General features: G+C 41.9%; 1 protein-coding gene across 1 annotated transcript; it reads left to right on the top strand.

The window, feature by feature from the left end:
- The first annotated feature begins 21,291 nt into the window (after positions 1-21,291).
- Positions 21,292-54,215, top strand: LOC132384553 (protein Wnt-9b-like). The gene is made up of 4 exons (XM_059955721.1): positions 21,292-23,466; positions 23,783-24,036; positions 39,121-39,386; positions 48,725-54,215. Exons 1-4 carry the CDS (start codon positions 23,381-23,383, stop codon positions 49,196-49,198), a joined length of 1,080 nt encoding a protein of 359 aa, XP_059811704.1. The 5' UTR covers positions 21,292-23,380; the 3' UTR covers positions 49,199-54,215.
- Positions 54,216-72,089: the final 17,874 nt, after the last annotated feature.

Genomic DNA, 72,089 nt, shown 5'->3' on the forward strand with positions numbered 1-72,089 from the left:
GCATTTAATCGGATGATTCAAACCATTCATATTCCATGAGACAAAATTAGTAATATTATCCATTTTATTTGAATAAACCATATGGTATGTAAAGGGTTCCAAGTTTCATTCAGCATCATGCTTCAATAGTATTATTACTTCTGAAAGAGTGACAGCTGCACCTCTAGTGACTATTGAGCTGATGGAGTTCACAGTTCAGATGCACTGAGGTACTCTGCTCCCCAAACACCTTCAGGACATTGCAAAGTGCAGCACAGCGGTGCAGCTGGCTGAACCACCTTCGCACAATTCCAGTGACATGGGTTTATTCCTGACCTTTCGTTTGTGTGATGTTGGTATGTTACCATTTTTGGTTTCCTGGATGTTCCTGTTTCCTTGCACATCTGTAAGATCTGCATGTTGGTAGGTCAATTGGGCATTCTAAATTTCTCTTGGCATGTAAATAATGAAATCTTGGTAAGTTTGGGAAGAATAACATGGGATTGGTGTAAATGGGTGTTTGATAGTTGGCATGAACTTAATTGGCTGAAGAGCCTGTTTTATAGCTCTATGACTACGACATTCACAAAGAAGTGTTGCTCACAGGAGGACATAGACACCACACGGATAGAGGATGATTCCTTGGACAGGAAGCTCAGTCTATCATGGCAGGAATGGCATCTCTCTGCAGTATGCTAGATTACCTCTTGGTACCTTCCGGATGACTTTTGTCATTGGCTACAGTCCTCTGTCAGACTTGCATAGGCAGTCACCTCCCAGTTTCCACTCAGCAAACTGGTGTCACCTGCCACTCATTTTCAAATAATCACATGCAGCCTACTTAAACCCAGCTCTCATCCACAATCATAGTTCACTCAAATAAACCAGCCAGACTCAACCAGTTGCTCCTAGCCTTCAGTTTCTTGTTGCCTGGTTGTGTTAAGTATCTGCTCTCTCTTGTTTTGTGGCCCTGGTGGCTTGCTATTTTGCAGTTTATCATGAAAATATTTTTTCTTCTAAGTCATCTCCATTGCTCTGCGTGGACCAGGCTAGCTTTCCACAAGCCCAGATAATCAATAGCTGGTATTCATGCCAATGAAACCATCTCTGGAGCTGCCTGAAGATTCATTTCCATGATATCCTTGTTACACGTTTGCAACTGGGAGCAAACCCAAGTGCTGGACACAGACACGGAGATAGGGCTGAGAGATGCTTGCACAGTCATGAATGTAGAACAGATAACCAGGAGGAATCTTGACATGGAGACAGGGTTTTCATGGAATAACTTGAAACTGGAGCTGTAGCTAGAACTAACGGTTCTAAGCGGTCAGGAAACAAAGTTATCACACGGGAATAAACCAATGAACTGGCGACCTGTGGTTGTGATGCCAGGGTTCTTATCCTGCAGTCTCTGATGGAAACCAGGTGTGCTGTAATTAAGTGAACTAGCATCAATTGGGAATCTAACAACTGGAATTAAGGCATGATCAAAGAGATAGGAGCGAGATGGGGGACAGCCAGATGGGACCATGACAGTGGTGAATCCTAAGGTTCCGACTGGTTAGAATAAAATAATATCTATTGAAAGTGACACACAGAAAATGCTAAAGGAACTCAGCAGTCCAGGCAGCATCTATGGAATGGAGTACAGTCGACACTTAGGGCCAAGGCCCTTCAGCAGGACTTGTTTGCGATTCAATACCCATTGAAAAACATGCCTCAAAATTTCAGCGAGGAGCTCAAAATACAAGAAAGAGGGGCATCATAGCAAACTGCTCTGTATATAAGAAATTGTCATGGTCTCACCTGGCAATTCTCCATTACTTCTTTAACTGAGCCTTAAATCCCCTTGCCTGATTTCCAATCGTTCCCAGTTCAGCAAATTACACACACCTGCTTCCCATCAGTAACTGCAGGATAAAAACCCTGGAATCACAACAAGGAACTGCCAGTTCGTTGGTCAACTCTTGTATGAGTAACCTCGGTTCATGGTTCTTTAGGACTGTCAGTTCTAAGTTCTTCACGTCTCCTGGATTCTCTACGTGAACTTTGTCTCTGTATAAAGACCCCCCGGATACCGGCTCTCCGTTCGCAGTGTTGCTAACGCCTAACGACTCTGCTTCAGGGCCTGTGTCCTGCACCTGGGTTCGTCCGCAGCCACGTCCTTGCGACAGAACGAACTGGCCAAGAATGAACCCAGCGGACACCGATCTCGTGCAACAGATCCTCGCCAGCCAGGACTACCTACTGGGCGCCCACGACCAACTGTTCAGGGAGGTCACGGAAAACTTTCGTGCGCTGTCCACGAATGTCAGGAAGGTCAGTGAACAGGTGGGCCGGGTGTCCGTTTCTCTTACGCCGTTCCCTCCAAGAACCCCGACTGACCAAACCGCACAGCCAGGGACGGCTTCGCCCATGGGATCGGCAACACATTTCCCACGAGAACCGTAGGTACCCGAGCCGGAACCCTACGCTGGGGACCTAGGGAGGTGCCGGGCTTTCCTATTACAATGCTCTTTGGTCTTTGAGCTACAGCCACGTACGTACATTTCGGATAGATCAAAGATTGCGTACATCATGGGGCTGTTACGAGGGGATGCGATATGGGATAACCGACCAGAGGTTTGTTCCTCCCTCCCGTCCTTCGTCTCTGAAATGGAAAGATCTTCGAACAGCCCATTCGCTGTAAGGACGCCGCTAAACTCTTGCTGACTCTTTGTCAGGGTTCGCGGAGCGTAGTGAAGTACTCCATCGAGTTTCGAACCTTAGCGGCCGACTCAGGGTGGAATGATGAGGCCCTACGGGAGGTGTTCCGAAAGGGCCTCTCAGACAAGATAAAAGATGAACTAGCAGCGAGGGATGACACGGACAGCCTGGACTCTCTGATCTCTCCAGCCACCAGGCTAGATAATCGACTTCGGGAGCGTCTGAGAGAAAAGGCCAGTCGCCCCGCTCCTCGGGTCAGCCCACTGTGGTGAACTACATATACCTGTCTGGACACCCTGCTGACTGCTCCTGTGGCTCCTCCCACTGACCCCGGTATAAAGGCGATCGGAGGCACTGCTCCCCCCTCAGTCTCCAGGATGTTGTGTGGTGGTCGCTTGCTGCTTGTGCTTTCTTCCAGCCAATAAAAGTCTACCTTAACTCGCGTCTCCGAGAGTTATTGATGGTGCATCAATAACATTCCCACCTTACCTTCTTCAACCAGCCCTAACCTCTCTCTCCCTTCTGTTCCTCGCAGAGCTCCCGCTCCTGCTGTTCTGGTGGGTCCGACAACACTCCCTTCTGTTCCCCAAACCCGGATGCAGACCCCGGCTACCGTGTATTATCAACAACAGTTCCTGTCCCTATCCGCCTTGGTGGATTCCGATGCCGAGGGCAATCTGCTGGCCGAGGACATAGCCTCCCAGGCTGGAATACCTCGGGAGCCGTTAAATACCCCTCTGGAGGCCCGGGCACTGGACGGAAAACTGTTGGCTCGGGTGACCCACTGTACGCCGCCCCTGACCTTGATTCCATCTGGAGGAGGTACGGTTCAATCTCATCCATTCGCCTCAAGCCCCTGTAGTCTTAGGATATCCATGGCTGACCCAACACAATCCCCACATCGACTGGTCTACCGGGTGGATAGCCAGCTGGAGCCCGTTTTGCCACTCCAACTGTCTGCGGTCGGCCCCATCTCCCAGGGAAGCTACCGCGACCCCGCCTGTCCCGGAACCCCTCGACTTGTCCAGAGTCCCCACCGAATACCCACCTGGGACAGCTGTTCAGCAAACGACGGGCTCTTCCCCTGCCTCCGCATCGCCCGTATGATTGTGCCATCGACCTCCTCCCTGGGGTCTCGTTACCCACCAGTCATCTTTATAACCTATCCCAACCGGAGAGGAAGGCCATGGAAAAATATACTAGCGAGTCTCTCGCGGCGTGCATTATTAGACATTCACCTTCCCCGGTAGGCGCCGGTTTCTTCTTTGTAGAGAAGAAGGATGGGTCGCTTCGTCCTTGTCTTGATTACCGAGACCTCGACAATATAGCAGTTAAAAATAAGTATCCACCACCCTTCATTAACTCGGCATTTGAGCCACTTCACGGAGCCACCATCTTCTCGAAGTTGGACCTTCGTAACGCATATCATCTAGTCAGGATGAGGGAGGGGGACGAGTGGAAGACGGCCTTTAATACCCCTCTGGGGAACTGCGAATATTTGGTCTTGCTGTTTCGCCTCACCGATGCTCCCGCCGTTTCTCAAGCCCTAATCAATCTTGTGCTGGAGGGACCTTATCAACCGCTTCGTATTCGTTTCGATATCTTAATATTTTCTAGCAGCCCCCAGGGACACATTCGCCATGTCCGTCTAGTTCTCCAGAGACTGTAGGAAAACCAGTTATCTGTGAAGGCGGAAAAATGCGAGTTCCACGTTCCTTCTGTCAGCTTCCTGGGTTATATCATCGGGAGCGGGCAGGTGAGAGCAGACCCAGAGAAGATCCGGGCGGTGGAAGAATGGCGTAGGCCCAGGTGGTTCCTGGGGTTTGTGAACTTCTACCGCCGATTTATTAGGGACCACCGTCGAGGGGCATCACCCCCCCCCCTTACCCGGCTTAGCTCGCCTACCATACCCTTTTGTTGGGACTCCGAAGCGGACTCGGCGTTCACCGACCTGAAGAGGCGTTTCACCACCGCTCCCATCCTGGTCCATCCGGACCCTTCCCGCCAATTCATTTGGACTGATCATCAGACCGCCAAACGTTTGAACTCCCGCCAGGCACGTTGGGCATTATTTTTTGGACGGTTCAAGTTTCCCCTCAAAGGAAGCCCAACGGGATGACCCCGACCCCGGCAATGGACCCGGCGATCCCCTGTATGAGCCCGTTTCCGTCAGATCACAGATTCTCCAGTGGGAGTACACATCTCGGTTCTCCTGCCAACTCGGGAGTCTCCTGAAAAGACACTTTTGGTGGTCGTCCCTGGTCGCACATCGCCCTAGACTTCCGTCACCGGTTTACCCCCTACCCGTGGAAACACACCGTCCTCACCGCGGCAGACCAGCTCTCCAAGGCGGTGCATTTTGTAGCCCTCCCAAAACTCCCTTCTGCTCAGGAATCCGCAGACCTTCTCATCCGCCACGTCTTCCGCCTCCACGGATTCCTCGCGGGCATCGTCTCCGATCGAGGTCCCCAGTTCGTCTCGCAGGTATGGAAGGCCTTCTGTCCAGCCTTAGGTGCATCGTTCAGTCTGTCATCCGGCTTCCACCCCCAGACAAAAGGGCAGACGGAACGGGTCAACCAGGACTTGGAGGCGACGCTACGTTGTGTAACGGCAAATCACCCGTCGACCTGGAGTGACCACCTCCTGTGGGTTGAGTACGCCCACAATTCTGCCATTGGGAGGTCTCCCTTCGAGTGCTTGCTTGGGTACCAACCCCCGCTGTTCCCCGCGCAAGAAGAGGAGATTGCGGTACCGTCTGTTCAGGACCATGTTGATCGGTGCATTAAGGTTTGGGAGGATACACGCGCGGCCCTACTCAGATCAGCAAAACGCAATAAGACAACTGCCGACCGACACCGCACTCCGGCACCGGAGAACCAACCTGGGCAGACGGTGTAGCTTTCATCCAAGAACATCCCGCTCCAAAACGAGCCCAGGAAACTCGCCCCTCACTCCCTGGGACCGTCCAAAGTCGAAAGGGTCATCAATCCCACAGCAATCCGGCTTAAACTCCCGAAGTCTATGCACATCCACCCTACATTTCACATCTCTCAAGTAAAACCAGTTTCCGTCAGCCTCTTGTGTCCTCCACCGAAACCTCTCCACCCGCCCGGATCATCGACAATTATCCGGCATACACTGTCCGGCGGCCACTAGATGTGCGCCGTCTGGGCAGCGGCCTCCAATATCTAGTCCACCGGGAAGGGGTACGGCCCAGAAGAGCGTTCCTGGGTTCCCCGCAACTTCATCCTGGACCCTTCCCTCATCGAAGACTTCCATCGGGACCATCTAGACAAGTCTGGAGGATCGCCTGGAGGCTCCTGTTAAAGGGGAAGGGTAATGTCATGGTCCCGCTTGGCAATTCCCCATTACTACTTTAATTGAGCCTTAAGTCCCCTTGCTTGATTTCCAATCGTTCCCAGTGCAGCAAATTACACACACCTGCTTCCCATCAGTAAATACAGGATAAAAACCCTGGAATCACAACAAGGAGCTGCCTGTTCATTGGTCAACTCTTGTATAAATTATCTCGTTTCATGGTTATTTAGGACTGTCAGTTCTAAGTTCTGTAACGTCTCCTAGATTCTCCATGTGAACCTTGTCTCTGTATGAAGACTCACCTGGATACCGGCTCTCCATTCACAGTGGTGCTAATGCCTAACGACTCTGCCTCAGTGCCTATGTCCTGCACCTGGGTTCGTCCCCAGCCACGTCCTTGCAACAGAAATAGCCGCAAGCGAGCCATTGGTATGCTGTAAGTGTGTCTCTGGTGCCCTGATCATCCTAGTGATCATATTGAAGTGCTTCAGTATGCAATAAGGTGTTATGAATGTTTATAGTCTACAGTGCATAGTCATGCAGCAAAGAATCAGGGCCTTCAGCTCACACTGTCAATATCAACATTTATTTCCCATCTGCACTATTCTTATTTACCATTTCTTGGTCTGTAGCCTTCTCTAATATTTTCACTGCTTAATCTAGCCACCCAACCCTCATTCCCACCCCCTTCTCCACCCCTCTCTCTCCCCCAGCCCCCTCTCACCCCCACCCCTCTCTCTCCCACCAACCAACTGAATAGCAGTGTATACCCAGACAGAGCATCCCTATTTTAAAAGAAAATCTTTTAAGTTAGATATCAAATTTGTCCACATTAAGATTGTGTTTGGTCGTGCATCATTTACTCTTGCTGACGATAATTCCAGTTAAGAAATGTCTAAAAAACTCCAAAGCCAGCGAGTACTTGAAATATCACGAGGAAGTTTCCAAAGTTGGACTACAATCTTCTTAGCTGCAGTCAGGCCTGTCATCATCTAGATATTTCTTAAATGTTGTGGGAGTCTGTGGCTCTACTACCCACTCAAGCAGTCCCTCCCCATTGTAACCATTCTCTGTTTGAAAGATGTCTTTTCTAGATCACCTCTGAACCTCTTTCCTCTCACTCTAAATCCGTGTCTTCAGTCTTTGACACTACTGTTATGGCGAAAGGTTTCCCACTACCTTTTCTGTCTATTCCCCTCATAATTATGTACATCAATCAGGTCTTCCTTCAGCCTCCTGCGCTGCTAGGAAAACAAACTCTGCTGATCAAGTATCACTATTCATTAGTGAAACGGGCTCCAATCGGGAATTTTCAGCCATACTAGAGAAGATGTGATCTTCTCCGAAGATAGGATGGACTGAAGACGAAAAGAGAGACGATGTTATGTACTACACTTAAGAGCTCAGGTTTCAATCGATCTTCAGGAGTGCTCTCATATAAAATCATGTCGGTTAGAAGCGTCAGTCGCTTCCACCAATTCAAATCAGTTTCACAGACGTCTATCTATACACGTCATGCATCACGTCGATACACGCATCACTTTGCCCAAGGTCTCCCACACTAACTGAATTAAAAGCCCGAGACACAATGTACTGCAAATTCTGGAATCTGGAGCATTACCGAAGAAACTCAACGGGTCAGGCAGTGTCTGTAGAGTGAAATGGACAACCAACATTTTGGGTCGAGACCTTTCATCTGGAGTGAACGACCTAAGGGCAGAAAGCCAGTCTAAAGAGTTGAGGGGATAGGATGGGGCAGGAGCTGGCAAGTGACATTTGCCATTTAATAAAGATAATTATTTCAGACTAGAATGAGCTCAAAATCTTTTGAGCAAATAAGGAATACAAAATTGACGTTTACGGGTTATTGCCATAATTAAAACAATTGAATGCATTAGGACAAAATAATATAAAATAAGGCAAATTCAATAAACGAAGCATTCCAATACCAACTATACAGCTGTTTTTTTTTGACATTTGAGCAGTTTTCCTTTTTGCTAGACTAAGAAACTTAAGGAGCTACATGTTGTGCATTGTAACGCCAAGCCAAGCCGGAATAAAGTCCTTCAAGTGAGAGGCAATGTACATCGCTAGCCCTTAAACCGCAGTGAATATGCTATGGATCAGGAAACTGATCTGAAAAGATTGACCGCACCCCCCCGATGGATTTGTCACTCTCTGCGCCCCACCCCCATCTGATTCTATGGCAAGTGCTTTCATGGTGAAGCTCGCATTATTAAAGACTTCTGGGAGAGATTCCAGGGAACTGGAGTAGGATCCGCCTTAGTGAGTGAGGTAACGAGCTACTCGGTTTGACAGACCGGACAGATACAGACCTTGCCAACCCTGCCCTGGCTCATACATTGATTATTTCGTCATTACTTAGTTATTCTGCTCCACTCCTCATTAATGTATCTAGTAATCTTCGTTAAGCTAAAAAGAACATCCAGGTAATGTCAATTTCCAATTAATTATCGCGATTGGATTCCGAACGTTTCATTCGCAACGGACGAGTTTTGCTGGATTAGATTTCTAAGCCAGCGAGCGCCCACTGGGGAAATTCAATACGTCAACATCCTGCGGCAGACGGGAGGATGTCTTTTCTGATGACTTTAGTGACTAATTGCTCCGTTTGACCAATCGGATATCCTGATGGAGCAATATCATAGAATGTGAGAGTTGTGTTTGTATCGCAATAACGGATATCGCTATATATATTTTTACAAAGCGGTTTGTAGAGGAAGAAAACCTATCGCCACCCACTCCCACACAGTGAACAGGGGTTATTGACGACATAAGCATCGGAACGCACGCAATACCCTCTCGAAGCGTGTTCACAAATGGATGAGAAACTGTTTAACATAATTCACATTTATTCACGTTGAGTTCTAGCTGTGCAGGTTTGCCTTTCATTTCAGTAACGCATTTCTTCATTATCGACGTTTCATCGAGGAGTTTCTCACTGGAAACTCACAACGATCCGGTGTAGTGTCCTGCTTTCGGTGTTAACGACATGGTCTCCAGTACACTAAGGAAAGCAAACCATTCATTCCTCAAAGGGAGCACAGAGCTTCCAGGTCCCTGTCATACCTACCTACTCTATCCCATACCTACTATGATCTTTGATCATAGCAGGAATTTAAGGTGGGGGGTTATATGGGAGGGAGGGTTTGAGGGTCGGCACAACAATGTGGGCCGAAGGGCCTGTAATGAACTGTACTATTCTATGTTCTTTTTACGTGTCACAACCAAGCCCATGTGAAACTGAAGGAACAGCTTTTCACCTTGGCACATGGCACCCTACAACCCTCAGGACCCAGCTTTGAATTCAACAATTTCAGATAACCTGCCTTTCTAGTTTAGAACAGAACTTGCCAGTTCTGATGAAAGGTCAATGGCCTACATTGTTAACTCAGTTTTTCTCTCTGTTTTCTTTATTTTTTTAACATAATTATCTCCCAATCATGCCTGCCACTGCCTTCCACTTTATTTCCTTATCTGCAGTGCATGTTCTCTGGAGCTGCTGCACTATATTCTTCATTCCAGTTTCTTTTTACTGCCTCATTGTACTTACGTATTGCATAATCTGGTTTGATAGCATATAAAAATAAGTTTTTCACTTTAGCTCAGTACGCGTGACAATAATTAACCAATGCTGATGTGCTTATTCAGATTACCTGCAACTATAATGTTTGGTATTTCACTTTTTTGTATAGCTTTTATTTTCTCTTCTCATTCATTCCCTTCTATGTACATCCCGCTCAAATAGATCAACTGTGATTAACAAACTTTCCCCTGCCTATCTCAGCCAGTACTACCATCTTCTGTTTATTTAATTATTTATGTTAGCAAGACCAAAGAACTGATTGTAGACTTCAGGAGAGGGAAACCAGGGTCCATGAGGCAGTAATCACTAGAGGATCAGAGGTGGAGAGAGTCAGCAACTTTAAATTTCTGTATGTCACTATCTCAGAGGACCTGTCCTGGACCCATCATTAGGTTAGGTGATAGGTTAGGTGAGTGGACAAATTCATGGCAGATGCAATTTAATGTGGATAAATGTGAGGTTATCCACTTTGGTTGCAAGCACAGGAAAACAGATTATTATCTGAACGGTGGCCGATTAGGAAAAGGGGAGATGCTACGAGACCTGGGTGTCATTGTACACCAGTTCTTGAAGGTGGGCATGCAGGTACAGCAGGCGGTGAAAAAGGCAAATGGTATCTTGGCATTCATAGCAAAAGGATTTAAGTACAGAAGTAGGGAGGTTCTACTGCAGTTGTACAAGGGCTTGGTGAGACCGCACCTAGAATATTGTGTGCAGTTTTGGTCCCCTAATCTGAGGAAAGACATTCTTGCCATAGAGGGAGTGCAGAGAAGGTTCACCAGATTGATTCCTGGGATGGCAGGACTTCATATGAAGAAAGACTGGATTGACTAGGCTTATACTCACTGGAATTTAGAAGATTGAGAGGGGATCTTATTGAAACGTATAAAATTCTAAAGGGATTGGACAGGCTAGATGCAGGAAGATTGTTTCTGATGTTGGGGGAGTCCAGAATGAGGGGTCACAGTTTAAGGATAAAGGGGAAGTCTTTTAGGACTGAGATGAGGAAAAACTTCTTCACACAGAGAGTGGTGTATCTGTGGAATTCTCTGCTTCAGGAAACAGTTGAGGCCGGTTCATTGGCTATATTTAAGAGGAAGTTAGATATGGCCCTTGTGGCTAAAGGGATCAGGAGGTATGGAGAGAAAGCAGGTACAGGGTTCTGAGTTGGATGATCAGCCATGATCATACTGAATGGTGGTGCAGGCTCGAAGGGCCGAATGGCCTACTCCTGCACCTATGTTCTATGTTTCTATATAAATGTTATTGTGAAGAAAGCACGGCGGCTTCCTCAGGAGACTGCAGAGCTTCAGCATGTCATCAAAAACCTTGGCAAACTTCTACAGATGTGTAGTGGAGAGTGTGCTGATGGACAGCATCACGTGGGAACACAAATGCCTTTGAACAGAAAACCCTATGAAAGTAGTGGATTCAGCCCAGTTTGGTAGTGCGTAAAGCCCTCCCAACCCTTGAGCACATCTACATGAAACACTGTCATAGGAAAGCAGCATCCATCATCAGAGATCCTCACCACCCAGGCCATGCTCTCTTCTCACTGCTGCTATCAGGTAGAAGGACAAGAGCCTCAGGACTCACACCAGCAGGTTCAAGAACAGTTACTACCTCTCAACCATAAGGCTCTTGAACAAAAAGGGATAACTGCATTCATCTGTTAACAAGTTCCCACAACCAATGATCTCACTTTAAAGACTCTTCATCTTGTTATCTCATGGTCTTGTTATTTATTGCTATCTATTTATATTTGCATTAGCACAGTTCGTTATCTTCTATGCTCTAATTGATCCTGTTATAGTTACTATTCTATAGGTTTGCTGAGTATGCCTGCAGGAAAAAGAACCTTAGTATCGTACGTGATGCTAGATATGTACTCCAATAACAAAATTTACTTTGAAATTTGATTTATTTAGAGATACAGTGAAGAAAGGGGCCTTCCAGCCCAGCGAGCTGCACCGCCCAGCAACCCCTGATTTAACTCTAGCTAATCATAGGCCAAGTTACAATGACCAGTTAACCTACTAACCAGTATGTCTTCAGACTGAGGGAGGAAACCGGAGCACTCAGAGGAAACCCATGCATTCACGGGGAGGATGTACAGAATCATTACAGATGGTGTTGGAAATGAACTCTGCTCTCCAATACCCCAAGCTGTACCGGCTGTTGGACATCATCCTCTCTTGATCACTACCCTATAACAGAAATCATATTTGTTCTCCCCACCACCTTCATTGTAGCTTTTCAGTTTATTTTCTGATCCAGGGAATAGGCTTGGAATATAAACTCTGTTTTTCTCTCTCCACAGATATTGCCTGATCTGCTGAGTAGTTTGAACATTGTTTGTTCTAACTTTTCTAATGTTTGATTTCTATCACCAGTTTTGGAACTTACAGGCTTTTCCTACCATTGGAATATGTGCTCATCCAAATGGGTAGTCAAATAGCAGATTTTAAAGAAAACAGTATGTGACTGTTCATGTGTTCCAGGAGTATCACAAGATAATGCTCATGAGTAATGCCTTGAACTGGTTTTGACTCTTTTACTAGGCATTGATCAATACCCTACTGTTCTGCCTTTGAAGTACAGTAATCCTCACCATAATCGTCATCATTGTTATGTGCCATGTCGTATTTCCATATAACCATATAACCATATAATAATCACAGCACGGAAACAGGCCATCTCGGCCCTCCTAGTCCGTGCCGAACTCTTAATCTCACCTAGTCCCACCTACCCGCACTCAGCCCATAACCATCCACTCCTTTCCTGTCCATATACCTATCCAATTTTACCTTAAATGACACAACTGAACTGGCCTCTACTACTTCTACAGGAAGCTCATTCCACACAGCTATCACTCTCTGAGTAAAGAAATACCCCCTCGTGTTTCCCTTAAACTTCTTCCCCCTAACTCTCAAATCATGTCCTCTCGTTTGAATCTCCCCTACTCTCAATGGAAACAGCCTATTCACGTCAACTCTATCTATCCCTCTCAAAATTTTAAATACCTCGATCAAATACCCCCTCAACCTTCTACGCTCCAATGAATAGAGACCTAACTTGTTCAACCTTTCTCTGTAACTTAAGTGCTGAAACCCAGGTAACATCCTAGTAAATCGTCTCTGCACTCTCTCTAATTTATTGATATCTTTCCTATAATTCGGTGACAGTATTCTAAATTTGGCCTTACCAATACCTTGTATAATTTTAACATTACATCCCAACTTCTGTACTCAATGCTCTGATTTATAAAGGCCAGCATTCCAAAAGCCTTCTTCACCACCCTATCTACATGAGACTCCACCTTCAGGGAACTATGCACTGTTATTCCTAGATCTCTCTGTTCCACTGCATTCCTCAATGCCCTACCATTTACCCTGTATGTTCTATTTGGATTATTGCTGCCAAAATGTAGAACCTCACACTTCTCAGCATTAAACTCCATCTGCCAACGTTCAGCCCATTCTTCTAACTGGCATAAATCTCCCTGCAAGCTTTGAAAACCCACCTCATTATCCACAACACCTCCTACCTTAGTATTATTGGCATACTTACTAATCCAATTTACCACCCCATCATTCAGATCATTTATGTATATTACAAACAACATTGGGCCCAAAACAGATCCCTGAGGCACCCCGCTAGTCACCGGCCTCCATCCCGATAAACAATTATCCACCACTACTCTCTGGCATCTCCCATCTAGCCACTGTTGAATCCATTTTATTACTCCAGCATTAACACCTAACGACTGAACCTTCTTAACTAACCTTCCATGTGGAACTTTGTCAAAGGTTTTGCTGAAGTCCATATAGACTACATCCACTGCCTTACACTCGTCAACATTCCTCGTAACTTCTTCAAAAAATTCAATAAGGTTTGTCAAACATGACCTTCCATGCACAAATCCATGCTGGCTACTCCAAATCAGATCCTGTCTATCCAGATAATTATTAATAGTATCTCTAAGAATACTTTCCATTAATTTACCCACCACTGATGTCAAACTGACAGCTCTATAATTGCTAGGCTTACTTCTGGAACCCTTTTTAGACAATGGAACCACATGAGCAATACGCCAATCCTCCGGCACAATCCCCGTTTCTAATGACATCTGAAAGATCTCCATGTAGGCTTTGCTGAGGCTGCAGAAGAGGTTCATCACAATGTTGCCTGGATTAAAGAGAACTAGTTATAAGGAGAGACTGGTACATAACCCAAATGAATTCAAAATGAGACAATTTGTTGGAAGAAACCTGATATCTAAGTTAATTCAAAAAGTGTCACACACAAAATGCTGGAGGAACTCAGTGGGCCGGATGGAGCATGGCTTATGAGAACAGGTTGAGTGAACTCAGCCTTTTCTCTTTGGAGTGACGGAGGATGAGAGGTGACCTGATAGACGTGTGTAAGATGATGAGAGGCATTGATTGTGTGGATAGTCAGAGGCTTTTTCCCAGGGCTGAAACGGTTGCCACAAGAGGACACAGGTTTAAGGTGTTGGGGAGTAGGTGCAGAGGAGATGTCAGGGGTAAGTTTTTTTACGCAGGGAGTTGTGAGTGTGTGGAATGGGCTACCGGCACCGGTGGTGGAGGTGGATACGATAGGATCTTTTAAGAGACTTTTGGATAGGTAGATGGAGCTTAGTAAAATAGAGGGCTATGGGTAAGCCTAGTAATTTCTAAGGTAGGGACATGTTTGGCACAACTTTGTGGGCCAAAGGGCCTGTAATGTGCTGTAGGTTTTCTATGTTTCTATATTTCTATCTGTGGAAAAGAGTAAACAGTCAATGTTTCTGGCCAGGACCCCTCATCAGGACACTGGCCTGCTAGGTTCCTCCAGCATTTTGTGTGTATTGCTTGGATATCCAGCATCTGCAGTTTTTCTCTTGTTTGTGATTGAAAAGTGTCACAGGTTTATTGATAAATTGATAAAACAATAAAACTGGATATAAAAGTAATAGTTACCAGCTACCTGCAATGAAAATTAGGCAGCAGAACATGTGCCTAGCTTGTTTTGGATTGTGATGAGAAAGACAGATGCTGTAATTAGGAAATAAAAACAGAGAAACTACCATAAAGGCAGCAGATATGGACAGAGATATTGAATGCATTTCAGATCTGAGACCATTGATACAAACTGACAATATTTAGAGATTTAGGAGGCAGGGAAAATGGAAGGGAAGGGAGAAACAAAAGAGGAAAACAAAATTTAGCAGTGAGCGACAACTTTAATAATAAACCGCAAAATATCAAGGAGCTATAAAACAAGACCGAATAGATAGTTAACACAAGGCTTAGATGCAAGGTCGTGGAGACTGGATGACAAGAGCGACAATAGGATGCCTAAAATAACAGACGTTAAGAATAAAAGATGGCTCCTGAGGAGGTGAGAATGGAACCTTTATTAGCATCTGCAGTCCAAAACAAAAACTGGAGTGATGGTTGTGATCAGCAATTGCTGAATTCATTGTCTGGCTAAAAGCCTGCATTGTGCCTATCTGATCAATTTTTTTCTATGAGCTCCCACTAAACTTTTTCATAATACTATGGAAGACTAAGTCAAAGTCAAGTTTATTGTTTTAAGCACAAGTGCAATGAAAAACTTACTTTCAGCAGCATCACTGGCACATGCAGTAGCATCGCAGAAGCAGCATTTATAAAGGGCTGTATAATTAAAAGTTAAACATAACATTTAGAGTCATGTTTATGCACTGAGGGAGGCAATCAATAAATGATCATTTGCTTTGCCTTTGGTTTCATTTGTGTGGTAGACAGTTCAACGTGGATGGTGAACACTTGTTACTAAATTATAGGACACACAGGTAAATTGCTGCTTTGCTGGTTGGGCAGTATGGAGACTTGGATTAGGGTAATGTAGCAAGTTGGAGGACAGGTGCTGTATATCTTGCACTTGCACAGAAAGGTGCTCCTGGAAGAAGAGCAGGAGTTAGGGGAGATAGTAAAAAAAAAAGACCAGGGTATTGCAGATGGAGAGATGCCTTAATGGGATGAGGGGATTATGGAGGAAGAGGGGAGATTGTGTTTAGTGATGCCATTGTGCTGGAGATGGTAAAAATAATAGAGAATAATTTATTAAATGTGAGGGTAGGTAAAACAAAGGGAAATCCAGTTGTGGCCATCATTAGCAAGTTTGCTGATAGTACTAAAATTTGCTATGTGGTGATAGTGAGAAAGAAAGTTGTAACATACTGGAGGGTATCAATAGCTTGGTTGGTACAAAAATGGTTAATGGAATTCAAGGCAGAAAATTGGGAAGTTTAAGGGGCCAATTAAGACAAAAGAATACATGATCATAATAGGAGATTAATACGTGTAGAGAAACAGACAGATCTTGGAGTGCATGTCCATAGATTCCAGTATGTAGCGAGGCTTTTTGATAAGCCCACTTGATCAGCACCCAAACCAAAACCATTCACTCACACCACCACCAACACACAATAGCAACATCTACAGGACGCACTAAAGCATCTCACCAAGACTCCTCAGACATCATCTTCCAACCAGACAGAAAGACAAAGGCAACAAAAGCATGGGAACAGCACAACATGGGATTTGATTGCCAAGCCACACATCACTCTGACTTGGAAATATAACACCATTTCTTCACCCTCACTAGGTCAAAATCTGGAACTCCCTCCTAAACAGCTTTGTCATTTGTGGATAGAGAAGAAGTTTAAATGATCTGGTCAGAGCTTTCTTGAAGAAACATTGCACCTTCTGACTCTTAGGAATTCCTGGCTCATGACGCTGCAGTGCAGTAGCTAGAGCCGTGTCTGCATAGCTCCAGTGGCCTGGGTTTGATTCCATCCTTAGGTGCTGCGCATGTGGAGTTTGACGGTTTGTCCTGTGGTTGTGTATATTTCCTGCCAAATCCCAAAGGCATGCTGATAGGTTCATTGGTCACTGTAGATTGGGTAGGTGGCAGGAGAATTAGGTGGAGGGATGGGGTTGATGAGTCTATGAAAGAGTAACGGTTGCAGGAAACCACTGGGGGTATGGTTTCAAAGGGAATGTTCTGTAAACTGGCATGGAGTCAACTGAATGAACAACCTCCTTCAATGTCATAAGAAAATATACAACATGACTATTCAAAAGAACATTTCAGATGGAGATTGTGGAGGAGATGTTGTTACCAATCTGAACTGCCTGGGATCTGCAAGTGAGGAAATTGAGGGTCCAAGTGCATAAGGAAGTATTGAGGCCTGGGTCTTGGAGTTTACTAATTAGTTTTGAGGGGATGATGGTATTGAATGCTGCACTGTAGTTGATAAAGAGCATCCTGATGTGTGCATCTTTGCTGTCCAGATGTTCCAGGGTTGAGTGAAGAGCCAATGAGATGGCATCTGCTGTGGACCTGTTGTGCCAGTAGGCAAATTGGAGCAGATCCAAGTCGCTTCTCAGGCAGGAGTTGATATATTTCATCACCAATTTATCAAAACTCTTCATCACTATGGATGTAAGTGCTACTGGATGATAGTCATTGAGACAGGTTATCATGATCTTCGTGGGCACCAGAATTAATGAAGCCTACTCAAAGTAGGTGGGTGCCTCAGACTGCTGAAGCAAAAGGTTAAGGATATTGGTGAAAAATCCAGCCAGTTGATCAGCACAGGTCTATGGTACTCAGCCGGGTACCCAGTCTGGGCTGGATGCTTTCTGTGGGTTCACATGTTGGCCTCAGAGACTGAAATCACACAGTCTTTGGGGGTTGCAGGAGTTTGTGAAGGTTTCCCCAGTTGCAGAAGGAATGGACCTTCTTACAAACTATCTATCCATCTTCCACATCAGCCCGCTCTATCCCAATGTCTAGACAAGTCTGCAGCTCCCACATTGGCCTCATCAACCACCTCAGAGCCTGCAGAACTGAAATGGAAGCATCCAGAACCCCAGTAAGTGGCTGGTACATTGATGAAAATTTTAGAATCAATTACAAGTGTTGACTGGTTCCCTTGGAATAGCAAAGGTTAACTCGGCCTTGACTACACGACTCACTATTTTGAGAAGGCTGCCAGGTATTTCTGTAAGATATCATAATTTCAGCCAATGACTATCGTTGACAGTGGATGGGTTAAATGGACTGGTGCAATCATTTGACTCATTTAATGAGAAAAAAACAGGAAAGGAACTTTTAAAATAAATGATATAATAAGTGGATAAACATTTTGCATCATCAACTGCAGTCATTTACTGATCTATAAATAACTTTTGAATTGAGAGCAGGAACCGGGTCCACTAACTCTATTTCAGGCAATTTATATCATAATTTCCTGTCAGTCCAACGCCTTTTTATGGCACACCGTTCATATTTGACTGTACTCTACCCATGTACATTACCCAGTTCACACTGCTGAAATGCATCATTCCTTTGTGTCCTATGGCCACACATTCAATTATCTGATGTGAATCCTTCATGTGACATATCAAGAATTGCGTCGATGTTGAACCCCCAGTGCTGTCAAAGGGTTTCAGCCCGAAACGTGAACTGTGCTTTTTTCCATAGATGCTGCCTGGTCCGCGGAGTTCCTCCAGCATTTTGTGTGTGCTGCTTGATGTTGAACAATTCATTATGTAATGCTGACATCTGATCCTAGTATACAATGCCTTATATTTAAGGCAAATGTTAATGTGACCATTCTTATTGATAACCTGCTGCATTTGTATCAAGTCACTTGTGAGTGATCAGGAAAATCTTCTTATGGCTCAAATTTCCATAGAAGAGAAACAAGCCATATGATGTGACCTGTAAATCTAATCAGGAAATATTTAACAGCACTCTGTAAATTTGCCATTCCTTCCTGGAATGAACTGTAGAGGAATATTAATGTCCCCATCAACATTCCTCACTTGCTTCCCAAATGCTCTGAACTTTATTATTTTTTAATGTGTAATATTAGAGAGAGAGAGACAGAGTGATAATGAAAGAGTGAGTGAGAGTGAGAGAGAGTAAGTGAGAGTAAGAGAGAGAGAGAGAGAGAGAGAGAGAGGGAGAGAGAGTAAAGCCTTAAGACATAGGAAGAGAGAGTGGTTATTAACTACGGTGGAATAACTAGGCATCGTTAAGGCCAGCTCATGATTTCCTTTGTTATTTATTTATTGAGATACTGCATTTAAATAGAAGACCAACACATTTTACACCAGTTTCACGCTCCCTTGGTTTAATGCTCCATGTAGGTCTATTTTTTTTTGTATTTTCACCCCACTTCTAAGCATTTCAGAAAAAAGGTTAGCTTCTCAGTGCCAGAATAGGGGTGAATATTTATTTATATCTCACATTTAATATCATCATTCCCAAAATTCTGATTGAGAAGTTGCAGAACCTGGGCCTCTATACCTCCCTCTGTAATTGGATCCTCGACTTCCAAACTGGAAGACCACAATCTGAGTGGATTGGTCATAACATATCCTCCTTGCTGATGATCAACACTGGCACACCTTGGGTGTGTGCTTAGCCCACTGCTCTACTCTCTATATACACATGACTGTGTGGCTAGGCATAGCTCAAACACCATCTACAAATTTGCTGATGATACAGCCATTGTTGGTAGAATCTCGGGTGATGACAAGAGGGCATACAGGAGAGAGATATGCCAACTAGTGGTATGGTGCCACAGCAACAACCTGGCACTCAATGTCAGTAAGACAAAAGAGCTGATTGTGGACTTCAGGAAGGATAAGATAAAGGAACACATACCAATCCTCATAGAGAGATCAGAAGTGGAGAGAGTGAGCAGTTTCAAGTTCTTGGGTGTCAAGATCTCTGAGGATCTAACCTGGTCCCAACATACTGATGTAGTCATAAAGAAAGCAAGACAGTGACCATTAGGAGTTCGAAGAGGTTTGGTATGTCAACAAATACACTCAAAAACGTCTATACTGTAGTTATACTGTGGAGAGCATTTTGACAGGATGCGTCACTGTCTGGTCTGGAGGGGCTATTGCACAGGACTGAAAGAAGTTGCAGAAGGTTGTAAATCTAGTCATCTCCATCTTGGGCACTAGCCTACAAAGTACCCAGGACATCTTTAGGGAACAGTGTCTCAGAAAGGCAGCGTCCATTATTAAGGACCTCCAGCACCCAGGCCATGCCCTTTTCTCACTGTTACCATCAGGTAGGAAGTACAGAAGCCTGAAAACACACACTCAGCGATTCAGCAACAGCTTCTTCCCCTCTGCCATCCTATTCTTAAATGGACATTGAAGCTTTGGACATTACTTCACTTTTTTTAATATACAGTATTTCTGTTTTTGCACATTTTAAATAATCTATTCAATATACATAATTGATTTACTGGTTTATTTATTATTATGTTTTATTTTATTTATTATTTTTTCTCTCTCTGCTAGATTATGTATTACATTGAACTGCTGCTGCTAAGTTAACAAATTCACGTCACATGTCGGTAATAATAAATTTGATTCTGTTTCTGTTTTCATATGAAACAAGGTGAAACCTAAATTCACATGCAAAGTACATTTTATTCACAGAACCTGGGGGCGAGTGAAAAACGAGCTGCTGAAGGAGGATTCAGTCCATGTGGAAGGGTCTCGACCCGAAACATGGGCTGACCATTTCCTTCCACACATGCTGCCTGATCCACTGAGTTCTTCCACCAGCTCTTCACTTCGCTCCAGATTCAAGCTTCAGCAGTCTCTTTTGTCTTGGGGAAGCAGTAACAGTATTAGTTGGCGGGGTGCCTGGAACATAAAGGCGACGGGCACCTTGAGCCTTCTTGCTGGCCACACTGCGGAAGCTAGCAATTTAAAAATACATAAATATATATATTAACTGGAAAGACATTAATAACATAATTGAAAACATTTTAAATCTCTAAAGCGTCCTTTCCCCTTTATCCTATTTATATAACCATCCACAGAATTGTTTCTGATTAAGCCTTTGCATTTACCTCCATAAAATCATGAACTTCTAACAACACGAGTTGAAAACTAAACTGAACAAATATTCGTTTCTTGAACCAGACCCGCACAGAGAACAATGTCCGTAAATTAAGTGTTTTAAACCGTCAGTTCTAACAGCTGTAACTTTTCGTAAAAACTGCTTCGTAATCTCGGGGCACTTTCTTACGCAGACCAATTTGCCAGTTACAGAATATCGCTGGTCACTCAGCGGGTTGCTAGTGCATCATGATTGTGATTAGAACTAGCGGAGATTTCTATGAGGAGATATTGTTACACGAGGATATGGTTTAATTTGGTCGGTGTACTGACCTTAGTTCGCTTTCAATTTGGATTACTGTTCTGGTTTAATTTGCACCGCAGATTGCTTCCAATACTCACGACTGAGCGAATGATTGACGGCTTATTTGAAATAAACGTATTATCCAAATTAAAATATGTTAATTCCTTCACACACTCGCAAAAGTGATTGATAAGGTTCGGAAACGTTGAAGGTTATCTGTGCTCGAATGGAAGTTAATCACACAGGATGCCCCGATTCTCGGACACCCTGAATGATTATCGTTACTTTCACTTCTCATTAATGGGAGCAAACGACAAAACCGCCGATACCCAAATACCTGGAATATTTATAAAACATCAGGAACTCATTACCTGTTTCACATTGGGATAAATCATTGGATTATTTTGGGACTTTGGTAGTCAAGTCAATTATTTTACCATTGGTTAATTTAATTGATCTCCCAGGTCCTCTTCAGCCGGTCTCTTAAATGTAGACAGTCTTCCCCAAAAGATAATTGACAGCTTTTTTGAACTACGCCCCTAAACTGTGGAATTCAAAAACTAAAAGTATAAGGGTCGTAGACTCAGTTGACAGTTTTAAGCACCAACTCAAAACCTATTTCTTTATTCTGCCTTTAACTAATATATTTTGTCAACATGGTTAGTTATATTTATTTTATTTTTTTCTAATGTTTGTACTTCTATCCCATTGGACTCTATCATCAGTATGAAGAGAGCTTTATAAATATATTATTAATTGGAAACGAATAACACTGGAAATGTTTGTGTTTTCATCCAGTAAATAATCACAAGAAAGGCAGCGAGTGTCTTTCGACCTGTACCACGAGCTGAGCTATCAACACCGATCTTCTCTTCAGATAGAACTCGGGACCCGAGAACAAGTATTTCCAAAAACAAAAGCGAGTCGACTTTATTCCTGCTTGCGGTCGTTTCATTTTGTTTTGGACCATACAAGGTAGTGGTATGTGGTTCAGGAAAAATATTATAGTTCTGAGCGATTTACACGGATTTTAAAAAGGGAAGTGTTAACACTGGAGTTTATTGGAGCACTGAATCGGATTGGATTCGTGAGTGACATCACCTTGCAGTATAAACGCAGGTCAGAAAGATGACGTAAAATTAACGGTTTCTGGCTCTGCTACTTCTTCCCTAAAATGTGACATCAATTAATTTGTAGAATTTGTCGAATACTGTCTACTTGGAGAGCAATGGGTTTGCGCCCTGGGTTAGGGACTCGCCGCAGTCCTGCTCCTTAGCTGAGAGTGATGGCATCATATAAATTCCAGATCCCACGGGCCCTCTCAAGTGGAGCCCAAAATCACACGGGATGCTGGAAAGAACTCGCAACATTTCTATCACTGAAGCAGGCGATCTCATCATTATATCACTGCATACAGGCCGCGTCAGCCGACGCCTCTACCAAAGTGACCGTGAGATGCTATTACAACTGAAGTCTCTTATCTACCTGCCTGCAAGCTTTTTAAAGGAAGGAAGGAACGGTGGCTGCGCATGTCCATGTTGGGCAAGTCAACAGCTTTTGCCGTAAAGTACAGCAGTATCTAGACAGGTAACTGCAGAAATAGTGCAGCACAGCTCAATCTCCATCCACAGCAGCAACATATATCTAACCGTTTAGTACGTATTTCCAAAACTCCGGTTAGGATTTGGAGATACGATGATGTACTATGAGCTTGGAAGACCGTTGCACAATCGGTTCCTTTTGGAATGAGGTGATTTTTGAGGAGACTGGTAACTTCTCTGTACCAGCAGTATCCCACTATCAGTCAGGGTAACTGGCCAGTTTATTTTTTTTATATTATAGACAAAAGAATAAACAATGTGAAAACATTCTTCGCGTCTTATGGTCAAAACATTCAGTAGTGTTAATTGCATAAAAAAAACAGAGCACCATTGCCGCTCATGCTTGAGGAACTCCCCCACCACCGACTCAGCCTCCGTGGAAGGAGCCGAGACTGTGGTACTTTCCCACAGAGCATTTGCATCGGCTTCAGCGCCTCTCTCAGCACATACTGGAATACGCCAGACAGCAACATTCCGTTATGGGCATCTCGCCAGGGTGGGAGACCAACAAGTTTCGGGCAGACCAGGAGGTCTTCTTTCCCTTGATGTCTATCTAGATGGGACAGACATCCTTTGGGAACAGTCCGTTGGTCAGAGAGTCCGCTGTTCACCTTTGCGTTTAACACGAACCATACATCCCACCACCAATTCCTTATGGAAGGGAGTGGGACAACCGATTGGAATTACTGGAAACAAACCACCTCCAATCCATTTCCAGGTGTTAAAATGCACCTGAGCCCCAAAGCTCCGCCCCCCAAATCTAGCCAATAGATCGCTGGATGGCCCGAGACAGTCCAATAGGACGAGTTCTGTATACAGCGGTTGGGGTGTGCCCTGGTCGCACGGTCCTTTAGTGCAGTGAACGCCTGACTAGCTCTACAGAGCCATTCAGGGCACCGCCAAACGAGATGAGGAGCAGTAGATATCCGACAAAATGCGCTGCCGGCTCCCGAGCACTGGATCTCTGATCGCCCTGCTCACGGCAGCGAGCATCATCGCTCCCGGGTCGTCTTACTTCGGGTCGGTTCTACTGATATGGTCCATCTCTTTCCAACCCATAAAGCTATGTACCAGCATTTAAGCAATTTAATATTCAATTTAAACATGCAATGTATTATAGAATGTGAGGGGTAAGCGAGACAGATACCCCACACAGCGCCTGAAGTTGGAAAGTTGAGTATCCAGTGGAGATGTCTTTCCGCAGCATGAACTGTTTGGAGAAGAGATTGATCGGGTCCCTTTGCCCAGAGGTTCCCTGGTAAATGCCGGTTACCGTTTGTTTCCCTCCCGTACATCTTTCCCCTCCCCTAGTTGATTCTCTTCTTCCTTTAAACAGATTGACTGGGAAGGAACCCTTGGCCGTCTTTTCAACCCCTATCGTGGAGGATTTCGGCACTGGGAAGGTTCATCTGAAGCAGTGCGACAGCTTGAAACTATTCCGCAGGCAGAAACGGCTGTGTCGGAGGGAGCCCGGGTTAGCGGAAGGTCTGCGGGAAGCAATCCGTCTCAGCACGCTTGAGTGCCGGTACCAGTTCAGGTCGGAGCGCTGGAACTGCAGTCTCGAGGGTAGAGGGAGCCTCATCAAGCGAGGTAAGTCAGGGTACAAACCCCGGGTATAAACATACAGTTGAAGGCGATGATCAGAGTTGGGACATTAACTGGTTTAAACTTTAAACAGAACCACTAATCATTGTATTAAACTGTACTGACAGAAATTTAATCTAGCGAGTAATCCGTTTCAGTTCGAGAAGGATACAGTTTAATTCACGCTCGCATGAGTGGCGATGTGTAGGAGGTGCTTTACAACTGCTGTGTCTGTCTCTCACTGCTGAAGGAATCGACAGCTTAGTTGTTATCTGCTTCGAAGTGCCACTTCTCGCGATCTACTCCGCCACCGACCTAACATCGCAATCCCTCCTTCGGCGAAATCTCTCCGGCGTTCACTGATGGCCCTGTCACCGCATTTCCCACAGGACCACATTAATGCTCATAAGTGCTTCGCAAGCGAAAGGATAATCTGTCGGTGTTCGAGTTTATTACTCATTCCCATGCAATAAACCTGTCAAAACAAAGCCTAACAGGGAAACTGTGCAGTTTCAGGAGGAAAGGTTGCTGCGCAGGTGCAATGGTGAATGGTGAAAGTAAACGCAGTCCCAATACCCGTAAGTACAGCCGGGGCACCACGGTTAGCGCGACATTATTAAAACTCGGGCCGCCAGGGTTCGGAGTTCAATTCCGGTATCCTCTGTAAAGAGCTTGTACGTTTCCTCCGACGTACCGGTTAGTAGGTTAATTTGTCATTGTAGGTAGGCTGGGATTAAATCGGTGCGATGCTGTGCGGCGTGGCTCGAAGGCCCGGAAGTGCCTATTCCGCACAGCATCTCTAAAAAGAGACTAGGAACCAAAGCCTGATGTAATTGGGAACATCTCAGACTAATTGAACTCAGGAGCCAATACAAATACAAGGAGGCAGACAGCACTCACGACAGAACATTACATACAATTACTGCGTGTGAGAGTTTGATATTGTATCACGGGTCATTAAATTATGACGCTTCATATAATCCTATAATACACTGCATGATATTAATATTATTGTAAGGTATTGCAGAATACCACTGAAAATAAAGCTCACTTAACAAGGGGCTTTATAGAGCATAGTAGCGACATATAGTAAATAGAAGGGTACATGGACTATCTTCACCAAGTCGAAATCCTGGAACTCATTCGCGGTAATTCAGCTTGGGGTTCAGTTTGAATGCCTTCAGCAGGATTCAACGACTGAAAGAGGCGGGTTGTTAGCTGTGCTCAATGTAGCTGGCCTTGTCGACAACGCCCACATCTCTGTCAACGGATAAAAAGTCAGAGTGCATCAACCCGCTTGCTATTGAAATTTACACGCTGCTGGTATATTCAAGCAGATCAACGAGTGACTTGTGGTATTACAGGGGATTACAGCATATTAGAGCGTATTTCCAGATATTAGTTAACTATTTTTATAGCTCTTTAAAGAATATTGAAAGATACTTAAGGGTAGATTACAGATACAACGCATTGAAGATTTTAGCATATCAAATAACAGTTTGACTACGATACAGCTTATGATTGGATGGTTCAATATTGTCATATATAGTATAATGTATCATGAACAGAAAATTATATTATTATATTCGTTATAAACACGTTAAATTACTGAGAGGTTTTGATGTACTTTAGTAAAAAAACACCGCTTATTTTACAGAAATGTCATACTAATATGCAACAGTGTTGCTGGTATCTTTCGGAATTGTTAGCAAGTTTTCAACCTCTGGAACACGATTAGTTTCTGTGTCCTGAATAGACCGGGATGTGGGCGCCGTACAACACCGAATCCACAGCTCGTGTGATAAATTGAATGAACATTCAGTCACATTTGTTCACCTCAGGGCACCATGGTCCATTTTCCAAAAATATGAACCAGAGGGAGAATTTGAGACTCGAGTGTAAGACAGCAACTGTACAGCTCCCCCCCCCCCCACCCCCCGGCTGGCTGGTCGCCAGATGTTCATCTGATCTCCGCATGTCACCTCCGGCCATCTCACCTCACCATTCTCCGCAGCCTCTCCTATCCGAAGTGGCCCTGCAGTCTTGTCTGTCTGAAGAATCTGTGTGGTGACTCGCACTCCTGTGATCTGTCGCCAGTAAAGCTCTTTAGCGGGTGATACGAATTCTGTCATTCCAGGGTTGGCTCCGGTCTATCATGTCCCCCACTCTCCGTAGGTTTTGCTATTAATCTGTTCTTATTGTTATAATGTGTGTGTGTGTGTGAGTGTGTGTGTGTGTGTGTGTGTGTGTGTGTGTGTGTGTGTGTGTGTGTGTGTGTGTGTGTGTGTGTGTATGTGTCTGTGTGTGTGTGAGAGAGAGAGAGAGAGAGAGAGAGAGAGAGAGAGAGAGAGAGAGAGAGAGAGAGAGAGAGAGAGATACTTTTCTTATTTTCTTACCCTTTACCCATTTAAGGTATTGGGGTATTTAAAGGAGCACAAAATCACCTGTAGAACCATAATGCGTTCGCATTACTTCGTGTGAGGTATGCGGATTTGTTAGTGCATCTAGATCGTAAAACTTGCAGTATGATTAGGAATCAATGTCGTAATATGGATACAGATTTGTATAATTTGTGTCGACTAACCTTTGGAGTAGCGCATAATATAGATTATCTTTGGGAAGAATGTATACTATTACAATACATCCCTTCTTCAAAACCTCTCTACCTCAGTCCCACACACGTCCCACGCAGAGATATTCTGTAATGTAAACAGAACCCTTTATAGCTAATTTTACCGTTTCATTGATTTACACCATTAATAATTAATAAAAGGCAGCCGGCTGAAATACTCACTAATGTGTTATCTATTAAACTCTAATAGTACATGTTTACAATTGGAGGGCACGCGGGTGGCTTCATTCAGCATATGTCAGCGCTTCAAAGTAGCTCACGGGCAATTATCAGTTGTTTCGTACAGCATGGGAGGGGCAGGCGCGAGTTTGTCCGTTCGGGAACCGGGGTTGGATACGAAACAACTGGCAGTGAATGGTCCGGGAACCGTCTCAGATCCCTGGAATGTGAGGCCGTTCTCCTTTTTAATTATCATTGAGAGAGACGGGGCAAATTTTTTTACATTGAGATTGGTAGGTGCTTCAGACGGGTTGCCGGAGTAGTGGTGGATACAGATATGGTAGTGGTATTAGACACTTGAATATGCAGGGTGGAGGGATGTGGATCATGTTCAGGCAGAAGGAATTTAGTTTAATTTGGCGTGGTGCTCGGTACAGCCATCGTGGGCCAAAGGGCCTGCTTTTGTGCTGTACTCTCCTGTATTCTAATTCCCACCGGTCCGTGGCAATGACCACAAAACTCCTGACAGTGAAATGACATCGTCTTCCACCCAGCCGCACGTTAACCCTTTCAGAGATGGAGTCTGGTAAAAATGTGTTCATAAGCAGCGCATGAGGCACATGGGGGAACGAACGGGAGGGTCCACAGGTCAATTCTACTCCGTGGACAGTACGGAGTGATAGTGACAGTCAGATGAATGATGGAATGATGAATGAACCCCCACCCTACCCCATTCCCAGAACACCCTATTAGTCTTTCCCATCCCAGGTTCGCTCATCCTTAGCTCATCTGGAAATCTCTCTAATTACTGGATTATTTTTAGATCGGAAAGGCGTTCGGTTCCCAAAGGAAAAGGGCGTTCGGATATGAGCCCATGCACGCAAACGGCGCCTTTAATCTCGGCAGAATTTCAAGTCAAAATAAAATGCGCTGTCTGGGATGGGCTGCGATATCGATTTAATAACGCGATTTAATCAATCCAGTTCGGTTTCGGTGTAATATTTTCTTCAAAGTGGATTATATCCTAAATTTAGCCTGTCGGACACCGGACAACATAGCATATCCTAAACACACACACACACACAAACACACACACACACACACACACACACACACACACACACACACACACACACACAATAACAAACACTCATATAGAAAGACAGACGGACACACACATGCTCTCACTCACACAGAAAGACAAATAGACACAGACATACAAGCACACAGACAGACAGACAGACACACACACACACAGAGTGTAAGTGGATATCATGGACTGAGTCTGATTGTAATCCATACCTCCCACTCCTCCTGATTTATACAAATCACTTTCCAATCTATTTAAATTTCCGCGGGCACAGCTTCGATTCAATTTAAGGGGGAGGGGAACATTGTTTAATTTCATTCATTGACTTTAGATAATTCAAATTCCGGAACTCATCTCTCCAAGCCACTTATAACCACCTGTAATGTCCATTCCACGTCGACAGTTTATTCATTTCCACAGATGCTGCCTGACCTGCTGAGTTCCTCCAGCATTTTGTGTGTGTTCCTCTGGATTTTTAGCGTCTGCAGATCTCGTGTTTAGATTTCACAGCAACCTCCTGTTTGCTTTATCCAAATAAAGCGACAGCACAGTGCAGCCATTCAAGACCCAAAGGGATTTATCAAACTAACAGATTAGAATACTGTCCAACAAAAAAGTACTGTCCGAAAGGAGGGTACAGAGACTCCGGGAGGAAGTATCAGGGAGAATGCAAACAGCTCGCCGTCCCCTTCTTTCTTAAACGGTATCATGTTAGCGCAGACGTTGTGGACCGAAGGGCCTGCTCATGTTCTATGTTCTAACTCACCTCCGCGGGGTCAAGAATTGGTTAAAATGATCTAGTTATGATAACAGTTTGATCGTAGTTCAGAATTTACAGATTGGAGTGCTGTAATTAGAACTTGGAATGAACCACAGTATTCCGTGTTAGTGAAGTGGAAAGGATGTGCTTGAGACATCATAGTGATCACCACAATATGCTTGCTCCCAACACATAACAAATTGACTTGCCCCTCCATTCATCCATCTCCCCCTGACCCACCGCATTTATCTTCCACTTTCTAATTCTTGTTCCCGACTATATAATCTAATGAATATGAATTTAAGACGAAAAAAAAACAATACGTGCGGTATTGTGCCATTCAGGGTGTTATTTTAAGTGCTTTAATTTTACAGAGCAAATGCCCTTGAGCAATCTGGGTGTCGATTTTATACTCGTTTTCCGGCCCTGCAATGATCTGCTTTGCCTCGGTTCAAATTGCTCACTCTCCCTCGGCAGCTGTTGGCACATCCCCTCCACTCACCTTCTTCCCTTTCTACCCCTTTATCATCCCTGCAGCTAAGTGCTGCGTTTAATACTCACCACCCCTATTAATTACACTTTCAAATAACTCAGGGAGAGGTGCGGGGTCGACCAGGCGAAGTTGATCTTCCCAATAGCCTGTTAGCAATCCAATTGCGCCTAGTGAACCTCGACAGAACGAAGTACACACATCTACTGAATGTCTTGGACCTCAGCTGAATATCTTAACCGCAGAAAAGAAAGTGGAAAAATATAAAAACAATGGTGTATCTCCCTTTAAAATAAAGAAAAAGGATCCCCAGACACCCTTTCAAATGTATAGAATATGCAGCTCCTGCTCCTCGTCTTTAAACAATCAACACCTCCGCAACCTCTCCTTTAACAACCGAAAATATATTTTCACATCAGGAAATCCAAGACCATTTTACCAGTAATTAGTTGTTACATCTGTCGTAATGTAGGCTTCATTGCAATGGATGGTGTCTTCAAGGCAAAGGGCTTCTCGCCAACTTTGCTCTGGTTTATAGAGTATCGAAACGGTATCATCAAAGTAATAACTGCTGACTGCAGCCATTTAGGTAACCTTGGCAGCACTTATGATAAAGGTCCTACACTTAACGAGGACATATTCACCTAACAGCTATAATGACTAATGCCAGTATACTTCTTCTTAAATCCATTACCCTTACTGGGCCATCATCCGCCAACAGCGTCTTCCCAGAGTCCTCTGTCCCGCGGAAGGTTGTTCCGCCCTGTGACTCTTGCTTACACCACCCAATTTCATACGTCTCTGAGGCGAATATCCCTCTCCAAGGGATGAGGTCTTTGGAGATTCTGTTCGCATTTCTGTAGCTCTGGGTTTTTATGAGGTGGGGTTACCCGCCCGATGTTCAAACCTCCTCCTTTCGCAGCCTGGCTTGGGACCGTTCATGGTGGAGTTCAGTATATTTCACGTTCCTAGAAAATTTATTCCAATATAATTTAATTCGTCTTTATTATTCTGAATGGGATAGACAGCCTTGGATAGAATGGGGATAATACAATAGCAACCAAACTTCAAGGTCACTGAAACACAATAACACACGGTATGGCATTTTGGAATGGCTATTTTAATTAAAGACACTAAATAATTGTTTTATCTTGACAATTCCTTGACTATGTGTTTTGCTATGTGCCCGAGGCAGTTGTATTCAATCAGGAGAGCATCGCAGATTCTGCCACACTAGAGCCCTTATCATTGCTCACACTGAAGATCAGTTAAACCACCCAAAGTGGGGTTTTGAAAAGCAAAAATTCCGAAGATGCTGGAAATCTGAAATAAAAACAAAGATGGCCAACAAGACAGGTAGCATTTGTTGAGAGAGAAACAGAATTAATGTTGCAGACTGAAGAGGCTTCAGGGTGAAATGCTTTTTTTCCCTTTCCACATATGGCTTCGCACCTGCTGAGTGTCTATCATTTTCTGTTTTTATTAGTGGTGTGTTTGGTCCATAGGCTGGCAAACACTTTGATCGTAATACGGTTGGAATAAATTAATCTCAGATATCAAACCAATGAATCAACCTGTAAACCTGATAGTATCACATCCTGCACCTGCTACGGTAATTGTGGGTTTCAATGATTTCTCATACAAGTTACAGGGAAACATTGATGAAGCGCAAGAGGCAGCCGCCGAAACTGACACAACGTGAGATGGCGCAGACTAGCAAATTCTCGGCACGCTAATTCTTCCTATGAAGAAAACTGAACAAATGAATTAATAATCATATAATTTGCTCATGGTTACTTATATTGCATGTCACCACCCTGTAACGCTGTGTCTTTAGTTTAAAAAAGTCTTAGTTTAAAAAAATTAGACTGTAGCCTGTGACGCATATTCCTGTTACTGCAATGAAGCCCCGAAACATAATTTCCATTCCTGCATTGTTGCCTGTGATGCATAATACCCATTACTGCATTGATAGTTGTAGCGCATAATTCCCATTACTGCATTGTAGCCCATGACACGTAATTCCCGTTACTGCATTGAAGCTCGTGATGCAAACACCTGTTACCTCATTAAAGCCTGTGACGCATAATTCTGATTACTGCATTGTTCCCTGTGACACAGAATTCCCATTACTCTATTGTAGCCTGTGATGCATAATCCATTTCTGCATTGAAGCATGTGATACATAATTCCCATCACTGCATTGTAGCCTATGACACATAATTTCATTTACTGCATTGTAGCCTGTGAAGCGCAATTTCCATTACTGCATTGCAGCCTGTGACGCATAATTTCAGTTACTGCATTGAAGCCAATGATGCATAATACCTGTTACTGGATGGAGACAAGTAGCACATAGTTCCCATTACTGCATTGAAGCCTGTGACGCATTATTCCCATTAATGCATTGTGGCCTATGACACATAATTGCCATTGCTTCATTGTAGCCTGTTACATAGTTCCCATTACTGCATTGAAACCTATTACACATAACTCCCATTACTGCATTGTAATCTGTGACGCATAATTTCATTTACTGCAATGTAGCCTGTGATGCATAACTCCCATTACAGCATCAAATCCTGTGACACATAATTGCCATTACTGCATTGAAGCCTGTGAGACATAATTCTCATTACTGCATTGTAGCCTGTGACGCATAATTTCATTTACTGCATTGTACCCATTGATGCATAATTGCAATTACAGCACTGAAGTTTGTGACGCACAATTTCTATTAATGCATTGTCGCCTGTGACATCTAATTACAGTTACTGCAGTGGAGCCATTTGTCACATAGTTCCTGTTACTGCATTCTAGCCTGTGATGCATAATTCCCATTACTACATTGTAACAGGGACACCTAATTCCTATCACTGCATTGTACCTAAGCAAATTTGCACTGAGCATTATACAATATACTATATTAAATACTATTACGTGGCTTTTAATGGAAAGTAAAACAGGTGAATGTTAGTCTTAAGGGCCCTATCTATTCATCTGCTCACACATGGTGAATGAAGTGGAGCGTATCAAAGCAAAGCCATGGAAGGAATTAGTTTATACTGCCAACAAAAGAGGTCATATTTCCTAACAAATTCTATGTCAAGCATTTATATCCTCTGGTTTGGCATCAAACTTGTATCAGTACCCTATCTCAAGTGCTTTACACCACTCTAATCTTCTCCACATTATTTCTTCCACTTTTGTGGCCGGTCATCAGGTTCTCCTGGACACAAACTTGTTTGTATGATTAGTATTATTTTTTAGGATGGTGGTTAACTTACTGTGGGAAGAATCAGTTCAAGATAGAAACAGTTTTGAGATGCCTACTTCATTCATACGCCTAATTCATACTTTGTATTTCTGTTACCAGCTAATTCAGAATTCAATATTTGTCTGACTTTCTTCTGGACATTATCCTCTGTGAGATTATTTTGTTGGAAAGTTCTTGAATTGTGGTACATAAATCTCCATCTCTGTTTGCAACAGAGTGGACAGTCTAAGCTTTTCTGTTCTTCAAATTATTAAAAGTTATGCTGAAGTTGCAAAAACAATGTTTACATCAGTGTTTCAGTCCCACTAACTGTGAGAGATGGAAAATAAGGACTGCAGAATGTTTCACAAATTTGAAATACACTTAATCTATGTTATGTGTAGCAGCCACAAAATGGAATTTCATACACAATATCAAATTAGTTTTGACTAAACTTATATGCATAATTTAATTGTAATTTATTTCATTAGATCTATTCTCAGACTGATAAATAGAGTGACTGTGTGTCCTAGTGGATACTTATGTCATGGTGTTGGACCATATTATATTGACTGTAAGGTCTTGTGGTAAGTTGTCAGTCTGCACTATTTTAGCTTATGTTATCTTGATAAATCATTGTGATCATGAATTTATTTCAACCACCCTCGATTGAAATTAGAGTGAGGGAACTGTCTTGAGCTTTGCTCAAGATCACCGTTCAGATGGTGGGCATGAAGATGCTGGGCCAAAAGGGTTATTTCTGTGCTGTATGCCTCTATAATAGTTCCTACTGAACAGTACATGGTAATGGATATCAACTAAGAATAAACGATTGGGCTTGTGTGTGATGCACTGTCTGCTCTAGCAATCAGTTGGCATTCAATAGCCGAGATGTCATGGGACATTGACATTTGAATATGGGACTAAAGGAAAGTGATATTCCCAGCACATATCAATGATTGGAATAGAGTGTGGTGAGAAAAAAAATCATTTGAAAAGAGGTCAATTTTTAAAATATTCTGAATTGTCACTTGCTCCTGGAAATGCAGATATTTCATTATCTGATTAAAAACCATTTCTAATTTGGAATCATTCCAAAGCATAAATTGGTGGTTTTGAAAAGCTTGTGTTTTTTTAAAATATGCTCTTTCATCTTAACACACAAAAATGATTGCATTATGGTACTTTGAAAACTCACTCAATATTTTTTCCTGGGGACATTCAGCAATTACGATGGAGGCAAAGAGATTTTTCACTAATCTTTCTGAAGGGAGAGTTGTTATGTTCCACAACTTATGAAAGGTCATCAAACTGAAACGTTAACTCTGCTTCTCTCCCCACAGATTCCGCTTGATTATTCCCAGCATTTTCTATTTCAAATTTCCAGCTGAAGTTCCTTTGCCTTTCTTCCAGTTGTGAAACTGGCCACTTAGTGACTGAGGGTATGGCTAGTGTGTGGGGTTGGGTGGATATTGATATAAATTCACACTCAGCTACCCTCTCTCGCCAAGATACATTAATTCCATCTTGGGTAAGAGTTTACATAGTTACTTGAAGTGGGGTAAATTGAGTCTTCTATTCCATTTAATTCCTGACTACAACAGGAAAGCAGGATTAAAATGCCACTGTGATATATTTGTTTGAGAGGCTGTGCTATGATTCTGTCAAAGGTATGTCTGTTTACACAACCCGCCAACACTGTCAGTCATTATAGGAAACAGTGTGAGATTTTCCTGGCTTAATCCATGTACCATCCAGATGTGATGAAGCAGGCTTTATTTCATTATCCTTGTAAAGGTAGGGATTCGTGGAGTTCTATTGAAGACAAGAGCCCTGCAGCCTAACCCTACCAGTGTGATCAATAATGCACTGTAATTTAGGCTGGGGATGCCCTGGAGTCTGATTTGGATCCTGCTGACCAGAGAGTTTCCTAGTTTGAAGTGGTACTCCTGCCAGCTATAGAACTTCAGCCTGTTTGATTCTGAGAAGCTCTCCAATTTGGCTGGGACAGCTGCAGCCATGTCCTTGCATGGGCTGACAGACAAGCTTGGGAACAGGAATTCAGCTCACACTGAAACATTGGATGGACTCTGTATTCTTGGACACTGATGAGTGAGTGTTTCACCTGTGCCAGCAGAGTGGGTCACTAACGATATCCAGCTTAGAATGTGCTCAAGGTGTCCAGGCTCCAAAGCAGCAATGGTCTTGTTGTTCTTGCTTGGGGGCAATTTCCATGAGGTTAGGGGTCAATGGATAGTCATCAGATTTAGGAATCTTGCTGGTCTTGTGCAACCTCTTTAGCCTGAGGACTCAGAGGTCAACCTTTGCACTCCCAAACACCTGGCTGAGATCAACCAGCTCTGCTGCAACTACGATTCACTCTGGGACATTCCTGGCTTGAAAAGGAAGGTACTATAACAATTTATGTATTTACAGGTATGTATATCAAAGCTGGTAATAGCTTAGGAAAACTTGCTTAACTGAAAATTATTACAACAGACTAATAAATATTCTTTTGCATTGTTGTAGTTAAAGAAAGAGCACTGAAGTCCCAGCTGATAGTGGCATCCCAATTACATTTCTTTTGGTGCAGTTAAGTACAAACATGTAAACTTCAAAAGGATTTTTATCACATTAAATTGGCCTTGGTGAAGGGAGAATAGGAGTGTTTGTCTTCTCCTTCGTGGAAATGGTATCTATGTACAAGTGACATCTTGAGACATTTGATATGCTTTATAATTATATTGGAATTTATATGTTAAGTGATTTTAAGAATACAATGGACCAACCATCCCTCTAATTTTTTTTACAGCTGCATGGACCAACCATTGCTCTGAGCAGGAAAGTTTTACACGGCCTGAAAACTGTGTGGAAATTTACATGTTCTTTTTTGTCATATGCGTATTATGAATATTTAGAATGAAAATTGAAAAATCACAGACCTTTGATTTTATTTATTAATTAAAGGCGCTAAAGAAAATCTTCCATGTTTTGTAAACTTTTTCTAGCTGCGTCCAATTCCAGCTGCACAGCAACAAAGGCTACGTGAGCAGGAGCATTTCAGTTACTGCACCCGCGCTGCTTCCAGGGAATACTGCAATGGGCTTTTAAATGAATAAAATAAAAGCAAATCAGAATGAATTTCTTAGCTGCATTATTGATAATATGAGTCCATGGTAATTCATTGTGCATGTACGAGGGGTCATTGATAAGTTTGTGGCCTAAGGAAGAAGGAGATGACTTATTAACTTCAAACTTTCTGCATAATCACTCTAAGAGTTGCCCTGCATTGGCATGTAACGAAAGCTGTATAACTCATCTCCTTCTACCTTAGGCCACGATCTTATCAATCACCTATCTGTGGACACTTTCTGGAGGTCCAAGATCCATATGTTCCACGACCGCTGGACTAAGTGTGTAAATGTAGGAGGGGATTATGTTGAAAAATAAATGTGCTAGGTTTTCTAAAATTGACTCCTACCTTAGGCCATGAACTTATCAATCACCCCTCGTATAACACATTCTCTCTATCTCAGAGGATTATTTAAAGATGTGGGCCCTCTTTAAATGATCATACTTTAGTTGAAGGTATTCTCTGGGCTAAGTAAATAGGTCATGCAATAATATATGTAGAAATACATATTTATCTTTATTGTTTAGTTTAATAGCCTAAAGAGATAATATTGGGAATAAGCTTACAGGAAATGAATTGTCCACTGGGGTTGTCCATTGTGTCTGGTGCTCCCGATGCAGCCTACTCTACATTGGCGAGACCCAATGTAAACTGGGGGACTGCCTCGCTGAGCACCTCCACTCCATCAGCCAAATGTTGATGGCCAAGCATTTTAATTCCAATTCCAATTCCCATTCCCATTCCCATTCCCATTCCGACATGTCAGTCCATGGCCTCCTCTTCTGTTACAATGAGGCAACTCTCAGGGGGAAGGAGTACACCCCCTATTCTGTCTAGGCAGCCTTCAATCTGATGGCGTGATCATTAATTTCTCCTTCTGGTAATCTTTTTTCTTTTTTCCCTAATCCTTTCCTCTTCTTCTATTCCCCATTTGTCTCTTACCTTCTCTCACCTGCCTATACCTCCTCCTGTGTCCCCTCCTCCCTCTCTTTCCCCTATGGTCCGTTTACCTCTCCTATCAGATTCCTTCTTCTCCATGCCTTTACTTTTCCCACCCACCTGACTTCATCCATCACCTTCTCGCTATTCTCCTTCCCCTTCCTCCACCTGGCATTTGTCCTCTTCCTTTCCAGTCCTGCGGAAGGGTTGCGGCCTGCATTTGACTACTTGTTCATTCCCATTGACGCTGCCTGACCTGCTGAGTTCCTCCAGCATTTTGTATGTGCTGCTCTGGAGTTCCAGCATCTGCAGATTTTCTCTCGTGCTTGCAGGAAGACACCAGCTTATTGTGACATTCTGGTTGTTTTTTGTTAGTGAGCATTGTCACTGTTACATCTCATTCTCAAGACAGTAGTTAGTGAAGCTTCTTTCTCTTTAACTATATCCAATATTCTCCTGAAACTGCTGATAATCTGTGTGTAGTTGTACAGGTAGTTGTCAGAAAACATATACTTGGCTATTACAGCCAAGCCTAGTTCCCTCCTCATCTCACACTCATCAGACGTATTTTGAAATGTGAGTCTGTGGGTAGCAAATAGGAGCAGAAGCTCTTTCTGATTTTGCCCCTTTTTCTAATCAGGTGTTGCACCAGCAGTTCCTTCTCTTGCTGGGACTGTATACCTCAGTACAGACAAGAAGTTGGAATCATTATGAGGTGATTTTACTCAACGGGATCCTTTGAACAACTGAGCACTAGAAGGCAAAAATCCAGCTCACAAGAATATTAACGTAGCTGCAAACTTATATCCCTAATATATGTTTGTTTTAAAAATGCCCTTTAATCCTTTATAACTGATGACTTTCTACTGGGAGTTCCAACCTTGGAAAATTAAATGAATCTAATTGTCCTTTTTTCGAAGCTGAGCTTAAGACCAAATGGAAGATTAATATGTTAAATAATGGACACCTGGAATGCAGCCATAGATAACAATTTTATTAATGGCTTCTAATAGAAAACCGGATAACGTAATTGTAAAGTTCAAGTGGTAGGTTTAAAAATTAAACAGTTTGGGACTTTTCTCTTTGAGAACAAAATAAAAGGGGTCCTGACTGGCTTTCAGGGAGACAATGTTTTCACTTGTGTAAGTTCCCATACTGTTAGTGATAACTATAAAATGTTGTCTGATTAGACCAATAATGAGTTCAGAAGAAACCTTTTTAACAGGTTTGTTCTCCAATAGTTAGAACATAGACCTATCGAATGGTGAAAACCCTTGATAGAGTGGGTGTGGAGAGGGTGTCTCCTATGATGGGAGAGTTTAGGACCAGAGGGCACAGCCTCAGAATAGAGGGGCATGCTTTTAGAATGGAGATGAGGAGCGATTTCTTTAGCCAGAGGATGGTGAATTTGTGGAATTTGTTGCCACAGGTGGCTGTGGAGGCCAGGTCACTGGGTATATTTAAGACAGAGGCTGCTAGATTCTTGATTAATTAGGGCTTGAAGGGATATGGAAAGAAGGCAGGGGATTGGGGCTGAGTGGGAAATGGATCAGCTATGATGAAATGCAGAGCAGAGTCGATGGGCCAAATGGCCTAATTGTGCTCCTATCTCGTATGATCTTATGGAATTCGAAGGCATAGTTAAAGCAAAAAGCATCAATACAATAAGGTAAGCTGGATATATAGAAGGGAAAAACAGAAGTTTTAAATGAGAAGGTTTAATTAAATAAAGTGGGAAGAGTCTGTGTGTGATGTAAATCAAGAATTGACCATCAACTAAAATGACTGTTTCTGTGCTTTAACTGTATGCAATATTAACTATCAGACAACTGGAAAGTGGAGTGTAGCATTCAGCCAACTGACCTAGTCATTATCATCCAACCTATGGACAGCAAATCAGCTGTGGTGACTGACACCTATTGGCTGAATTAGATGAGAGCTTGGACATGCCAGTGTGCAGGCATTTTCTGAAGATGCTTTGAGCCAGCTCAGGAGTAGTGATGTAGTTGCAAGCTTGGTATCTCTGTTGAAGGTCTTTGGAATTGTAGTTCTGGATCTCAGAATGTGCGTGGTTGAAGGCAATGCTGCCATTGGAAGGACAGAGGTGATCAGGGACAGAATTGGAAAAACATAGGGCAGGGTTTGTCAACCATTTTCATGCCATGGACTCTTACCATTAACTGTTGGGAATCACTGGCTTAGAGGCTTGCTGTGCTTGAGTGGTTAGTTTGAAAGAAACTGGGGGAGAAAGAATAGATGATAAGAACTGCTAAGAGATGCTGGAATTCTGAAATAAAAACAGGAAATACTGGGGAAAGACCCAGCAGTTCAGGCAGCATCTGTGGAAAGAGAAATAATTAATGTTTCACATTGAAGGCTCTACAACGGAATCTGGTGTGATGAGTTTGGAGTGAATGTGGTTTGATAGTTTTTTGGCATAATGGCTGTTTTCAGGATTTCACTGACAAGCAGTTTAACTTAAATGTACATTAATATTCTGCTTAAAAATCAGGAATTTGTGGCAGTTCCTGTTTAAATAAATTAGCTGACACATAATCACAACCGTATGTCACCTCCTCCACTCATGTTTTAGACAACTTTATGCAAGTCATTTTGTTCCTTCTCCTGTAGGGTTTAAGGAGACCGCCTTTCTGTTTGCGATTTCTTCAGCTGGACTCACCCACTCGCTGGCCAAAGCTTGTAGTTCAGGCCGCATGGAGCGCTGTACCTGCGATGAGTCACCTGACCTGGAGAACAAAGAGGCGTGGCAATGGGGTGGCTGTGGGGACAACCTCAAATACAGCATTAAGTTCATCAAGCACTTTTTGGGACAGAGGAAAGCCAGCAAAGACCTGAGAGCCAGAGTTGATATGCACAACACCAATGTGGGCATCAAGGTGAGGACTGAACCTTTTCGATTGGTTAGATTCACAATTGTTTTTTGTATTGAGATGGGCAGATTCTTACAGGGGTCTGAGCAGAAGTCTATCACTTTTTGGTCAGGGAAATTGGAGTTCGTCCTTGTGTGTTGATACATTTTATAAAGCTCTAACCCCTGTCTGTAACGTTGGCTTCAAAGGTAAATTTATCAACTTCTTAAATGACCTTAAAGATAGGTGTGGAATATCATGGATTGTAAAGTTTCACCAACATTCTATCTCTCTATAGTCATAACATCTGTGAAAATCTATGGTAAACAAATATTGTAAACAAATACCATGTTGGACCGTTTTCCATATTCAGTTTTATCATATGTTCCTTAAGGATACTGTAAAATATAGCATTAAAATATCTCACTCAATGTTACAATATTATTTTCTTTTCTTTGTTATGGCCCAGAAAGCATTTGGCACTGTGACAAGCATTTGAATCAGTGGTGTGGGGTGGGTCAAGGGCCTGCCATTGTTATTCATGAACTCCAACATATCGGTTGCTAAAGATCAGATCTTGCACAATTTTCTAATTCTACAAAGAAAAACTGGGAGATCGTGGGTTTGGTGAGGGGAATGTGGGAGTGGAGGGTAACAAAAAAGAGTCCCTGAGGTGGAAAGGATGCAACATTGGAAGTAGGCTGTGTTTAGCAGTTTGTCACGATAAGGCCAGGGCTGATTTGTAAGAGTTGTCCACTCTCACCAAAGCATTCTTACTTTTTCATTTCAACCTGCCCGTGCCCCCACCCTTGTGCAACAAAGATTAACATGGCATCTGTCTATCTACCTGTAATGGTCTTCACAGTGCCAGATGTTGTGGCTTAGGACTCGGTTAGGCAGGTCATTACTGCTGATGCAGGTCTTCCATATAAACCGCATGCACGCATGCACACACACCCTGTGCAAGGCACTAGAATTTGTTCGTTTGTAACTCTAGTGTCTTTGAGTCAGTTCTTTTTATCAAGCTACCAGATTCTCCCTAACTTCGCAGTCTCCTTGCTTAGTAAAACCATTTTTCTAAGCAGTTTGAACCATGCATTTAATAGTTTCTGTGTGCCGTACAAAAACCTCCCTCTTCACCCGCTCTTGTCTGAATCCATTTTCTTTCTGCTCATGTGATGATTCATGCACACAATCGCAGAAACTGAATTTTGACTGGCCAGTGTTATAGAGTCATGGCGCCAAAGACATACATAGCATGAAACAAGCTCTTCAGCTGACTGTGTGCAATGATTCAAGGTTCGAATTTATTTCAGAATGAGAATCAGGTTTATTATCACTGGCATGTGATGTGAAATTTGTTAACTTAGCAGGAGCAGTTTAATGAAATACACAATCTAGCAGATAAATAAATAGATAAATAGATAAATAAATAAATAACAGTATTTGTATATTGAATAGATTAAAAATCATGCAAAACAGAAATATTGGAAATTAAAAAAAAAGTGTGGTGTTGTCTGAAGGTTTAATGTCCATTTAGGAATCGGATAGCAGAGGGGAAGAAGCTCTTTCTGAATCGCTGTGTGTGTGCCTTCAGGCTTCTGTACCTCCTTCCTGATGGTAACAGAGAGAAAAGGGCATGTCCTGGGTGCTGGAGGTCCTTAATAATGAACACTGCCGTTCTGAGACTCCGGTTCTTGAAGATATCCTGGGTACATCTATAGAAATTTTTGAGTATATTTGTTGACATGCCAAATCTCTTCAAACTCCTAATGAAGTATAGCTGCTGTCCTGTCTTCTTCATAATTACATTGATATGTTGGGACCAGGTTAGGTCCTCAGAGATCTTGACACCCTGAAACTGCTCACTCTCTCTACTTTTGATCCTTCCATGAAAATTGGTATATGTTCCTTCGTCTTACCCTTCCTGAAGTCCACAATCAGCTCTTTCATCTCACTGACGTTGAGTGCCAGGTTGTTGCTGCGAAACCACTCCACCAGTTGACGTATCTCACTCCTGTACGCTCTCTCGTCACCACCCGAGACTCTACCAATAATGGTTGTATCATCAACAATTTTATAGATGGTATTTGAGCTATGCCTAGCCACACAGTCATGTGTATATTAAGAGTAGAGCAGTGGGCTAAGCACACACCCCTGAGGTGCACCACTGTTGATTGTCAACGAGGATGATATGTTATCACTAATCCGCACAGACCGTGATCTTCTGGTTAGGAAGTCAAGGATCCAATTACAGAGGGAGGTACAGAGGCCCAGGTTCTGTAACTTCTCAATCAGCATTGTAGGAATGATGGATTTAAATGCTGATGAACAGCATCTTGATGTAGGTGTTTGTGTTGTCCAGGTGGTCTAAAGCCACGTGGAGAGCCATTGAGATTGCATCTGTCATTGACCTATTGTGGTGATAGGTCCAGGTCCTTGCAGAGGCAGGAGTTCAGTCTAGTCATGACCAACCTCTCAAAGCATTTCATCACTGTCGATGTGAGTGCTACCGGGTGATAGTCATTAAGGCAGCCCACATTATTCTTCTTAGGCACTGGTATAATTGTTGCCTTTTTGAAGCAAGTGGGAACTTCTGCCTATAGCAGTGAGAGGTTGAAAATGTCCTCTAATGCTCCCGCTAGTTGTTTGGCACAGGTTTTCAGAGTCTTACCATTGGGACCTTCCACCCTGCGAAGGTTCACTCTTTTTAAAGACAGTCTAACATCAGCCTCTGAGACAGAGATCACAGGGTATCAGGTGCAGCAGGGATCTTCACAGCTGTAGTTGTGTTCTCCCATTCAAAGCGGGCATAGAAGGCGTTGAGTTCATCTGGTAGTGAAGCATCGCTGCCATTCATGCTATTGGGTTTTGCTTTGTAGGAAGTAATGTCTTGCAAACCCTGCCAGAGTTGTAGTACATCCGATGTCACCTCCAAACTCATTCGAAATTGTCTCTTCGCCCTAGAAATAGCTATCCGCAAATCATACCTGGTTTTCTGGTGCAGGCCTGGGTCACCAGACCTGAATGCCGCAGATCTAGCCTCCAGCAGATGACATACCCCCGGTTCATCTATCGCTTTTGGTTTGGGAATGTACAGTAATTCTTCCACACTCATCCACACAGGTTTTAATGAAGTTAGTAACAACTGAAGCATAGTCATCCAGGTCCGAAGATGAATCCCTGAATACAGTCCAGTCCACCGATTCAGAGGAGTCCTGTAGGTGCTCCTGTGCTTCCCTTGTCCATACCTTCTTGGTCCTCACTGCTGGAACTGCAGTTTTCAGTCTCTGCCTGTACTCAGGGAGTAGAAGTACAGCCAGGTAATTAGACTTCCCAAAGTGAGGGCGTGGAATAGCACGGTAGGCATTCTTGATGGTGGTGTAGCAATGGTCCAATAGTGTGTTGTTTCCTCTGGTATTGCAAGTGATCTGTTGATGGTAATTGCTTAGAGATTTTTTCAGACTTGCCTGGTTAAATTCTCCTAAAACGATGGTGAAGGCATTAGGGTGTGCTGTTTCGTGCATGTTGATCCCATTGCTCAGAAGATCCAAAGCCTGATTGACATTGGCCTGAGGTGGAGTGTAAACTGCTACCAAAATAACCCCAGAGAATTCCCGTGGTAGTTAAAAAGGATGGCACTTTACTGCTAAAATATCTTGGGTCTGGTGAGCAGAATTGGGACAGCACTGATATATTTGTGCACCAAGAAGAGTTGATCATGAGGTATACTCCTCCACCTCTGCTTTTGAGAGACTCTAGAGATTTATCCTGACAGTGTATAGTAAACCCGTTGATCTGAATCACTGCATCCGGTATGGAAGGGGTTAACCAGGATTCCATGAAACAAAGGCCACACACGGTCCTAATATCCCTCTGATTCAGCACCCTGGCTCTGAGATCATCAATTGTATTCGCCAGAGACTGCATGTTCGCTAGCAAGGTAGTCGGTATAGGGAGTTTAAAAACCCGTTTCCTTAAACGCACCTGTAACTCATGTGTGCATGGAAACATATAGTGAAATTTGCCGCTTTTATTAACCACCAGCCCACACAAGAGTGTGCTGGGGGCAGCCCGCAAGTTTCACCACATATTCCGGTGCCAACCTAAGATGGGCACAATGTTCAGCTGAACAATACAACACAACCAACAAAACAACATTGAGAAAAACAAACACTGTTCCTTCCTCCCAGGCATGCACACACACTTTTAACCCTAGGACAGGCCATCAGTCTCCAGTGGACATGGACTCTGGCCTTCAGACACTGGACTGCCACCACCTCAGTGGACTCATAGATATTTCCAGATTTAGCTTTGAACAATGTGCCTTGACCCCTGGTCTTCCCAATCATCCCTTGGCCCCGATCTTTGTCATTGAACCCTGGATGTGACAATCACTGAACATGAGGCCTCAAGCTCTGGACCCACTGATGACAGGACCCTGAACAAATGAACAAACACCCATTTATATCAATCCTATGCTAATCCCATTCTATTCTCCCTGCATACCATTAATTGTTCCCAGATTCTACCATCCACCTACTCATTAGGGGTAACTTACTAAGGGTCCATTAACCTACCAAGCCACACATCTTTGGAGAGGAAACCCGTGATGGTTATGGGGAGAACATGCAAACTCCGCTCAGACAGCATCCCAGGTGATGTGAGGATGGGGCTCTACCAGTGTGTCACCTGAATTGTGTCCTTGGACATTTTCTTTTTCTCTCCTTAAGTCTGTAATGGTAGGGCAGATTTTATATATTTACTGGATCATAACTTTGTGTGCTTGGAGATCTTATTGAGAAGGCAGACAGTTAGTTCAGGACCCAATATGTGAGTGAATTCCTGAACTGGGTTTCTGGCATCTCCAATTTAGGTGTTTGCATTCATAAGATCTCAATGAGCAGCGTGAACTCAAAGGAGAAAACAAGGAAAAACTTGAGCATGGTTTCTGGTCATTGCAGTTTATTTTTGAGATTTGAGGAATTGCTGCTCTCTGAGAAAGTTATAGTTTTGTAAGCTTGATTGGGCTCTCTGCACACAGACTGCTGCATCCACCCAGGTCAGACATCGCAAGAATGAGCCACCACTTGTTAAAGCACTAGCTATTTGGAAACAAAAAAAAACTTTTAAATACTTAGAAAATTGTTAGCAAATCATATAGAATTCCTAAGATTCTTGCTTGCTACTTACTATATGTTGAATTAATTGTGTTTGATGTTGATGTCAATGCAAGAAAACTGTTGTTTCCTCACTGACAGGAGATTACAATCAATCTCACTGTTTACACATTTATCTTCTTTTTCAATGGAAAGTAATTAAAAGAAGCACAACAAACAGCAGAAAAATTTTCTTTAGGTTAAATGATGCTACATTCAAATACCTACCACAGGAAACTCTGAAAGGAAAATATCAGAAGATTCTGTGCTAAAGTCATCAGAAGTGTTGTTTTTTCCTTTTTGTATTAAATTGCAGCTTCCAGGTACCAAAGCACTAATCTAACAGGAGGCAAAGGTTAGCAGTTAGCTGCCAGCCTGATAAGAAACATTGCCTGAAGTGTATTTACTGACCGAATGCAAAGAACTGCAAATAAGGAATTAGTCAGGACAAAGCATGTTTATGCAAAGCATTGCAATGCTTTTAGGAAACCAGAGATGATCACTTAAGTATTTGAAGCTCATCAGATTTCCCAGTAATTGGAACAAGTATTGCTCATTGACTCATCAAAGTTATACCTGTTAAGACTGCCCTTACCTGAAAAAGTAAGCCTTTTAAAATTTTGCTTAAATTACAATTTAGATTTTTGAAATATTTTTTCATCACATTTCATTCAATGCTGTGCTAATGTAGTAACTAAAATTATGATGAATAAATTAAACACATGTATGGTAATATAGGAAATGCATAATTATTAGGCTCATCTAAGTTTAGAAATTACACTGCTAATTTCACTTAGGGCATTTGTCATATTGAATAGAATTACTATTGGATGGAAGATTTTCTATTCCTGTCTCTAGTGTGATCACAATGGACTTTATGATTAGATTAAGCACAGGCCTCTCTTACATTTAACCCCTGTGCTTTGCTTTATTTGGATTTCTAGCAATTCTTTTAAACCATGTTCAGAATGTTTCTTGAATTTGTCCCAGTGCGCCCTCTCCATTCTCCAAACTAATCATGAAAGGATGAATGTATGTATAATTCCATATTTAATACAAGTAACTTCAGATTATGACAAGTTTAATGCTGTACTGATTTAACTACAGTAAAGTTTGCTGATAAACTGTACAGAAAGAAATGCGAGAAATTGTACACTGGATTCAAATGCAAGGCAAGCAATTGAGAAAGTTCAAGCTGACGGTATCACCTGGGTGGTTCCCAAATGGGTTTAGAATCAGATTCAGGTTTAATATCACTGACAAATATTGTAGAAGTTGTTGTTTTGTGACAGCAGTACATTGCAATGCATAAAATACCATAATTTACAATACAAAATACAGCGCGTGTATGTGTATATATAAGTAGTGCAAAAAGAAAGCAAAAATAGTGTTGCAGTGTTCATTGTCTGTTCCTTAAGGTTGTTATAACTGGGGTGGCAATGAGGACAAAATCCCATTACTTATTAAATGCTCCCAATTGCATGCACCTCAAATAGCCTCTGACAACCAAGTCCAGCTTCGGGCCTTCACACGTGGGGTTTGGCTACTAAGCGCGATGGAACCATTTTTTATTGACAGGAAAAGGGGCAAATAGGGTTACTGGCGCCTTAAAACCAGTCGCTTCTTACTGATGGGGCTTGTCAGCCGTGTATGGCAGTGTATCTAGGAGAAGGAAAATTCTGATCTCAAACCTCCACTGCTTTGCAGCTATACCTATTCATGGGGAAGGCTTTGGGTGTAAACCCTGAGGCAAAAATCCGAAGCTGAAGTCCCTAAGGCAGTCTTACATTGAGTTCAATGCTGACTGGCAACTCCTGCGACATTGCTGGTACCAAACTGTATCAGTCTTTGCCATTCCCTTGGGTTCATCAGTTGCGTGGAGAGGGGGAGCTTGCTACATGAGCAACAGCTTGCTATCCATGTCGTACTGCCCAGGCTTGCCTATCTAGAAAGCTAGGACGCAACATCTATGGTCATTCTGACTGACGGTGGCTCTCAACCTTACTTCACTGTCCAGAAATCTGATGGCAGGGTGTCTGAAATTGAAATCTATGTAGAATCTAAATTTATGTATTTTGGTTCATCATTGGAAAAGGAAGTTCTTTTACAATGTTAAGAAATCACATGTGTGAGGTTTCAGCCCTATACATCATCTAGTGAGATTACAGCAATGTTCACGTTTCATTGTTCTGCCTTTACTTTGCTTATGTGGAATAGATTGAGAGTATCATTTGACCATTGGATGGCAAGCAGTAACTTCCATCCAGAATGCAGCATTTGATGAACTGTGAATTTCCTGATTTCTGTTTCCACCTCAATTCAAGCCAAGTTAACTCCAGAACAATGAAAGAATAGTGATCAATATAATTTAGAAAAGCAAGGTGAAGTCAATGAGCTTATTTCTCTGTCATGTTGAACAGGTGACAGCAGGTCTGCTGCATATTTGCACCTTTATGGAATGTCTTTCTTTTAAAGTGGAGAGAGATCAGATTGGCCACCAGCTTGAAAATTAAAGATTAACTTTATTTGTCACATGTACATCAAAACTTACAGTAAAATGTATTGTTTGGGTCAAAATCACACAAGTGAGGATTGTTCCTGGCAGCCCAAAAGTGTAGCAAAACTTCTGGCACCAACACATCATGCTCGCAACTCACTGAACCTCACTGAATGTGTTTGGAATGTGGGAGGAAACTGGAGCACCCGGAGGAAACCACACACAGTCAGAGGCACTGTAATTGCATTTTGCTAACCACTACATGACCAAAATTTGTTAACAGATTTGCATTAATGCACAAAGGTGAAGTACTTCCACAATATGTGAACTTTAAAAGTGTCATAACATAATATGACTAATTATCAGCAACACACATAAAATGCTGGAGGAACTCAGCAGGCCAGGCAGCTTCTATGGAGAGGAATAAACAGTCAACGTTTTGGGCTGAGACCCTTCATCAGGACTGGAAAGAAAAGGGGCAGAAGCAGAATCTCTGCCAGCTTGTACTCCCTCCTTCTTACTCTAGCCCCACCCCCTTCCTTTCCAGTCCTGATGAATGTTCTTGATCTGAAAGTTGACTGTTTATTTCCCTCCACAGAAGCAGCCTGATCTGCTGAGTTCTTCCACCATTCTGTATGTGTTGCTCAAGATTAATAATCATTTTGTTATGGAATTAGGCAGCACTGGAATGAGCCTCACTGCCTTAGAGCTTCACAGACAATCTTGATCTTGGATGCTGTCATTGTAGTTCACACTGAAAGGTATGTGTTTCCCCAAGTGCTCCTGTTTTCTCCCATATCCCCAAGGTTGCTAGGGGCTACATTGTCTACTTTAATTTAGTGAACTGAGGGATTTTTTTTTGAAGATAATTGTAAATTACCTCAGTATAGATGGGTAGCAGGAGAATTGGGCAGGGCAAAGTTGATGGGGATGTGAGAAGAAATATGGAATTAGTGTAGATGAATGTAAATGTAGTGAGCTGAGTTTTTGTGCTTTACTCTGTAACTCTGCACTGGGAGTTCCTTGAATGTTCTGTCATACAGACATTATGAAGAATACAATTAGAAAAGCTCATTAATCCATTGAGCTTACATCTTCAAACACCTAATTATGAACTACTAATTTGATCTGCAGCAAATGAATAATTTAATAATAGATTAAAGCAGAAGAACTTAATGCAATTTTTTCACGACCCCAGAGGAAATTCAATAAAAAAATTCCATTTTATTGCCCTGGCAGAATTCAATGTACCCTGATCCCAGGAAACCTACAATGTTGCATTGGATGTGCATCATTTCACCCTTTACCAATACATACAGCAAATCAGCCTATCAGTCAGGTGGTCACCCAGCCAGAGGGCAGAGGATCTGGATCAATTATCAATCTGAGTGAAGAGTTGATGGAGTTATTCTGGATGATTATGAAGTATTCTGTATTGGAAAAGAGTGTACAAAAAGCATAGGTAATGATATATCTATGATTTTGTATTGGTGGGTGATGAAGGTGATGAATGTTTTAATATTATATTTTGAAAAGCACTTTAATACACTTTTGATGATGGGCCAATAAAAGTTAATGGCCTTCTGTGCATCATGTGCAACATAGCGTACAATAAAGTAGTCCTTTGGGTAGCTAAGCTCTAATATAATAGGTCACCATGCATAGTTGAGCAATATATTTGTCTTCTCACCTGAAATTTTCTTTTCCAGGCTGTAAAAAGTGGTTTGAAGACCACATGTAAATGCCATGGCGTATCTGGATCCTGTGCAGTTCGAACCTGCTGGAAGCAGCTCTCATCTTTTCATGAAACAGGCAAGCTTCTCAAACACAAGTATGAAACAGCCGTTAGAGTCCATAGTGTTACCAATGATGCCACAGGTGAGACTGAGCTCATCAGCCCCAAAAAGCACAGCTACACCTTGAAGAACCACATCCCAAGGACTACAGATCTCGTTTACATCGAGGACTCCCCGAGTTTCTGTCGGCCAAGTAAATACTCTCCTGGGACCGCAGGCAGGGTGTGCTCAAAGGAGACAAACTGTGAAAGTATGTGCTGTGGGCAGGGTTACAACACCCAGAGTCTCCTGGTGCACCGACCCTGCCACTGTCAGGTGCAGTGGTGCTGCTATGTGGAGTGCCAGCAGTGTTCTCAAAGAGAGGAGATCTATACTTGCAAACACTAATAGTAAGAAGATAAGACAACAAGAAAAACACAGGTGAAGGAAAGAACAAGACTTTGAAGTTGCAAGTTTAGCAGCGGTTTGTGCATGCTCTTCTGAGACGAAGTCAGAAAGCCCTTGGAAAAATAAGATTATACTGTAGAGTTAAGCCTTACTGAACATATTGAAAGTGTACATGCCTTCAGTTTAAAGAATCTGTATTCAGAAGATTTCAGCTGAACTAACATCTATCCAAACTTTAGAGGAGTGAAGGGTAGATGTCACGTTTTCAGGTGGACTTGTAGGGCAGATCTGATTGAAGGAAGCTACAAACATCTCCTTCATTTAAGTTAAAGAGTGACTGGTAAATAAATAATGGTCCACAATGGTTATTTCACTAATTAAATATGTTCTCTTTGAAAGTGTGGGTGCAGTGCTGGGGAGCAGATGGAACTACTTGTGATCTTGAGGCCAGTTCTATAAAGTGTGCAAACAAAACATCCTGCGGTGCAGGTATGAGAGGGAATGTGTAACTTCCTGTAACCATCATTGTTCAAAGCAGCCTTCATCTTTCAGTCAGATTGATGGAGGCTTCTTGTTTAACCTTTGCACAGGTTTTGAACCAACATGCCCCCAGGACAACATTAACCTTTTTTGAGGTTTGTTCCTGCGTTCCTTCCCCTTTTCTGCCTCTTCGAGAATTCCGCGAATGAAACATATACACAATTGGCAATGTTCTTGGAAGCTACAGATTCTGGGGCAGTTGCCACTAATTCACGAAAATGAAGTAATTGTACTAACTTAATTTCTCAAAACTTCAAAAAAATTAATAATTAAAAATATAACATGCTAAAAAATACCCAGTTGAAAAAAGGAAATCTTTCCTTTAAGCATCTTTATCTAAAGTTTGTAGTTCTGGCTGTGGTGTAAGAATGAATTAATTTGTGTCTATAAAATGGTGTTTTAAGCTATTGTATCACACACAGGGATGACCGATGAATGCAGTATACTTATTGCTGCATCAATCACTGAACCCTCCTTATCACTTTCTAACTTCATTCCTCAATTCTTTTCTCTAATTACCTTATATTCCCATAAGATGCTATACTTGGGGGTGAGACTTTTCTGACTGAATTGACTGTTCTCCCATTTTTAAACATGTGGAATTCATTCCTTTATTTCAAAGATGAATTTGCTTGGACAAACATTGCCAATTCCCACTTTCATTTTGAGAAGTTAAGGCAGCATGATGTCTTTTATTTTCAAAGAAACAGTGTAACTTTTGGCAATTCATATGTATCAAGCCAGATCTTCTGCTTGCAAATGTGGAAATTGAGATAACTGAGAAAACCTCACACAATGACAATAAATCTAAACTCAATTTATAAATATTGATTTAGTCATATGCAAGAGAAGTTGTGATAATTTGTGAATCTTTCCTTATTCACTAATTAATTGATATTATATAGGTTAATAAAGCGAATGATAGCTGAGTAAGATCATAGCATTTCTGACAATTAAAGTATATTATTTAAATATGGTAATTGGTGCATGTCTATAATGTAAATATTGATGATCATTTTACAAGTTTTGACTACTGTAAGAAAGTTTATTTTTTAATCTAAACTGGAATAGGTGCATTTCTACTAACAGCACTAGCTTAGGAAATAACTTTGGACCTGAATACTAATGGCAACTGAAAAATTCTGCATCAAGTTATAATTTTACTTAAATATATATCTGGCATGTAGCAGAAATGTACTAAATGTACATTGTGCCTCAATCTAATGACAAAGATCAGTTATATTCTTAATGTTACTATTTCATTCTCAGTTCATGTGACAAGCACTCTTTGGTACATTAACGTCTTTTACAATAGTTAACTGTTGTGTATAATCACATTTGGAGACTGGAAGCTGAGCCTAACAGAAGCCAATTTTTTTGACATGCACACAAGTACATGTAACCACCAATGCAAAGAAAAACTGATTTGCAGCAGCATCACAGGTGCGTAGCATCCGATACACAACATTCACAAGAAAAATATAAATAAACATTAATACACAATTTTTACAAGAAAAACCAATTAAAACAAAAAAATAAGTCCTCTATAGTGCAAAGCAGTCATAGTGTTGCTATACTAAACTACTGGGTTGTGCAGGATGGTTCAAGAACTGAACAGTTGAAGTTAATTATCTGTACTTGAGCCTCATGGTGCGGGACTTCAGGCTTCAGTACCTCCTGCCAGTGGTGGTTGATCAAGTCAGGGCATTGTGGAAGTAATGGTTGCTGTGGGTGGAAAATGAAAAATGCAGATGCTGCAAATCTGAAGTAATATCAGAACACACTGCAGGTCAGGCAGCATCTGTCTAGAGTAAATCAGAGTTAAGCAGAGTTGTCAGAACTATCAGTTCCGTTGGAGTTTTTAACATGAAATTTTACTCTGTTTCCCTTTCCACAGATTTTCAATTGAATGTTTCTTCTGTCAGCCCAGACAGAGAGATCACAGTTTTTGTATGTTTTTCTGTGCCTCTCAAGACATTATTGATTTAGATTCATCAGTGATATAAACCTTTGAAAAGTAATTAAAAATCCATTGCTTGCATTTTATTCTTCATTCAAAATGAAGCTTGGTTGTCCCAAAAAGCTTGAAAGTTTTATCAATGCGATTGGTAGTATTTTGTTTGGCTGGGGTAATAAAGGTTATAGAACCGAAGGCTATAGTTGGTGTTAAGATACAGATCAACTGATATATATATAAAACTGAATGGTAGAATATAATGAAAGGAGCTGATGATGGGCCGATATTATACATTGATGATTTAGGGGAAGAAAGGTGAGATTATGATGGCACAATCCACAAGATTGTAATTTGTTCCACAAGTTTATAAAAACAGAAGGCTCATATGATGTCAATTAAGTCAACCTACTTAGCTGAAAATGAGCTAGCAGCATTTAGAAATCTGGGGAGACCTTGTCTAGGCATCTGTCTCCCTTTGATACTGTTAGAGTTCACTGTAGACGAATGAAGAACATGATTCAATTAACAGTAATTATGAGATTCAACTCTGCATAAAGAAACCTAGATCCAAATGGTAATTATGGTAATGCATTTATTGGGATATAATAGCACTTTATAACTTAGTAGAGCCTAGGATAATAGGTTAAACATGGTGTAGGGTCATTTAGGGGAGAAAGCTGGAAGATTGCTATGACTAATGAAATAATCACTAGCCATGGTGGTGCAATTAAAAGGTTGAGGTTGATTCAGAAAGTGAGTCCAAGTTTCTTATTCTGGATAGAAGAAAGAAGATGGGCCAAATGGCTTCCTGAATCTTAAGTGTGTTCATCTACTTGATCAGTGTAATATTAAAGTGTTTAATTAAGCATAACTCCACTTTATAGGTGATCATAATAGAAATGGGAATAAAAGACAATTGACAAATCTTCAGTTACTATATGACAGTAATTTTAGACAACAGTCTGATCCAGAAGAGGAAACCAAAGGCCTGAACTATAAGTATGTTTTCCTCAAAGTCTCCTGAAGATTACAGTGGGAGGACATTCACAGGCCTTATCGCCTTTGCTGGCAATAGCAAATTTAAATTCTATTCTATTCCCATTTCCAAATTCTTTTTCCAAACTATTTTATATTTTTTACCATTTCTTACACTTTTCTAAATAATTTTATGAGATTCTATAGTATTTGTCTCAGCAATCGGACATTAAGTATTCATATTTATTCACAATAATTTCCATTAACTTTTCAAATTTCCCTAAGTTGTACATAGATGGATATTTAGACAAATGGTATATATTCTCTATTCATTGCCTGAGACACACTCGAAGTACAGAGAAGTTTGTGACCATCATACACCTTTGAGTTTAGTCCCTATGAGGAGGCTTTGGTGGTGAAAAGAAATAAGGGATTGTTATATTTATCTTGTCGACTTTTTCATTGAATTGCAATTTTAAAGCATTTGCATAAGGCATGGCGGCAGTACACAGGGCTGATGGTATTACCAAATTTTGTCTCCCCTTGTATTACAGAAAAACACAAAGCTTCTCAAGTGATATTTGAGTTTAAATTTTCTTTCTGTATAAAGGAAATTCCACACTTTGCTAAGCAAAGCCGATTAAATTTCATTTATGATTAGCAGTGCTTTAGGGTTTTATTTAATTCTGTGTAATATTTTGCCTTGATGAATAAGAAATTCTGTCTAATATTTTAATGCAACATTCAACCTATTTAAAATATATTTTTGAATCAGTTCAGTACAATCACTATAAAAATAACACCATCCTGTTATGTACTGTCCTCAACTCAAGACAATGTTACAGTGACGCATATTGGAATTTATCATAAGCGCACATGTTAACATATATGCTAAAAGTAGTCCAGAAAGGAAAGTTGTCCCTTAGTGCTTAAAAACAGTTGATTTATTGCTATTAAAATTAACAGAAATAGAAATAGCGTAGGTCACAGTGGATCATTAATATTAGTTTGGCTAAACATGCTGTTGTGAGAGATTGCATATTATAAAACACTCCAAGAAAAGAAGGCAGTGAAAGTTAGGGTTATTAACACTTGGAGGTTCATCATTAAGGAGTCATGAAAAGTAACACGTTTATAGAGATAAAGATCTATCTCCTTGTGAAGCCTATGACATGATGCACTGTGACTTATTTGATAGGATCAATTGATGCCATCTAAAAGGACCATTAAGGAATAAGAGCAGACCCCATTGCTTTATTAATTTATCTGTTGGTGTTCCAAGGGAAAGTAAAATTATTTTTCTACCTCATGTGTACAGCCTCTAGGTAAATAAAATCTTAAAGTGTATTTAACTTATTTATCATCTTTATATATCAAAAAGTGAAAACCCTTTTGGATCACCTTGGGCAGTGAAAAAGCACATTAATCATGTGGTTAACGTGCATTTTCTCTGCTTTTGTATGTTATTTATACTTTGTTTCACAATGGTTGGAAAAAAAACAGGTTTCATGCATATATAGAACAAGTTGCACTAATGTTCCTCAGCTTTCTGGTGGTATTGATATCAATAAAATGGTGTTTTTATAACAACTTTGGAAGATATTTGTCACTGTGTCTTATCTTCCTGCTGTTGCCTGTAAGGAGTTTGTACATTCTCCCTGTGACCGTGAGGGTTTTCTCCGAGTGCTCTGGCACAGTCCACAGATGTACCGGTTTGTAGGTTAATTGGTCATTATAAATTGTCCTGTGATTAGGCCAGGGTTAAATCGCGGGTTTCTGGGAGGCACAGCTTGAAGTGTTGGATGGGCCTGTTCCACACTGTGTCTATAAATAAATAATAAAATAAAATAAATTTGGTTTAACTAACAATACAGAGAGGGGCAGCAATGGAGGTATTTTTCCTGTGGTTATTAGGAGGAAGGAATTTGGATTTATAAAGAACCTTTTGTAACCCTAGGGCTTCCCAGATACTTGATGGGCAACAGTACTTTTGAGCTGTGGAACATTTGTAATGTAGGATGACTGCCCAATTGAGCTAATCAAAGTTCCACAAAAAGCAAGGTGATAAATGGCCGACTGCATAGTTTCAACATTTCAGTTCATGGTCTCTTGTGCCAAGATGAGGCCACCCTCAGGGTTGAGAAACAACATCTTATATTCTGTCTGTGTAGCCTCTAACCTGATGGCCTGAATATCGATTTTTCCCTCCGGTTTAAAAAAATTCCCTCTCCCTCTCTTCTCCTTCTATTCCCCACTCTGGCCTCTTCCCCCTTCACCTCCCCCTGGGTCTCCTCCTCCTTTCCTTTCTCTGATGGTCCAGCCTCCTCTCCTATCAGAGTCCTTCCTCTACAGCCCTTTACCTTCCCAACCCACCTGGCTTCACCTATCACCTTCCAGCTAACCTTGTTTCCCTCCCCCCAGTTTTTTATTCTGGCATCTTCCCTCTTCCTTCTCAGCTCTGAAGAAGGGTCTCGGTCTGAAATGCTCACTATTTATTCATTTCCATAGATGCTGCCTAACCTGCGGAGTCTTCCAGCATTTTGTGTGTGATGCTCTGGATTTCCAGCATCTTCAGAATCTCTTGTGTTTATCACTGCATAGTTTAGTAATGTTAGTTGAGGCATACATATTAGTTATAACACTACAGCTTTTCCTTAGTGCTACAAGGTCCTTTACACACAACTGAAAAGCAAGCAATGATCTGTTTAGTATCTCATTCATATAGAGGCTGGAACTTCAAATATATCATGATTTTTTAAGTACTGCATTATTGACTTCAAGTGCAAACCAAGCATCAGAGTGCACTGTGAATTTGAATCTCTGGCTCAGAAATGATCAACCCAAATGATGTTCTTCAACTGAAATCAAAACTGCCACAGATGTTGGAAGCCTGAAGTAAAAACAGAGTGTGCTGAAAATACACAGCAGGTCAGGAAGCATGTTGGATAGAGAAACAAAGTGCAGATTTTACCCTGAACCTGAATGGAATTCAGACTCTCACATTTTTGCCTTGACTGAGCCAATGTTATCAAATGGTGGCTACAGATGCCATGTTGCAGATCCGTACACAGAACACCTGTAATGCTGGAAATCAGCTTTAAACTCAGAATAGGTACATATTTCACTTGCTTCATGAAGCCTAGTTTCTAATAATTTACAAGCGGAAGGGAAGGCAAATGCTTACTGAAATGAATAAACATCTGAGAAGATCCAACAGGATGAATAACTGATATCTGGAAAGTATCTGATACTATTATTGGTGTTACCAGCCCCAAGTTCAGTTCATTAATATTATTCTTTTTTTTAGTCTATAAATCTAGTTCCTGTTACATAAAGACATAGGAGCAGAAGGGCATTTAGCCGATCGAGTCTACTCTGCCATTCCCTATCAGCCCCATTCTTCTGCCTTCTCCCCATAACCTTTTACGCCTTGATTAATCAAGAACCTAACAACCTCTGCCTTCCAGGTGGCTTTCTAGAGCAACCCAATGAAAGGTTAAAACTGATGCACTCATCTTGGTCAATCTTTCAGTTGTAGATGCTTCTGCCCATGACAGGAGTGACCTCGGAGTGGATGGTCCATAGGAAGGTTGGCATTGTACTCACACTAAATAGGATAAATACATGGCAGTTTGAATCTCTGACTTTCATGAGGTACTGTAGATTATAAGCAAAAGCAGAAGTGCCCACCACTATAGCTTGAAACCCTATGGCCCCTGGATCACTTTCTTGTGGCTCCCTTATGTGACATCAAGAAATATCTGAGAACTTTGTTTATGGCAAAGTTTAAGGGACTAGACTAAATGTAGTAAACACTCACTCCAGAATGCCACACCTCTAGTCAAATGCAGTGACAACACTGCAATTTTCCTGACAATGTGAAAAATTTCTCACATGTCCTGTTCACACAAAACCAGGGCAAATGTAATTGGCTGATTGTTGCCCAGTCGGTCCTCTTACAATCATTAGCAATGTCATCTGAAACTTTGACAAACTTCTATAGATGTGTGGTGGATAGTATATTGACTGGCTGCATCACAGTCTGATATGGAAACACCAAAGCCCTTGAATGAAAAAGTCCTACAAAAAGTAGTGACTATAGCCCCACCACTGAACGCATCGACACAAAACATTGTCACAGGAAAGCAGCTCCCATCATCAGGGACCCTCAGGCGCCATGCTCTCTTCTCAATGCTGCCATCAGGAAGGTGGTACAGGAGCCTCAGGACTCACACCACCAGGTTCAGGAACAGTTATTACCCCTCAACCATTAGTGTCCTGAACCAGAAGGGATAACTTCACTCAGCTTCACTCGCCTCATCAATGAAATGTTCCCACAGCCTATGGACTCACTTTCAAGGACTCTTCTTCATCTCATGTTCTCAATAGTTATTGCTTATTTATTTATTATTATTATTTCTCTCGTTTTGTATTTACACAGTTTGTTGTCTTTTGCACACTGGCTGAACACACAAGTTGGTGTGGTCTTTCATTTATTCTGTTATGGTTATTACTCTATGGGTTTATTGAATATGGCCCCTAGATAATGAATCTCAGGGTTGTATAATGTGGCATATATGTACTCTGATAATAAATTGACTTTGAACTTTGAACCCAACGGAATTTACTCTTGGGAAACCTGTTCAGTGATATCCAGTTTGGTTTTCACCAGGACCATACAATTTTAACCAGAATTGGAATCTGATTCTGATTCACTGTAGATCTGGTTTAAACATGGATCAAATAATTAAATTCCTAATAAGAATAACTGCCCTGGATATCAGGACAGCATGTGACCAAATGAGACCTGGTGGAACCAAAGTTAATGAACTTCAGTGGTTGGAATCGCACCTCTACAGAATGCTGGTGGATGTTGAAGGTCAGTCATATTACTGCAGGATTTCCAAAGGGTAAGAAGAATCCTAGGCCCAACCTTCTCCTGCTGCTTTATCGATGACTTTTCCATCACAACATAGATGAGTTTGCATGATTGTACAATGTTCAATTCTATTCAATATTCTTCAGAAAATGAATAGTCTATGACTACACATAAGCATAAAGAGAGCTCTGAGGCTATTTTCAACCATGTTCAACCAGAAGTGGTCAGTGAATGATCCGTCTTGCCTTCAATCTGAGATCCTCTGCATCTCAGAAACCAGCCTTCAGCCTCTTCAATTCAGTTCATGTGTTTATATCAATAAATAGCTTTTCCTTCATTTGCACAGCATCTAATTCATGGAACTCACTACTCAATAACTTTGTGGGACCCCTACATCCAAAAAACTGCAGTGATTTCAGAAAGTGGCTCACTACCATCTTCTCAAGCACAGTTAGTGGTGGTTAAAACAGTAACACCTAACCTTACAAAATATGAATTAAAATATCTGTGAGAGTGATCATCAGTAGAGGCTACTGCAGCTCAATATCATTATCAGTTATAATGAGCACCAAAACATACCAGTACAGTGATATCATTACTGCATTAGATTCAAAATGAGATTAGTGACACAGGGCATCACAACGCAGGTCCAATGGCAATATCTGCAACTTCAATTGATTTATTCATAATGCAGCTCGAGTAGCTCATTTACAGGTCCATTGTCAACACTTGTGTTATCATTACAGATCTAACACAATGATTCGAGGCACGATTGATAAGTTTGTGGCCTAAGGTAGACGGAGTCAATTTTAGAAAACTTAGCATATTTATTTTTCAACATAGCCCCCTCCTACATTTACACACTTTCAACAGCAGTCATGAAGCATACGAATCTTGGACCTCCAGAAAGTGTCAACAGTGGGGTGATTGATAAGTTCGTGGCCTAAGGTAGAAGGCGATGAGTTATTAACTTCAAACTTTCTGCATAATCACTCAAAGAGTTGACCTGCATGGGCATGTAACGAGAGCTGTATAACTCATCTCCCTCTAACCTAGGCCACAAACTTATCAATCACCCCTCGTATTGTGCAGAAAAATTGGTATAGGACTAGGCTTTGTGTTACTAGTCAATTAAATCAGGTGTAATCTTAATTAACCAGTTTTGTTCAAAAGTCAGCTGGTTGTGGGGAAATTAATGTTTAAGGTAATTGGGTGTCAACCAACCCACCCACTAATTTCCTCCTCAGGCCCTGTTTAAATCTTTTTCCCCTCATTTTGAACCTATGCCTCTGAAAGATTGGTATGCTGTTTCAGATCCAAGAAAGCAGAAGTTTTGACATGGAGGTGACCTGATTCACTGGCAAAAGAATACATCATTATAGTGATCAATGTTAATAAAGAAAAACACTTTCTGCATGTTCTTAGCACTGAGAAGTGAATTTCTCTTTCTGACAAAATAATCTGAGAAATATGGTGGTTTGAGCGAAATATTAAATCCAAAATTATTTTCCTTGTTCTGGTGACTCCCTCAATAGTAAACATCTTGGCATCTTGACTAATGACTTCTTCTGAACCACAATCCCTTCAATTTGTAAAAGCAATGGAATATGATTGGCAAATTGTCTGCAAAGATACAACAATGCAATTAATGTTAGGTTGTGGTGTTTTCACATATCTTAAAGTAAATACCTATCATTATCAATAATGTTATTCATTTTTTTATTGAGCAAAATATATAAAAAAATAAATACATAAGTCGAGGAGCAAGAGCTGATTTTTCACTGAATTAGACTCAAGTTCAATATCACCAGCAGATGTCAAAAATTTGTTAACTCTGCGGCAGCAGTACAACACAATACATGATAAATATAGAAAAAGATAAATCAATTACAGTAAGTATACATATGTATCTTAGTTAAATTACAAACAGTAGTGCAAAAACAGAAATAATAAAAAAGTAGTGAGGTAGTTTTCTTGGGTTCAATGTCCATTCCGAAATTGGATGGCAGAGGGGAAGAAGCTGTTCCTGAAATATTGAATTGAATTGAATTGACTTTATTTTGTATGTTCTTCACATACACGAGGAGTAAAAATCATTACGTTACGTTTATGTCTGAATGTGCAATGTGCAAATTATAGTAGTTTGTAATAAACAGTATGTACAGTAAGATATATAACAGAACAGTCAATATAGCTTAGAAATACAATTGTGTCAGCGTGAACGTGTGCCTTCAGGTTTCTGTACCTCCTTCCTGATTGTAACAATGAGAAGAGGGTATGTCCTGGGTTGTGGAGGTCCTTAATGATGGATGCCTCCTTTTTGAGGCACCGCTCCTTGAACATACCTTGGATACTATGGAGACTAGTACCCATGATGAAGCTGACTAATTTTAGCACTCTCTGCAGATTACTTCAATCCTGTGCAGTAGCACCCCCATACCAGACTGTGATGCACCCATTCAGAATGCTCTCTATGTTAGTTCTGTATAAATTTTCAGGAGTTTTAGGCAGAATGAAATTAAATTTCTGAAATACAGAACTCTTTGTCAGAATCCCTACTAACTTTCACCTTCTACTCTCCTGTCACAAGTTATCTTGGATATAATTGTATTTCATTAAAAGCAAAGAATTCAGAAATGGAAGGTAACTGAATAAATACAGATGATGTCTTTATGAAGGAGCCTGTTTGTGTTACAGTTAATGCCTTCATAAAACATAAAGACTCATTTTACAATTGCATTCCTCTTTATCTCTGCAATGCAAACAAGCAGAGGAGAATTGCAGCAACTACGGTAACTATAACGAAGGGATAATAAAGTAATGATTACTGTGATTATTAGAACTAGAACGTCTTACTAATATATCTTCTTGTGAATGAACCTTTGACCAGTGATTAAACTCCTTCCCTCTTTCTGGTGATTAACTAACGATGAAGACAGCACACTGCAGTTAATCGCGTTTACAATGTGGTTGCTATGGCAAGGAACAGAAGTGTACATTTAAAGAGAAGTCAACCATCTCTAGTTGTCTGTGACCAATTTACTTCAAACACCAAGCAGACAGCTGATGCTGAAAAGCAGAGACTGAATAACTAACTACACCACACATCAAAAGTTCCAGCTCATGCCTCTAGGTCACAATATATTAAATAAATCAATTAAGATCAGAACAGCTTGAGACTAAGTGGCAGTGCAGTGATCTCCAAATCAAGGTGTGTAGAAAACAGTGACTTATTTTTACCAACTTCAGTGAAAATGTAAATTGTGAAAGGTAGGACTTGTGCCTGATCTGACAAGTCTATTTTATACAATTGTCCAAATGCCAAAGTGTCAAGTAGATATCACCATGAACTTGTCAGGCATTATGTCCTCTTCTCCCTCAGTGAATAATCCAGTAGCTACAGTGGTTAGGTAAGACCCACAAAGACAATTAGAGGTGAGGAGGAGCCAGTTTTCACCTCTAGGTCAACACTTCCTCCTGTAGAATGCCAACAGTTTCATTGTGGCCCTCAATTACTCTGCCCATTGACAAACATGAGAAATGGTTTGATTCTATTATGGAGCCAGTTGGCAATGCAAGCCATTACTCATCAGACAGGTGTTAAATGGATAAAATCATGAGGACAGCAGCATATGTTGAGCTTATATTTCCTAGATTTATAGAAGATAAAGTAATGATCTAATGAAGGTGTTTGAGATGACTGAAACATTGAAAGGATAGGCTCCTTCATCTGGTGAGGAATCTAGAATCGACTATCTGATTTGCCTATTCGATCTAGTGGTTGGAAAGCATTTCTTCATTCCTGGGGTAATGTAAATCTGCACTCTATTCCTAAACAAAATGTTCAAGTTACTGAAAATTTGTAAAACGACTTCAGTCGTCTCTGTGAGGCAAGATTACGCAAACAAGGCCTGTGGATGACCTAAATGTAGTGCAACCATTGTGTATTTTAAAGTCAGAATAGTCCTCTCCACGTTTCAGAGAGAATGGAGAAGAGATCTCATAATTCAGAGACATGTATGGACTGCAACACTTCTCTGGGATAACAGGAAAACCCATAGTGCCACTGTGATATCTATCCTTTTCTCATCACACTTTCAACTCCAAAATAGTGCTGCACCATGAACATGTACTCCCAACACATTTGCATGACGAAGGATTCAGATTCCAGTGTTTTGAATGGTGCCTCACACTCATGGCAAGGATATAGATGCTTCATGGTTAAGCTGCTGAACTGACAGCTCACATTATAATCCCATCACAATACACTGTGAAAAATTACCACGAAAGCTTGTTGTAAGTGTTGTAAAAGACCAACTGACCCATTAAGATGGCATTTAATCTAGTCCCACATTGGTTTACTAATATTAGACCTCCTCCAGTCATATACTAGATCACTAATGTCATAGTTCCTCACTTAGTTTTAAATCTGATTTAACAAGAGAAGGTCACATTCTGATCATCCAGATTGACAACTGAGTTTCTGTGTTTACTTAATTCTACGTCTTTTGTTTTTTACAACATATTAACCTTATTTCAATTATTATATGCCTCAAATATCTTGAAAACCTTCCAAAGGTCAATATTAAATCGTCTCACACTTTCAGTTAACATAGAACATAGAAATCTACAGCATATTACAGGCCCTTCAGCCCACAATGCTATGCTGACCATGTAACCAACTCTAGAGACTGCCTAGAATTGTCCGACCACATAACCCTCTATTTTTCTAAGCATGTACCTATCTAAGAGGCTCTGAAAAGACCCTATCATATCTGCTCCCATCATCACTGCCACTGACAGTGCATTCCACGCACCCACCACTCTGTGTGAAAACCTTACCCCTGACATCCCCTCAGATTTTCAAGCACCTTAAAATTATGCCCTCTCGTGTTAGCCATTTCAGCCCTTGGAAAAAGCCTCTAGCTATCCACACGACCAATGCCTCTCATCATCTTATAAACCTCTGTCAGGTCACCTCTTATCCTCCGTTGCTCCAAGGAGAAAAGGCTGAGTTCACTCAACCTATTCTCATAAGGCATGCTCCCCAATCCAGGCAACAACCTTGTAAATCTCCTCTGCACTCTCTCTATAGTATCCACATCCGTCCTGTACTGAGGTGACCAGAAATGAGCACAGTACTCCAAGTGGGGTCTGACCAGGGTCCTATATAGTAACATTGCCATAAGAAAGCCTGAATTTCTCATATCTGCAGATATCTGTTGAAACATTACCATTCATGTGAATTGCTGCGTGTCTTTGTACGTCAACTACGAGCTAGAGAAGATCTGGTAAAATTGGTGTTTTCCTCCTTATCTTTCTTTTGTACACATCTAGATGAGAAACTGAAGATTCACTTTTTCTTTTTAATGGCTTTAATTAGCAATGCCACCACAAACTCCATAAGAACACACCTCGCATTTCTCTGTCCATTTAACATTAACTACACATATTATCTTACTTATGACTTCATTCTCCACATTGGATCATCAATAAGTTCAATATTACTTCACTGTTATTGCAGGAATCAGTTTTTGATAAATCACAAAATGGTAGCAGAGATCTTATTCCATGACTGATCATAGTATGCCATATGTAGAACAGTGTTTTAACATATGTTGCAGGTCCACAGATCTGCATATTAAAAAGCAGTTGCTTATTCATCAGTAGAGACACATTAGTCATTCACTTCAAGGTGGTCCCAAGGACATTTTGTTCCAGGGCTATCAAATGGGAAATTCAGGCTACATCTACACTAGACCAGAGAATTTTGAAAATGCCGGTTTCATGTAAAAATGATAGGCATCCACACTATGCGTTTTTAAAAATATCTCTGTCCACATTGAAACAGAGATTTCGGCAAATCTCCTCCTACTGCATATGCGCAGGACACATCTACCAACAACAAGCAACATGTTTGTTGTCGAATCTCACTGTGAAAGTGCGCATTTGTGCAGTTACAGACTAGGAAAACTTAAAATGATGGGCAACTGTTGGCTCTCGTGCAGGAGAACTTAAAAGTAAAAAAAAACAAATACTGGAGCGTACGGAGACAACCAACAGGGAGTTCACGGACAGATTGACCTGGCTGACGATGGACAACTATGTTGCTTTAATAAAGCACCTTGTTAAATGTATAAAACATGTCTGCATCAGTGTTATCTTGTATTTCCATACAATGTTACATTAGGCTGTAACATTTCTATTGTCAGAAAAGTACTTGCATAAATAGATAAACCACCTTCATACGAGCAAAGACTGAAAACAGGGCAAAGTGAGTATACTTATTTATTCAGTAAGTTATGGGTCAAAGTATTTGGTGAGTACGTTTCTAACTCTTCTGGCGTCAGTCTTGTTGCCGTCTGTTCTGAAATTGTTAGGTTGCATTGAAGAAAACAATGAAATAGCGTGCTGCCGCCTGACAGCGTTTTCAGAAGTCTCTGGTTACCCCGTCCACACTAATCTGCCCAAGCAGCGTTTTCAAAAATACCCATACTGGAAAGCATTTCTGAAAAGCTCTGGTTTCAGGGGATGAAAACGTCGTTTTAGTGTGGACAGAGGGTAAAAATGAAGAGAAAAAGCTTCAGTTACGGATTTATCCGGCGTAGTGTGGACGTAGCCTCAGAAGCAACCACGGCCTAAGGCAATGTATGGTGCTCTATACCAGAGGCCTTTCTCTCAAGCACTCCACAATTACATGTTAAAACACAAGGTAAATAAGCCACGGATATAGGTAGGAAGGGACATTGAATATTGATTTTGTTGTTGTAATGCTAAAGCCTATTCAAGTACAAATGGAATACTGTGGGCTCAACTGGAGAAGTGGGCAATAGGAGGAGGATGATTTGTTGCTCACCTGTAAGTTAGAAGTGCAGACCTTACCTGAACTGCAGGTTGAAATCAACAAAGGCAACTTTGTTTGCAGATTCAGCCACACCAATTGGGGCAGATTTTCCACATGAAAGTTGTGCCTGTCAGACTTCCACACATGGATAGATATTGTACAGCTTGGTTAGACTTCCTAGGTGACTTCTGAAATCAATCAGTTACTATGTGTAACAACAAAAGTCTGGGATTCATGCTACCTATCTGAACAGCCACTCGTGGGCTAGCTTGCACATTTCTCTAGCAATGAAGAGATTGGTTATTCAAAGATTCTTTTGGATTAAGAAGTATGCTATGGATTTGTGCCTTGTACAAATACAATCAATAGGGAAAAAAGTGCTCTTGCTTGCATGTCATACTCTTGCATGTCATACTCACTGTCTGCGAATAACACTATTTCCTCCTATCTGTGTATCTCACACAGAGTCCTGCATTATCTATCACTGTCTCCTTCTACCCTTTCCTTTCCTCTCCCACCTCTCCCCACCCCTCCCCCTTCTTCTTTAATTTTCAATCGTCTCTTCATCCCTGAAATTTCCTGCAGGGTCTGTATAAGGCCGGAAAGAGGAACTAATGTGAGAGGTAAGCACTGAATTGTGGAGTTGGAACAGTTTTGTTCTGCTTGTGGTTAGGTGCCTGTTGGCCATCTCTCTTGGAGCACAGACTATCTAACAGCTGAACTGAAAGCAGACAGCAGGCTGTGTGATGGCATTTATTTTTCAGTTTTGTCACTTCTGCTGATTTCCTACTGGGTCCTTGCAAACCTTAACTTTCTTGTGGTGTGAACTCGGTGTCACGCGGAGGTCAATAAATAGGAAGCTCAAAAAGAGGCAATCAGCTTCATTTCTTTGTTTTCATACCGGAATGTAGGAAGTGGAACTCCACTGAGACGCAGCTGATTCTAGTGGACACCCTGGTTGCTGGGAGTCTCAGAACCACTGTAGTGCTCAATATCAGTTTCACAGAGTACTCACAATCTCACTGTGGGGTTCAGTCCCACTCTAAGGTTTCGTATCTCGGTGGAGTCAGTGGAGACTGCAGCATTTAGAGTCTGACTGCAATGCTTGGAATAGTGTGCAGAATCTCATTGTTCAGTTCGGAGACTCACTGTGGCACTCTTCGTTTTATTGCACTATTCACAATCTCACTCTGTTGTTTAATGCCGCTGCAGAGTGTAAATCTTAGATCCCATGTTGTTATAGGTCAGGGATCATTGCAGTCACTTGACAGCAGGTTACATCTTGGTGTCATGTGAAGGTTACTAAAGTGGAAGTTCAAAACTTGGTTATTGGCTTCATTACTCAGTCACGTATAGGAATGTAGGAAGTGCAACTTCTTTGGAGTGCATCTTCAAAATGACTAGAATCAGAATGGGGTTTATTATCACCAGCACGTGTCATGAAATTTGTTAACTTAGCAGCCACAGTTCAATGCAATACATAATACAGAAGAAGAAAAAAAAACAAATTAGTAAATCAATTACAGTATACATATATTGAATAGATTAAAAATCGTACAGAAACAGAAATAATATATATTAAAAAAGTGAGCAATGTCCATTTAAGAATCGGATGGCAGAGGGGAAGAAGCTGTTCCTGAATCACTGAGTGTGTGTCTTCAGGCTTCTGTACCTCCTTCCTGATGGTAGCAGTAAGAAAAGGGCATGCATTGGGTGCTGGAGGTCCTTAATAATGGACACTGCCGTTCTGAGACACCGCTTCTTGAAGATGTCCTGGGTAATTTGTAGGCTAGTGCCCAAGATGGAGCCGATTAAATTTACAACCCTCTGCAGTAACCCCCCCATATCAGACAGTGATGCAGCCTGTCAGAATGCTCTCCACGGTACATCGAGAGAAGTTTTTGAGTGTATTTGTTGACATACTAAATCTCTTCAAACTCCTAATGAAGTATAGCCCACTGCCTTATTGACTACATCAATATGTTGGGACCAGGTTAGATCCTCAGAGATATTGACACCCAGGAACTTGAAGCTGCTCACTCTCTCCACTTCTGATCCCTCTGTGAGGATTGGTATGTGTTCCTTCATCTTACCCTTCCTGAAGTCCACAATCAGCTCTTTCATCTTACTGACATTGAGTGCTAGGTTGTTGCTGCGAAACCACTCCACTAGCTGGCATATCTCACTCCTGTACATCCTCTCGTCACCACCTGAGATTCTACCAACAATGAATGTGTCGTCAAGCAAATTTACAGATGGTATTTGAGCTACACCTAGCCACACTCTCATGGGTATAGAGAGAGCAGAGCAGTGGGCTAAACACACACCCCTGGGGTGCACCAGAGTTGATTGTCAGCAAGGAGGATATGTTATCACCAATCCGCACAGATTGTGGTCTTCCGGTTAGGAAGTTGAGGTCCCAATTGGAGAGGGAGGTACAGAGGCCCAGGTTCTGTAGCTTCTCAGTCAGAATTGTGGGAATAATGGTGTTAAATGCTGAGCTGTAGTTGATGAACAGCATCCTGAAATGGTTACATTCACATCCAGAGTCTCTTAGCCCAGTTCAGAACCTCAGTGGTGCTCTGTCTTAAACTGGTACTCGGAAACTCGATCCTTTTCTGTACTTAGGGTCTTAACTTCTTAACTAGGTTCAGAAGCTCGCTGCCGATTTCCCAGTCTTATCATAGCATTTAGAATCTCACTCTAGATTTTAATCTCACATCAACCATCAAGCACTTGAACAAACGAGGATAGCTAAACTCGTCTATTGAGATGTTCCCACAGCAAATGATCTCAGTTTAAGGACTCTTTATCTTGTTATCTCATGCTCTCATTATTTATTGTTATTTATTTATATTTGTATTTGCACAGTTTGTTGTCTTCTATGCTCTTCTTGATTTTTAAATGATCCTGTTTACAGTTACCATTCTATAGATTTGCTGAGCATGCTCACAGGTGAAATTTATCTCAGGGTTGTATGTGGTGACATATATGTACTCTGATAATAAATTTTACTTCTAAACCTTTTTTTGAACTGGCCCTTCAAGTCTACCCCGCCATTCAAAAGCAAAGTCCAGTTTATTGTCATATGCACAAGTACTGTATGTATATGACTCAGTGCATTGAAAATCTTACAACAGCTTCATGGGCACAAAGCATCAGATAAGCAGCATTCATAAGAAAAAAAGCATAAAGTAAACATAAACTATACACTATATTTTAGAAAAAAAATCACAACCAGACCAAAAAGTCTATTTTGAGCAAAACAATTGAAGTGTTCATAGCATTGTGAAACCGTAATGATTGGGGTTTATACCGGCTGGTTCAAGAATGTCAACATCATGGTTAACCTTCTACCTCAGTACCATTTTCCAGGGCTATCCCAATATCCCTAGATTAACTTCATGTTCCAAGATCTATCAATCTGTGATTGGAGTGAATACAATGATTGTGTTTCCATTGACCTCTGTGAAGGAGTTTCTCCTCAGCTCAGCCCTTGTCTGTCTATCCCTCACTCTGAAACTCAACCCTCAGATCCTAGACTCCCCAACTATGGAAATATTCTCCTTGTCTTTAGTCTGTCAAGCTCTTAGGTTTGAGTTTTGATAAGATCATCTTTCATTCTTTTAACCTTTAGAGCAGGGGCTCCCAACCTGGGGTCCGTGGATCTCATGGTTAATGACAAAGGTTCATGGCATAAAAACAGTTGGGAATCCCTGCTCTAGAGAAAACATAAGTCCTTGTTGAACTCCCTTTATGGCAGGTAGATTGCTTCTTAAGTAGGGAGATCAAGACTGTACACAATATAATCACAATAAGACACATTTACTTCTGTATACAAATACTCACAGTATTATTCAGAAATTTCAGTGTGAATCTCTCACTATAGTAATCAGAGTGGATAGCATATAGATGCAACCAGGTGGAACGCACGCCTGCACCTTTACTTTCTTAGAAGGTTAAGGAGGTTTGCTATGCCACTGAGCACTCAAACAAACTTCTACAGGTGTACTGTTGAAGGTATCCCAACTGGTTGCAGCATGGTCTGGTATGGCAATTTGAAGATGCAGGAATGTAAGAAGCTGCAGAGAGCAGTGGACTCAGTACAATCGATGACTGACACATCCCTCTACACCACCAATAGTATCTACTTGTGCAGCTGCCTCAAAAAGGCAACATTTGTCATCAGAGATCCTCACCATCTGGGTGATGCCATCTTCTCACAACTACCATTTGGAAAGAGGTACAGAAACTTGAAGTCCAACACCACCAGGTTCAATAAAAGCTCCTTCCCTTTGAATATTTGGTTTTTGAACCAACCTGCGAAATCCTAATCACTACCTCAATATGACCACTTTGCCCACTTTGACCAAAGTGGACTTTTAATTGTATTCTTTCTTGTAAAAACTGTGTATAATTTATGTTTTATCATAAGTATTTATGTGTACTTGTAACACTGCTGCAAATAAGTTTTTCATTGCACCTGTGCATACATGTACTCATGTATATGACAATAAACTCAACTTTGACTTTGAGAATCTCACTGGAATTCAGAATCTTAATGTATTATTCAGAAACTTGCTGCAGCACCCAGCATCTCATTACATCATTCAGAAATTGACTGTAGAGTTTATTATTTTGTTTTATTTAGCATTCACAATGTCTTGATTCTTTTCAATATCTCACTGTTGATTTGAGAGACTCACATTAACATCCAGAAACACAATTTACAGATTGGAGTCTCACTGGAGCATTCAGAAACTCACAGAGAGTATAGGGTCTCAGTGTAGACCTTAGAACTCAGTATTTCACTGTAACTGTCAATTCGCGGACTCTGGACGCTCTCACAGGCAGGTAGCTGAAAGAAGACGGCAATTACACATGGGGGAATGCACACATTCCAGCCAAATAAGGTTTCTTTGTAATAGTATTTAACTCTTTTCCTTTCGTTTCAGTCTTGCCAAGTCCTGATCGAAACACAGCGATGACAATGCTCCCTGTTTACCTTAGTCCATGTTTCAGGAAAGAAGATTAGTGATTTAGATAAATGTTATTAAAGCAGCGGTATTAATTTAGTTCCAGGTTATTGCTTACGACCCACAATGACAGCATTAGCTTTTAGTTACTTTGAGAGCTTTTAGTTATTATTCTAGTCTTTATTATTTTCCTTAGTTCTGTACAGTTCTTATTAAAACTCAGTGAATTGTCCATTCCATGTCTGGGTCTCTCCCTTTGCACTGAACTCCTGTCAGCAAGACTTGACCACCAAAGTACACCCAGAAGAGAGAGAGAACAACTCAAGTTAGCCTGAAATTTTGTTGATCAGGCAGGGGAGAAGCTAAAGGCAGTGGAGTCTGGGTTGGCTGCAATGGCTCCTGCAGTGCAACAACTACTCTTGGAGTGGTACCCCGGTCCAAGCTGGAAGAACATGGTTCAGCAACTCACCACAGCCAGCCAGGACCAGGTGGCAGCCATTACTGCTCCTGCTGCTGCTAATCAGCAGCATTCTGCCGGGACAGCTCCACTCCCAGCACAGGCACCTCCCCACCCTCCTCTATAACAGTCTCGTCAGACTCAGCCACTAACGCCCCGATTCCCTTGGCAGCTTCCAGACTGGAACCAAGTATTCCTCTGCCAGGCAGATACTCCAGTGGCCCTGATAGCTGCAGGAACTTTATTATCCAGTGTCAGCTGACTTTCCTAGCCCAGCCGGGTCGGTTTGGTGATTACGTGCTTGAACTGGCTTATATAGTGAATCTCTTAGATGGACCCCCACTCAGCCTGTTCAATGCCCTACAATAATAACTTCTGGTCGATTTCAAGAGAGTGTTCGATCTTTTAGTATGGGGTCAGGAGGCTTCCTACTGACTCCCGGACCTGCGCCAAGGGAGAGGGCCAATGAGGGACTACACAGTAAAGATCTGCATGGTTGCACTTGAGACTAGGTGGAAAAGAGATCTCCAGTCATTGCTTTCTAGCGTGAGCTGTGCACATCAGTCCAGCATGAAATCGCAGTGTATGATGAACAGGACAGTCTGGATGACTTGATAAATCTGGCCATTTGAATAGACAACTGGGCAGCTGGGTGGCACAGAGAGAGAATACCCCAAGCTTCCTACTCATTAGATCGCTTTTCACCCCTCCCATCACCCAGTACACAGTCCACAGGGGGAGCTCATGCAGGTGGGGGGCCTGCACCTACCTCAGGGGGAGTGAGATTAGTGCAGAAGAGCAGATTGCTACCACTACTGTGGCTCTCCAGGACACTTCTAGGCATCATGTCCCAAGCACCCATGTAAAAGAGGAGACCCATCAGTAAAAAGGAAAATTCTGCCAGATTCAATTCTTCCTGCAAAACATCGTCCCCTAATCGAGTAATGCTCCCAGCTTTCCTGTTGTGGGGGTCTCAGACCCATCAGCTTCTGGCATTTATTGATACGGATGCAGCCAGGAATCTCATGGATGTCTCACAGGCTCACAGATGGGGAATTTGCCCTCAACAATTGCGAGAGAGTATTGATATCAAGGCTCTGGATGGTCTGATATCTAGGCACTGGCAAGATTCACCTTTCCACAGTACCCTCCAACCTGTACTAGAAGGCAACCATAGGGAATAGCTTTCCTCTGTACTGCCACTGGTGCTTGGCCTTCCCTGGCTCTCTCAACACAACCCATGGGTCAATTGGTGTCTAAAGGCACTCCAAGAGAGGGGACTGGCATACCTGCCTTCCTGTCTGTGTCCAGCTTAAGCTCCTGTCAGCTTATCCCCACCTGAGTTAACTGCTAGTGTGGACCTGTCTAGTGAATCAGCTGAATATACTGACCTTCTTGAGGTCTTTAGAAAGAAAAAGACCTCCATTCCTGATATGTGATGGTGCCATTCATCTCTTACCTGGTACCAGTCCTCCCGGGGCCATCTCTTTTCCCTCTTTCATCCAGTGGCCATGGAAGAATACATCAAAGAAGCATTGGCCTTAGGGGTTATCCGTCCATCAACCTCACCAGCAGGGTTGGGCGTCTTTTTTTTGTGAGCAAAAAAGATGGCAAGCGTCATCCCTGCATTGATTATCGACCTTAAGCAACATCACAGTGAAGAATTGCGACTCTCTTGCCCTGCTTGCCTCTACATTCTAACATCTCCAGGGAGTAACCATATTTTCTAAGACAGATCTGTGCAATGCTTACAACCTGGTTTTCATTCAATAAGGGGATGAATGGAAGAATGGAGGGATGCATTCAACACCTCCACTGGCAACTATGAGTACTTTGTGATGCCATTTGGTCCGGCCAATGACCCTGCTGTTTTTCAGCAACGATGTGCTCTGGGACACATTGAATCAGTTTGTTTTTATGTATTTGGACGGCATTCTTATCTATTTCCACTCTCAACAGGAATATGTACAGCATGTCAGAAAGTCTCAGTCGGCTCCTCGAGAATAACCTTTCTGCCAAACCAGAGAAGTGTGAGTTCCACAAGGGGCAGGTGTCGTTCTTGGGCTACGTCCTCACCCCTTCCGGTGTTCAAATGGACCCAAGAGAAGTTCAGGCAGACAGAGAGTGGCCCAATCCATCTGCAGTCAAACAGGTGAGGTGCTTCATGGGGTTTGCACACTTCTATCACGGCTTCGTCAGAAACTTCAGTTCCACGTGGCTTCTATAAATACACTCACCAAGAAGACCTCTGCAGGATTCCTGT

The sequence above is a fragment of the Hypanus sabinus genome, chromosome X1 (genome assembly GCF_030144855.1).
Source record: "Hypanus sabinus isolate sHypSab1 chromosome X1, sHypSab1.hap1, whole genome shotgun sequence".
NCBI classification, from domain to species: Eukaryota; Metazoa; Chordata; class Chondrichthyes; order Myliobatiformes; family Dasyatidae; genus Hypanus; species Hypanus sabinus.

Bases quoted from the DNA above. Each gene is read 5' to 3' on its own strand.
- LOC132384553 (XM_059955721.1), top strand. From the start codon at position 23,381: ATGCGCTGCCGGCTCCCGAGCACTGGATCTCTGATCGCCCTGCTCACG. The intron at 24,037-39,120 runs GTAAGTCAGGGT...CTTCTCCTGTAG, and splicing joins AGGGAGCCTCATCAAGCGAG to GGTTTAAGGAGACCGCCTTT. The intron at 39,387-48,724 runs GTGAGGACTGAA...TTTCTTTTCCAG, and splicing joins ACACCAATGTGGGCATCAAG to GCTGTAAAAAGTGGTTTGAA.